The sequence below is a fragment of the Aquarana catesbeiana genome, linkage group LG07, assembly GCF_042186555.1.
Source record: "Aquarana catesbeiana isolate 2022-GZ linkage group LG07, ASM4218655v1, whole genome shotgun sequence".
NCBI classification, from domain to species: Eukaryota; Metazoa; Chordata; class Amphibia; order Anura; family Ranidae; genus Aquarana; species Aquarana catesbeiana.
Genome location: NC_133330.1, coordinates 256,591,807 through 256,663,895, shown reverse-complemented (window position 1 = coordinate 256,663,895; position 72,089 = coordinate 256,591,807). Strand labels below are relative to the sequence as shown.

At 42.7% G+C, this 72,089-nt stretch overlaps 1 protein-coding gene and 1 pseudogene across 1 annotated transcript; both read left to right on the top strand.

Moving 5' to 3' along the window:
- The first annotated feature begins 23,300 nt into the window (after positions 1 to 23,300).
- Positions 23,301 to 36,335, top strand: FASLG (Fas ligand). Its single transcript, XM_073593220.1, has 4 exons — positions 23,301 to 23,655; positions 26,941 to 26,989; positions 27,095 to 27,142; positions 32,929 to 36,335. Exons 1-4 carry the CDS (start codon positions 23,398 to 23,400, stop codon positions 33,324 to 33,326), a joined length of 753 nt encoding a protein of 250 aa, XP_073449321.1. The 5' UTR covers positions 23,301 to 23,397; the 3' UTR covers positions 33,327 to 36,335.
- Positions 36,336 to 45,324: 8,989 nt separating this feature from the next.
- Positions 45,325 to 45,781, top strand: LOC141102538 (small ribosomal subunit protein eS25 pseudogene; annotated as a pseudogene).
- Positions 45,782 to 72,089: the final 26,308 nt, after the last annotated feature.

Here is a 72,089-nt window from a genome sequence, read left to right as displayed (position 1 = left end):
ATAGAAGAGGGGGCTGGGACTTTAGTTTAATTGGCGGAGCCGCAGCACAGGGAACACTCCGCCAGAACTATATGATGATTTTCGGGCAGAGGAGGAGTAATGTTTGTGCTGCAGTTCCTGGGAATTACATGACCCGGCGGATTGCTGTAGAGGAGGAGGTCAGGACTCTAATTTATTTTTCTTAACCACTGCACAAGGAGCCTGCTGGTGCCTTGAATAGTGAAGAGAATTACAAGAGGTTAGGGCTTGAACCCAGGGGCTAAATAGTCCAGTTTCTTCCTCCTGGCCCCCCAGGTTTGCACAAGTATTTTTGTAATTGCTGCTTACAAGACTTTAGCAGTGCCCCCAGAAGTAAACATTATAGTCCTGTTCCTATCCCCAGTTCCCTGATGATTTGTAATAAAATACAGGAATGCCTGAACAGCCTTAGGGCTCATTTACACATGTGATGCCATCTGAAGAACAATCCACAGTCGGATCGCTCTTTAGAGGGCATTTGACAGGCAGTGAGGAGGTGTTATATTGCTTCCTCACCACCTGTTTAAATCCCTGTTCTCTGTTTAGACCACTGATATTTCATCAACATGGCTGTTAAACAAATTGTAAAACATGATTAAAAAATAAAATTGTAAAAAACAAACAATTGACACCAACCTCTGCTCTACTGACACCGTCCTTTGCTTTACTGACACCGTTCACTGCTTTACTGACACCGTCCTTTGCCCTATTGACACTGTCCACTGCCCTACAGTTATATAATGATAGATATATATATATATATATACACACACACACTTATACACACACATACACGTATATTATATACATGTGTATGCCCGCCCAAGCGCATTACTTTCTTTACTTCTCTGCTATGGGCTCTGGCCCCAGATATTTTGTAGACCTAGCAACGCCCCTGATGACAAGGCTCCAACCTGCAAAGTTGATCTGGCAACTGCAATCAGACCCCTTTCACACTGAGGCACTTTTGCGCTAAAAATAGCTCCTGAAAAGCGCTTCCCATTCATTTCAATGGATGCTTTCACACTAGGGCAGTGCGTTGGCGGGGCGGTAGTCCTGTAAGCAGTATCTTTGGAGCATGTTTGGAGCGCCTAAAAAAGCGCCTCAAGAATGCCCCTCTCCATTAAAATGAATGGTAAGCTTTTCAAAAGTGCCTGAAAAGCGCTGCAAAAGTGTTTGAAAAGCACCCCAAAATGGTTAATTTTTCTTTTTTTTTTTAAAAAAGCGCACCACTAGTGCCTCAAAAGCGCTTGAAAAGAGCCGCAAAAGCCCCCAACGTTTTTGCGGCAGTTTTTTTAAGCGCCTCAGTGTGAAAGGGGTCTAAGAGAAAGTTGGAGGCGGATTGATGAAGAAACTGTTTGTCGATAGTTAAATCCATGCCTCAGAAAATTCAAGAGCATAAAAGCCATAGGTGGTGCAACAAAGTACTAGTGGTGTACTGTAGTGTTTTTTTCATGATTCCATAATATTTTCCTCGGAATTTAGTGATTCCTAATTTTCTTCCTCTGCTTGATCTGGAAAAACAGTTGCAATTGACTACAGTTTTCTTTCTTTTTTATTTTTTGAAGTGTTTCTTAAAGCCAGAAGGCTTGTTAAATGAAAATAGTCTGTGGTTAGTTTTTTTTTCTACACAATTTAACAATTTAATGAACATTTTCCAAGAGTGGTGATTCCATACTTGTACAGTAGGAAGTTGTTGTTGGGGGATTACAGAAAAATATAATAAGATTGATTCAGTCGTGTGCCACTCTTTCTACCTGTTCCTTTGTTGCCTTTTGAGATCACTTGACTACTTTTTGTGGTTTCTGCTGTTCTTTTCAAAGCTATATCTTATGACCTGAGCTGGTGGTTTGCTTTCAGCCTAAGCCGTTTCCTGCCTTATGCTAAAATTACATCAGTTCCAGAAGCTAGACCTGCTTATGAATGATAGATTGTCCACCCTAAGGGCTCGTTCACACTGGATTGCAGTGCAAGAAACTCACATTCCGTGCACGTTTCCCACACCGTGTTCAAAACGCAATGGGTGTGTGATCTGCTGCAGGTGTCAATATAATCCTAACGACACCCCAAACGCAGATCGTAAATGCGGTGCATTTTTGAAAAACTACTTTTGGTGCGATATCAGCCCATTCAAATGAATGGGCTGAGAAGTGCACTGCAGGAATCGCACAGGTAAGTGGACAAAATTCATGTGCGATTCAGGTGTGAACTGGCCCCGGGGGAGTATTATGTAACAAGTAGGAAGATTTTAAGAAACAGGGTTTGAAATTTGTGGTCCTCAATAACTTTGCATTATTATTCACTTTCCCAATTTTGCCAAAAGTTCTTAAATCTTAATTTGATTGGATATATGTAGATGTACTCTGGGCAAAATATTCTAAAACAATGCCATGCTGCCATAACAATAATTAAAATAATGAACTCAAAATATATGCCCAACTTTCTGTGAAACAATGTGGTATTTACAACCAATAACCAAAATATTATTTGTATGTACTCTTCTGTGTCTTATATAAAAATTAAATAATTTTAAAAATTACACTTGTAACCCCCTCAGCTTTGGAAGGTTTTACCCCCTTCACGACCAGGGTATTTTTTGCTTTCAGCACTGTGCTACTTTAATTGGCAGTTATGCGGTCATGCAATACTGTATGCAAATTACCTTTATATCATTGTTTTCACTCAAATAGAGCTTTCTTTTGGTGGTATTTGATCACCACCACTGTGGGGGGGTTTGTGATATAAACAAAAAAATACAATATTTTCTACTTTGTCATAAAACATATACAATAAAATCAAATTTCTTCATACATTTAGGCCAAAATGTATTCTGCTACATGTCTTTGGTAAAAAAAAAAATCCCAGTAAGTGTATATTAATTGGTTTATGTGAAAGTTATAGCGTCAACAAAAACTCTGATGTGTGTGTGTGTGTGTATATATTTAAAAATGAATTTATTCATTCATAACAGCTTTGTTGTCATTGTTATAATTTGATCGCATAGCGATCACATGATCACCGGCCGCAGGTACTGGGATCCGCAATGCGATGTGTCCGGTGGCCACAGCGAACATGGGAGCTGCGCTCTGCGTGCCTCTAACCCGAAGCAGGCTGGATCACATACAAGTACGTGATCCAGCCTGCCTGTGCCACCCGCCCGCTGTAAAAGTACTGTGGGCGGTCAGCAAGTGGTTGAAATTCATGCATTTGTGTTGTATTTTGTGCCCACAAGTCCAGTGCTACAAATACGCTTCAAAATCAATAGAAAGTTCATGTACTGTACCCACAACTGTGCTACACATGTGCTTCAAGATTACTTTGTACACTTGTTTGTACATTTGTACACTTGTACTTGTATTCAATATTGCTCTCACCTTACAGATATGACCCAAATTCTTTAGGTCATAAGGTGCTTGCATACACACATGATAAATACTCCAGCAATCCATGTTATCTCTTCCCTCTTGGTTACCTTGAAATTACAATGTTGTGTGCCCCTTTAGAACGGGGTCCCACTGCTACCTATTCATATATTGTGCGTCTCTCACAATTGATAAAGAGAAAAGAGAGAGTTGTCATGGTTTAGTCCGCATAAACTCAATAGGTAACAATACCACTGGGCCACTCTGGAACACAGCTTGTAGTTTCTGCTCTTGACATCATCTTGCTCCGCCCCACGTGTTACAACTCTACCCACAAGGCTTCATCAGGGTATTTCTATTCTCTGTCTCTTTATGGAGTCAGCTACTTCCTATTCCTTTATCACCTGTAAAGCTTGGTCTATCCAGGTGTCAAAGTAATCTTCCCCTGAGGGTACAGGGGTATTTCTGGAGAGAAACCACAGCTTTTTGTATCTATAGTTGTCAGGTGTGGGCGCATTCTTTATGAAGAAACATGCAGAAATCCTTTTTTTCCACTGTAGTAGCAAATATGTGCAAGAGGTCAGTTGGTCTGTTTTCAAGTCCATTATGAACACTTTCTGCTAATGAACAAGTGCTAGCACTGCTTGACAGATCTGCTCTTCTGTCCAGGTGTACCCAGGGATATCATCCACCACACTTGACTCCCGGTGCTCATTTTGCTCCTCACACCAGTGGATTGCAGCAGGTACAGAATCGTATGGCAAAGGCATGGTCAGAAACAAAGCTGGGGTCAGGAACTGGCAACAAGGCAGAATCAGGATCCAAGTTCAGGTCAGAGGCAAGCCGGGTCAGCAACAAGGAAACAAGCAGAGTAGTAGCGGGACACAGGGGAATAGCTGAAAGACCAGTCGGCACTTAAACATGAGCAGAAGCATCCTTAAATAGCCCGTCTGGCACCAACATGCACTGAGTGTGTGCCGTGCGCATTCCTGTGTTTGCGGCTGTTCAATATTCTGCTAAGAATTCTGTGAGCATGTGTATTTCTGTGAGTCAAACATCTGCTAGGCATTCTCTGACACACTTATAAGAACATGAATATACATACCTTTAACTTGGCTGTGAGTTAGTACAAGGAAGTAGACACAAGGCTTTGAAGTGGTAAATAAACTCAATGTATTGGTGTGAGTTAGAATAAATTGTGGTTCTGTACCACTAGACTGGAATTAACTCAAGAATCAGCAAAGTTAGCAATACACAGTACACACAAGCTTTAACTGCATAAGCAATAGATAAAGGTTTCTGTGCAGCAGATGCAAAAGGGCAGTCTTTAGTTCTAATGCCTAGTTGTACCATTGGTGCACATGATTACAGTTCCAGTCACACGTGCAGGCAGTAAATAAGGCTATTATATGGCTGGGCTGTAGGGTCAATTCCTAAAGAGCTCAGTTTCTTTCTCTAGCAGCAGATAATAAATCCCCACAGCAGCAGCTCACCAGTCCCACTGATATTGCAGCTCACCATTTGGTCACACACAGTGAGTAATTCACTTTCTGCTCTGCAACCAGGTGACTCTGGCTGTTGGCACACCTGAACTAAGCACTCTGGAGTGATGGTGCATCTTGGACGGCGATATGCACTCTCTGGTCTCCCTCATAGCTAGAGGAAGCTGTGACCTGTACAAGGTACATAATATATCCTCGGCACTTAAAGTCACAATACACTAACTCTAAAAAATAATCTCCATGTCAATAAAAATCCATTTTCAAATTATCTTCTGTGCAGTGCTAAAAATAAGCTTTATTAAAGGCTCACCAGAAAGTTAGACCCATATAAACCAATGGGTCATATAAGGCATGTGCAATAATAAAATGGCCACCAGGTGTTCAGCACCAACACATCGAAGGCCCTTCCCTTCTCAATTCCTCTGATAAGTGTATAGAAGACTAAAGGGACAATCAAAGTGCAGTATTGCATTAATAAATCAATCACACCACTATTAATTGTGTTCACTAATCCTGTGCAAGTGCAAACTTGAAATTACCAGTGTGCTGCCCAGTCTTCCTTTCCACCACCATGTTCCACTCACATGAAATGGAGTCTCACCAGATAAAATGACCTAATCAGGTCATATACAGCATGCCGGGAGATCTTCCTCAGTTTTCAGGAATCCTTTCTTTTAGGCCACCCATGTACCTCCTGTGAGAAAGTAAGTCTCTCTTAGCAGAATGTCTGTGGCCTCTGTCACTGGAGGACACAATCTGTTCTCTTTATAAAGACAGGTTCTGTTTCTGCTGGGAAGTAAAGGCTGTAAGCTCCACCAAGTCTTTGTGAAACCTTTTTTTGGAGGAAAATGGTTATTCCAGCTGCTGGAGTGGGTTTGATTTTTGGGGGAATATCCTAAGTGATTGTCTCTATCTATCTATCTATCTATCTATCTATCTATCTATCTATCTATCTATCTATCTATCTATCTATCTATCTATCTATCTATCTCTATATCTATCTCCAGTGGCGTCGCTAGGGGGTGGCTTTTGGGGCTATAGCCCCGAATCTGGGGCCCATAGCCCCGAGTCTCTGCAGAGGTCCCCAAGGGGAGGGGAGGCTCTCTGGGGACCCTGATGTAAGTTGGGGGCTCTCTGGGGACCCTGATTTAAAGGGGAGGCTCTCTGGGGACCCTGATGTAAGGGGGGCTCTCTGGGGATATATACACACACACATATATTATATACATGGGTATGCCCGCCCAAGCGTATGACTTTCTTTACTACGCTGCTATGGGCTCTAGCCCCAGATCTTTTGTAGACCTGGCAACGCCCCTGTCTATCTCTATATCTATATCCTGTAAAGCATCTGTAGGAACATGCAGCTCTTTACCCTTCTTCCTTTTCAGGGTCTGCTGGGGCTGTAGTTCAATCCCCAATACTTAGCAGTGCTCCCAAAGGGACTACATGTCCCATGATCCTCCTCCAGCCTTTCCCAATTGGTCCCTCTGCTGCTTGCCAGGAAGGAGGCGGAGTGAGCAGGGGATCACACACGCAACTGCTCTGAATCCGCACAGTAGGGAATCCCAGGGCAAAAGGCGACTGCTACACACACTGCCTGCTGTTTACACAGTGTCCAGCGGGGGGGGGGGGGGGTCAGAGTGGGCACAGCTTACAAGGCTCCCGGCTACAATAGGAAACTAGTATCTTATATTTGTGCGAAATGAGATAATAACAGAATTCTAATAGAATTGTCTCTAGCTTTTCTACCTGAAACACGTACCGGACTGTATGGGTATTTTAAAGGGTGCTCTTATACACTGCTCAAAAAATTAAAAGAAACCCTTTTTAATCAGAGTATAGCATCAAGTCAATTAAATGCCTGGGATATTGATCTGGTCAGTTAAGTGGCAGAAGGGGTTGTTAATTAGTTTCAGCTGCTTTGGTGTGAATGAAATTAACAACAGGTGCACTAGTTTTGCATTTTGCTAGGGTCAGTGTCACTACTGGTAGCATGAGGCGATACCTGGACCCTATAGAGGTGCACAGGCAGTCCAACTCCTCCAGGATGGTACATCAATTCAATGCCATTGCCAGAAGGTTTGCTGTGTCTCCCAGCACAGTCTTCAGAGTATGGAGGAGATTCCAGGAGACAGGCAATTACTCTAGGAGAGCTGGACAGGGCTGTAGAAGTCCCTTAACCCATCAGTAGGACTGCTTCTTTGTGCAAGGAGGAACAGCAGGAGCACTGCCAGAGCCCTACAGAATGACCTTCAGCAGGCCACTGGTGTGAATATCTCTGACCAAACAATTAGAAACAGACTTCATGAGAGTAGCCTGAGGGCCCAATGTCCTCTAGTGAGCCCTGTACTCACTGCCCGGCACTGTGGAGCTCGATAGCCATTTGCCATTAAACACCAGAACTGACGTGAAAGGGTTTGGAGAAGCCGTAACATCGTTCAGCATGACCGGTTTGGTGGTGGGTCAGTGATTTAGGGATGCATATCCATGAAGAGATGAAGAGACCTCTACAGGCTAGTCAATGGCACCCTGACTGCCATTAGGTATCGGGATGAAATCCTAGGACCCATTGGGTTCCTCCTGGTGCACAACAATGCCTGGCCTCATGTAGCGAGAAGAAAGTCAGATGCGGGTGTGGCGCTATTCTGGTATCAGGCAAGGTACCATACCTCTATGCTTATCACCTGCTAATAGACCAATGTGAGGTTTTTGGGATGACTTGAATTCCCAAAACACTTTATCCCGAAAAAACAAAACCATAAATAATATTAATAAAAAATATATGAAAATAGTGCGTGAATGATTTCCTTCAGATAGTGGCTGACTAATCCTGCTCACCATCTACCAAGTGGTACTACTTAGCAAAGTGTACAATTGTTACATACATTCATCAAAATGTCCATGAGGGAGGGGGGAAGGGGAGGCGGGGTAGGAGAGCGGGGGGGGGGGGGGTGGAGGAAAAATGGAGGGGAAGGGAGGAAGGGAGAAGAAGGAATATGAGATATGAGGTCCAGGCAGTGATAAAGTGACTTGTGCTCAGAAACAGGTGGTGATCCAAAAAACAAAAAAAAACAAATATTGTTTTAAATAGTCCAAATTCGAAAGGCCCAGGTTATGCTGTGCCTGCAAACTTTTCCTCTTGGTAAAACAATATTGTGAAAAACAATCTTCTTATTCCAGTGTGCTTTCGTGACTGTACCTTTAAAACGTGCTCCTACTGTGCAAACAGTCACCGGATACTGTCACCCCTGCAGGGGTATTGCGCGGTCACAGTTTGTGCCACTGTGCAGCAGTCTCTGGCTTGCCGGATCGTGTTTATGTTAACATAAAAAAGAAGGGGTGCCCATAGCGTAAAAACGTTTAAAACTTTTATTCAAAGATAAATAGAATGGTACTCACATAAAAATGTCAATATAGCATGAAAGATCTGAATTTGAACCGTCAAATTTTGTTATTTTTTTAGATGTTTTCTGACTCTACATGGTAAACACTTCCCACACTTAGCCGCTGTTAAATTGAATGAGCATGTGCAGCATGAACACCGCACACTATATAAGGGTAGGAGATGTAGCAAGCGGCACGCTCCCGTAGATGTCCAACGACGAAACGCGTAGGGCGTGGCCTGACCAACGTCTTGCGTCATCTCCTAAACAGATCGTACCTAGGATTTTTGACGGTTCAAATTCAGATCTTTCATGCTATATTGACATTTTCAATGTCAAGATTGTTTTTCACAATATTGTTTTACCAAGAGGAAAAAGTTTGCAGGCACAGCATAACCTGGGCCTTTCGAATTTGGACTATTTAAAACAATATTTGTTTTTTTTGTTTTTTGGATCACCACCTGTTTCTGAGCACAAGTCACTTTATCACTGCCTGGACCGCATATTCCTTCTTCTCCCTTCTCCTCCATTTTTCCTCCACACCCCCTCCCCCCCCCCCTCTCCCCCCCCCTCCCCCCCCCCCCCCCCCTCCTTCTCCCCCTCCCCCTCCCTCATGGATATTTTGATGAATGTATGTAACAATTGTACACTTTGTACAATTTTACACATTGTACTACATTTTCATGTATTTTATTAATATTATTTATGGTTTTGTTTTTTCGGGATAAAGTGTTTTGGGAATTCAAGTCATCCCAAAAACCTCACACTGGTCTATTAGCAGGTGATAAGCACAGAGGTATAGTACCTTGCCTGATACCAGAATACACTTTGCTAGTAGTACCACTTGGTAGATGGTGAGCAGGATTAGTCAGCCACTATCTGAAGGAAATCATTCACGCAATATTTTCATATATTTTTTATTAATATTATTTATGTTTTTTTTTTTTCGGGATAAAGTGTTTCGGGAATTCAAGTCATCCCAAAAACCTCACATTGGTCTATTAGCAGGTGATAAGCATAGAGGTATGGTACCTTGCCTGACACCAGAATAGCGCCACATCCACATCTGACTTTCTTCCAGCACAGCTTTTTCCACCTAATTGGCAATTGCATCTGTGGACGCAGCAATTCTGAGCTATAGTTGCATTTATCTTCACTGCGCGGATTCACCATTACTCTTCTATCTCATGTGGCGAGAGTATGCAGCCAGTTCCTGGAGGATGAAGGAATTGATATTCTTGAATGGCCCCCATGCTCGCCTGAACTAAATCCAATAGAACACCGCTGGGACATTAGGTTTCAGTCCATCCGATGCTGCCAGGTTGCACCTCAGTCTGTTCTGGAGCTCAGTGATGCCCTGGTCCAGGTTTGGGAGGAAATACTCCGGGACACCATCCGTCGTCTTATTAGGAGCATGCTCTGACGTTGTTCGACATGCATACAAGCACTTGGGGGCCATACAAACTACTGACTACCATTTTGAGGTGCTGCAATTAAATTTCCGCAAAATGGACTAGCCTTTTGCATAATTTTTTCACTTTGATTTTCGGGGTGTCTTTGAATTCAGCTCTCTGTAGGTTGATAATTTTCATTGCAAATGTAGCACTGGAGGGGGGGGAGGACTACAACGAGCGGAATTTCCACTTTTGGGTGGAACTCTGCTTTTAAATAAATATAAATATTCTAATAACCATGAATGTCAGAAAGATATATTTGCATATATTGGCTATGAAATGCATTTGTGTTTACGTATACAGCAAAAAAGGAATGTAATATTGGGTAAATGACAAACAAGGGTCTGAAAAAGCATTTCATTGTTTCTTGAAAAAAAGCCCATGTGTTTCTATTATCTAACTAGGTCAAGCAAAATGAGAGAGGAAAAAAAAACTTCACACTAGATTACTGGCAACCGTGAGAAACTGTAGCAGAAAACCCACCAATGCTCTTCCCAATATGTGTCATGACAGGGAAATATAGTAGATATACAGTATCTCACAAAAGTGAGTACACCCCTCACATTTTTGTAAATATTTTATTCTATCTTTTCATGTGACAACACTGAAGAAATGACACTTTGCTACAATGTAACGTAGTGAGTGTACAGCTTGTATAACAGTGTCAATTTGCTGTCCCTTCAAAATAACTCAACACACAGCTATTAATGTCTAAACCGCTAGCAACAAAAGTGAGTACACCCCTAAGTGAAAATGTCCAAATTAGGCCCAATTAGCCATTTTCCCTCCCAGGTGTCATGTGACTCGTTAGTGTTACAACGTCTCAGGTGTGGGGAGCAGGTGTGTTAAATTTGGTGTTATCGCTCTCACTCCTTCATACTGGTCACTGGAAGTTCAGCATGGCATCTCATGGAAAAGAACTCTCTGAGGATCTGAAAAAAAGAATTATTGCTCTACATAAAGATGGCCTAGGCTATAAGAAGATTACCAAGACCCTGAAACTGAGCTGCAGCACGGTCTTCAAGACCATACAACGGTTTAACAGGACAGGTTCCACGCAGAACAGGCCTCACCATGGTCGACCAAATGAGTTGAATGCATGTGCTCAGCGTCATATCCAGAGGTTGTCTTTGGGAAATAGAGGTATGAGTGCCACCAGCATTGCTGCAGAGATTAAAGGGGTGGGCGTCAGCCTGTCAGTGCTCAGACCATACGCTGCACACTGCATCAAATTGGTCTGCATGGCTGTCATCCCAGAAGGAAGCCTCTTCTAAAGATGATGAACAAGAAAGCCCGCAAACAGTTTTCTGAAGACAGTAGACTAAGGACATGGATTACTGGAACCATGTGCTGTGGTCTGATGAGACCAAGATAAACATACATTTTTTTTTTTATTATTTTTTATTGTTTTAGAAAAACACTTACAATATACAACAAACAGTAAAGACCTCTCACCACAATACAGTGAGCCGTCCTAAAAATAAAGAATGAAAAGTAAACAAGGTGCATTACATTAAGTCGCCAATATTAACATTGCCCGTGAAGCTTGTCAACTCAACCTACACCACCTCTCAACCCTGCATTTACATACTTTAACCAAAATATAATGCTTCATGTGAAAACAAAAAAAAAAGCCCCTCCACCCGTTCCATCAAGAGGATACAAGATATTAAACCCACAATACTTTTAACACAGGAAAACCACATATGCCTTGCTGAAGAAGCCGAGGGTAAAGGTGATGGACTGGCCAAGCATGTCTCCAGACCTAAACCCTATTGAGCATCTGTGGGGCATCCTCAAACGGAAGGTGGAGGAGCACAAGGTCTCTAACATCCACCAATTCAGTGATGTTGTTATGAAGCAACCTGTGAAGCTCTGGTGAACGCCATGCCCAAAAAGGGTTAAGACAGTACTGGAAAATAATAGTGGCCACACAAAATATTGACACTTTAGGCCCAATTTGGACATTTCCATTTAGGGGTGTACTTACTTTTTTTGCCAGCAGTTTAGACATTAATGGCTGTGTGTTGAGTTATTTTGAGGGGACAGCAAATTTACACTGTTATACAAGCTGTGCACTCACTACATTGTAGCAAAGTGTCATTTCTTCTGTGTTGTCACATGAAAAGATATAACAAAATATTTCCAAAAATGTGAGGGGTGTACTAACTTTGTGAGATACTGTGTGTGTATATATATATATATATATATATATATATATATATATACACAGTTGTACTGAAAGGTTTACATACCCTGGCATAATTTATGATTCCTTGGCCATTTTTCAGAGAATATTCATTCATTCATTCATATTCTCCGAAAAATGGCCAAGAAATCTTAAATTCTGCCAGGGTATGTAATCTTATGAGCACAACTGTATGTAGGCTTCTGGATGAGATTTTCTCCTTGGAACTTAAACAGAAACGGCTGCTCTTTCCAATTGTTGAAACAGAAGTTCAAGGATCTTCATTGCCTTCTTGAACAGGCATATCTCCTTCACAAAGCCTGTCCTAGACGCAATATGTTTGAATTTGTGGCCAGTAGACCTCTAGCCAGGTCAACTCATGTCAACATCCCCAAGTTGCACTGCCCCACTCGGGGTCTTTTACACTCCTCTGAAGCATTTGCATCTGCTTTTCATTCCTGTTATTCAGGTCTGTACAACACACCAATACTGAAGCTTCTAATACAAGAGGCCTTACCTACCAGTGCTCAGTCTTTGGTTGACAGTCTTGCGGACTGGTAAGAGCCCTGGCCCCGATGGTTTTTCCAATGCCTTCTATATAGCCTTTTATAGGCAGTTTAGAGACACCTTGGCCCCTATTTTGAAAACTACTTTTAATTCTATTTCTGACATGTGCCCTTTTTCTTGCCAGTCTCAAGAGGCCCATATCGCCTCAATCCCCAAGGATAAAAAAGACCACACGCAATGTTCCAGCTCCTGATCAATGTTGATTTGAAAATGTATGTAAAATTGTTAGTTAATCGGTTACTACCTTTTATTCCTTCCGTCATAAGTCTGGATCAGGTGGGTTATGTGCCCACACGGGAGGCACGGGGCAACACAAAACTATTAATTTAATCTCTCACACCCAAAAGCAGGGAATTCCTTTTTGTCTACTCTCTTTGGACACTGAGAAGGCGTTTGATTGCACTGACCGTGCGCCTAATATTCAAATTGGTTTACCGCCGGTGTTTGTGCATAAAATAATGGCATTGTATTTGCATTCCATTGCTAGGGTAAGGGTTAACGGTCCTCTTGCTGCCCCTGTTCAAATATTCAATGGGACGCATCAGGGATGCCCGCTTTCCCCGCTGCTATACATAATTGCAATGGAACAGCTAACAAATGCCCTGAGGGCTAACAATTCCATGCGAGGCATTGACATTAAAGGCAACCAATACAAACTGAGTCTGCTCGAAGACAATCTGTTATTATATGTATCCAATCCTCAGACTGCATTACCTTCCATTCTTAAAGGATAAGTTCACCTTTGGGAACATGTTACATGTTCCACCCGTTTTTAGGGCAAAATGCCTTGTTGATGTCAGAGGTCAGAGGAGAATGAGCAGACTGGTTTGAGAACACCTTGTTCAATCTATGCCATGAAGAATTAAGGCAGTTCTGAAGGCAAAAGGGGGTCCAACCCGGTACTAGCATGGTATATCTAATAAAGTAGCTGGTGAGTGTATAAATAAATAGCTAGGCTCTCTCACATCTAAAGAAGCATCAGGGATGTGCTGCTCCTAGACTATGTCACACCTAAAGGAGCCCTGGGGGTGTGCTGCTTCTAGGCTCTGACACATCTATAGGAGCCCCGGGGATGTGGCTAGGCTCTGTCTATAGTTAGGAGTCAGTTGAACTTTGCATTAGACCAGAGAAGAGGAAGGGGAAGGAATCTGAGCACCAAGCCTGGTGGAATTTCCTGTCCTGCAATAGTCACCACTACCTCAAAGAGAGGACGAAAGCTATCTTTAACAGTCAGAAACATCTCAGAGAATTTATCAGTTTTCAGTTGCATTAACCATTACCTCAGGGGGAGGACGGCAGCCTTCTTTAACAGACAACAAAGCTGCCAGATTTACTTCTGGCCACCTTTACCTCAGAAAGAGGATGGTAGCCATCTTGAAAAGTCAGCAACAATCCAAGAGTAAGTTGTCAGCTTCACCAGTGGCTACCTTTACAACAAGGTGTGGTTGGTGATCATTTTTTGAAGGGAGTTTAAATTTATATTTCTGTATATGCCCCTCAGTAATTTAGGATGAGGACTCAAGCCAATTATGGTGACCAGCGAATTATTTTGCCAGTCATCACTTATAGTCAATAAACCTCATTACGGACCTGGTTGTCCCTCATCATATCTCATACATCAAGTCAGTCTATTTGGAGTTTGAGCTATTAAGCTGAAGGGGGACCCTCCAATATTAAGACCAGTGAACAAGGATTGGTGAGAGAAGGTTGTCAAATCCATTTTACACAAATTACAGAAAAAACAGATATTGCTATATCAAATGTCCTAGGACATTAAAAAAAAAAAAAAATTCTTCCTGCTCTCTCCTCCCGTTGGAGCTTGTTTTAAACTATCTACACCTATCAGTGTCTCAGTTTCTTTTGTAAAGTATCATCTTACAAACACCTCTAGAAGGATTGGCAGGTCTAACCAAGATTCACCACACCATCAAAGAAGAACCCCAATTAAGATAGCAAAAAAAGAAAAGAAAAATTACAGTTTGGGAACAATCTCCTCTTGTCTTTATTATTATCACTTGTCTCGCTGTTTATTGTATTAAAGATAATTTTTTTAATTTATCAAAACCCTGCAAGCAACTTGGATTTAGCAGGGCCATCCCTGAGTCTCAGAGGTAGCTTACCCTAAAGTTTTCATTTTCTTGTAGCTACTCTATTCGGACTCTGGTGGTCCTTGCAAGTCAAGTGATAAATGTGGTGGAATCTGGGCCCAGTCACCTTTAGTGAAAAATCTCCATATTTAAGTCTATTTTATGACTGCATTAAATAGTAGTAAATTATTATAAGGTTGTCATTATGGTTGTATACAGTAACCTTGTCCTTGTTGACTCAATTAACTTTAATACGCTCAGGGCCATTTTAAACTGGTGTGGTTTATTTGTGTAAAGGGTATGTCAGAGTGGTTGAGGTATTACACCACTCAATTCAGAGAAAGAAGCCGTGGGGGTGCTCTAAATACGTTTCTAAATGCAGAGGACCTATAGAATAAAAAAATGGCAGTCCCAGTGTTTTAATGGGGTACAATATTTGTGCAAATGTTAATAAAATCTATCTTTTCAGTAAAAAATATATTTTTTTAGTACAAAAAAACAGTCCCAAAATTTCCATTATATATAAAAGATTGTGTTAAGGTATTAAAGATGGAAAGATGTGTTTTAGCACATCAGTATGTCCTATGGCCAAGTTACAGTTGGCTTTCTTCTCACTGGTAATAACTCAGCAGTGAAAGGATTGGTAGACAAAGGCAAAGAACTACTCTTTTCCATGGCGTTTCTCCCACCCAAATGGAAACACTTTAGAATCTGAGCCAATGAGAAGCAACACTGTGAAATAGATATTTCTTTTACCCCTGTAGTAATCCTGTCACTGGTGAGTTGTCACCAGCAACAGCATTGAGAATGTGACATGGGCCTTACTGTTATGTGCATTAGTATGTGGAAGTTGGGGACTTTATATAATTTTTTTATTCCTGATATTTGTATTTTTTAAATTTTTTTTATTTCATTTTTGTCACAAGGAAGCTGAAATACCCGTATGTGACAATATAAAAATAAGTGCTGTTTATGAAGATCCTGATGCCTCATCTGCCTATATTGGATGCAGATAAGAAAAAAAAAACAAGCTGCATGTTCCCCACTTGCCATGCTGGGATTTTGACAGCTTTGACCCAAAAGTGTTTACAGCTGAGCACTTCCGGGTTCATTGTGTACACAAGAGATTGTAACAGCAGGTCCCCAACCTCCTCTTGGCTCCCATACTTGAAACCTGGAGTTTGCTGGCAGGGGCAACACTTAGGAGTCATAGAGAAGGGCTGGGAGCATGCAGGTGACAGAATGCAGGCAGAAGTGATCCACTCAAATAACTTTTGGTAAACATAAAAATGTCAGCTGATAACACAGCATAAGCCAACATTTCTACAGTATGTGTATGGGCCCCCAGGCACCTGAATAGGTCACCTGCGAGTAATCCGGCTTTGCCTGACAAAATTCTCTTTAGAGTGGTTCCAAAGCCTAACTGTTTTTTGCCCCAAAGCATTCCCTGCATTAAGATATAAAACACCCCACAAACTGTTCCCCCCTTCATCCTTAAACACACACCTGACTCCTCTCACGATTCAGCACTGTCCTGGCTGCAGCATCACTCTTCTCTCTTCCTAGTGTCACAGGATACACTGAGAGCAGCAGTTGCCAGAGGCTCCTGCTACTGTCAATCAAACTCCTGTGAGGAGAGGACAGGGGAGTGGCTTACCCGGTGCTGTGTGTGTGTCTATGGATGCATACAGCCAGGATCAGGAGTGCACCTGCATGAGAGCCCCCATAGCACACCACATGCAAAGGGGGCACCCGGAGGAAAAGGAGTGGGGGAGGGGGACTGTCAATCAGGAGGTAATGAACTGCTCTAATATAAAGAATTACCTTTATTATCACTTTAAGGTGGCATACGTGTTTGTTTTTCAGTTTTGACATGTTGCACAATTTTTGCAGCACATGATTGATCTTCACTGAAATTCAACCTTATTCACAAAGTGTCCACAAATGTAGCATCCACCCAGTGGCCAATCTAGAAGAGAATGCATCTTACTGAGACACTGTTACTTAGGCTGGATTCACACACGTGCAGTGCGAATTCCAGCTCCATTTTTCTGTGAAGAGAAAAAGCAGCTGTTCAGCGATTCCGCTCCATTCTATCTGTGGATCAACTGAGAAGGGAGAGAGGGGAGGTGTATTGAGGGGGGGGGGGGAATTCTTGTTCACAACGGAACATATCTGCAAATCATATGCGTTCCCATAGAAGATTATGTGCCTGCAATTTCGCACCGCAATTCCCAGAAAACGTACATGTTTTTTGGGCAAGGCGGAGTGCGAATGCAACGCACATATGTGAACCAGCCTCATTCAAATGAACAGATTTTAAAATGTCCTGCGAATTGGATTCAGTGTAAGCCGCATCCAATTGTCATAGGTGTGTCCAAATGTCTACCAGATCACATAATTTGAGCTTTTATGATGCCTTTTTGTACAACTTCTATTGTTGTGTTGTGTGACTGTTGCAGCAAAAACAACTGTTAGATTGAGTTGGAGAAATCATAAGGAAAAAGTGATCATAATTTGTAAAATGTGAGGATTGGTGCTGTCCATTACTCTACTACCCATTGCATTGTCCTACAAATACCTTTTGGTAAATACAGCCTTACATTTAGCAGTCTCAAAACTTTTGTGGACTCTGGACACACACACACACCTCTGGCACCCTAACACCTTTAAATTTCTGCTGAAGAGAAGAAGCATGATTATTCAACCTCACTGCCCCTCCTCTTCACACCCCAGAACCAGTATGTGGCGACCTCTTCCTGAAATTGACCACATTCTATGCTAAGGATAAAATGTTTAAACTTTCCTTCAAAGCAAAGGAAATAGGGTCAAACACAAAACAAAACTGAATGCAATAGGTTCTCTCTATTACTTGTGCTAGGTACTAGGTAAAAAAATAACAGCCATTATTTAATTTCCTGACAGACTCCATGGCAGCCTACGTGTGGGTTAACACCGCCTCCTCTCCAATGCTATAGGACCCCATTCCCATAAGTTTGAGCTCACAGCCAGAGACTGCGTTCTTTTTTTGTCCTCCTCATCAGACCTACAGCGTATGCAGGCCCGGATTTACTCCCTTTGCCGCCCCAAGGCCGGGTCCTTCAATGCCGCCCCCCCCCCCACACACACACACACACATACATACACACACCACGTCCTTTATCGATGACTTCTACAATAGATCAATTAAAAACATATCTCCATACACGAAAACACTGAAAATAACTGGCTTTAATTGTACAGACTAAAAATACTTCAGGGTAAGCGCGCGAGGGGTAAGGATTTTTCGCAGGCAATTTTTCAAGGCAATGGCTGGTGTTAGTGCTTCAATCATCCCTGGCACCATGGTTGTTATGGTGTCAGGATGATTGAAACACATTACTTCTATCATTACATTGTAATATAAACTGAAATAGTTCAACTCACCAGAATGCAGAATCATTGGGAGCCCTGAGCGTGTCACTTGCCGCCATCTCTTGTCACTTGCCACTATGCCTGCCACCAGATGGGGATGTCACTTGTCACGCTGCCTGCCACCAGATGGGGATGTCACTTGCCACCATGCCTGCCACCAGATGGGGATGTCACTTGCCACCATGCCTGCCACCAGATGGAGCTGTCACTTGCCACACTGCCTGCCACCAGATGGGGATGTCACTTGCCACGCTGCCTGCCACCAGATGGGGGATGTCACTTGCCACGCTGCCTGTCACCAGATGGGGATGTCACTTGCCACCATGCCTGCCACCAGATGGGGATGTCACTTGCCACGCTGCCTGCCACCAGATGGAGATGTCACTTGCTACACTGCCTGCCACCAGATGGGGATGTCACTTGCCACACTGCCTGCCACCAGATGGGGATGTCACTTGCCACACTGCCTGCCACCAGATGGGGATGTCACTTGCCACGCTGCCTGCCACCAGATGGGGGATGTCACTTGCCACGCTGCCTGCCACCAGATGGGGATGTCACTTGCCACCATGCCTGCCACCAGATGGGGATGTCACTTGCCACGCTGCCTGCCACCAGATGGGGATGTCACTTGCTACACTGCCTGCCACCAGATGGGGATGTCACTTGCTACACTGCCTGCCACCAGATGGGGATGTCACTTGCCACCATGCCTGCCACCAGATGGGGATGTCACTTGCCACGCTGCCTGCCACCAGATGGGGATGTCACTTGCCACCATGCCTGCCACCAGATAGGGATGTCACTTGCCACGCTGCCTGCCACCAGATGGGGATGTCACTTGCCACACTGCCTGCCACCAGATGGAGATGTCACTTGCCACACTGCCTGCCACCAGATGGAGATGTCACTTGCCACGCTGCCTGCCACCAGATGGGGATGTCACTTGCCACACTGCCTGCCACCAGATGGAGCTGTCACTTGCCACACTGCCTGCCACCAGATGGGGATGTCACTTGCCACGCTGCCTGCCACCAGATGGGGGATGTCACTTGCCACGCTGCCTGTCACCAGATGGGGATGTCACTTGCCACCATGCCTGCCACCAGATGGGGATGTCACTTGCCACGCTGCCTGCCACCAGATGGAGATGTCACTTGCTACACTGCCTGCCACCAGATGGGGATGTCACTTGCCACACTGCCTGCCACCAGATGGGGATGTCACTTGCCACACTGCCTGCCACCAGATGGGGATGTCACTTGCCACGCTGCCTGCCACCAGATGGGGGATGTCACTTGCCACGCTGCCTGCCACCAGATGGGGATGTCACTTGCCACCATGCCTGCCACCAGATGGGGATGTCACTTGCCACGCTGCCTGCCACCAGATGGGGATGTCACTTGCTACACTGCCTGCCACCAGATGGGGATGTCACTTGCTACACTGCCTGCCACCAGATGGGGATGTCACTTGCTACACTGCCTGCCACCAGATGGGGATGTCACTTGCTACACTGCCTGCCACCAGATGGGGATGTCACTTGCCACACTGCCTGCCACCAGATGGAGATGCCACTTGCCATGCTGCCTGCCACCAGATGGGGATGTCACTTGCCACACTGCCTGCCACCAGATGGGGATGTCACTTGCCACCAGATGGGGATGTCACTTGCCACCATGCCTGCCACCACATGGGGATGTCACTTGCCACCAGATGGGGATGTCCCTTGCCACCAGATGGGGATGTCCCTTGCCAATGTTGCCATGCTGCCTGCCATCAGGAGGAGGGCGGAACAGCGGTGCGGGTAATAGGAGATGTCTCTTTTCTCCCCTATGCCGCCGCACCGCTGACACTACTAGCTAATCTCAATTTTTTTAAAAATGGCGCCGAGCGGCGCAATCACGCTACTGCGCTTACGAGCTTTCCCGAGCCCGGCCGGCTTCAGGACGGCGCATGCGCAGTTGCGTGGTCGGCTCGCGGCCATTTTTTCTATGGGCACTGGTGCCCATAATAGACTTTAATGGGCAGCACGAAAGGGGGGGCGGCCGCAAAGTCGCCTCAGGAGCGGCGCCGCCCCTACACCACTGCCGCCCCGAGGCCTGGCCTCGGTGGCCTTGTGGCTAATCCGGCCCTGAGCGTATGCACTTATGTTTTCACATGACGCCCAAATCCAGATGGATAAGCCCTGAGTGGGGCATACTAATCAAGCGGTGTGGAAAGCCCAGGGTCCAGCCATGGAGTGGGGGCGTTACTTTAGGCATGTATGTCCCAGTGGTGGGGGGCAGCCTGCGTATGCCCAGGAGGAGACGTCCAGTGTGGTGCAATCAGCTGGCAAGGTCTGGAGCCCTCAGCAAAAAACGCTCCATGGCAGTGGTTTGTGTTTTTTTGTATGTTGTGGTGTCCACCTTCTCCCTCGTTTTTTCTCTCTGGCTCTAGTTCGCCCTGTTATGTCTCTCTTCTGGGTCGCGGCGAGCTTCTGTGCATGCGCAAAACCATGGGTGAACTTGAGGCTTGGTGCAGCTCGGCGAAGGACCCGGTGGGCGCGCAGGTGCTTGATGACCGATCCCTATGGTGCAGGCGCGAGCAGGGCGTGGCGGTGACGTCACCAGGGCGGGGATTTTAAAAAGGCTGTCAGCCTAGCTCTGTGGGATTACCTGCGGGCAGTGTGTGGCAGTTCCCCAAGCCCTGGACGTCTGCCACCTGTTAAGCACCAGCCCAGGACCATGGTTCATGGGGAGTGCCTGCTCTTAAAGTGGAAGTACCAATCCTTATTTTCTTTTCTTGGTTACCAGGTACCTTCTGCCCCTTATCCTAGAACTGTTTTGTCCCCTGCGGACTGTGGGATCTTTTGCCTGCTCATCCTATAGGGTGTCATGGACAGGTCACCGCCTCCTTGCGGCCAGCCCTCATGCACAAGGTAAGTGGAGGTGAGGGGGGGCAGGAAACGTTTGCGAATGGACATGTGTCCTTTTCTTTCATTCAGCCCTTCCAGGTCAAATCGCCAGTTTGTGGCACGGGACGACAGACACCTTGCAAGGCCGCAACGTCAGCATTCTTCATCCAGGACCAGACGTGACTCCCCGTCTAGAACCCATCAACAGAGGAGATGTTCCCATTCCTCCTCCAGACACCGCACCCACCGCCATGACAGCCGCTCTAACCACAGAGCCTGCTGAGGATGTTGGACACGGGTCCCGGAGGGCAAATCTTTATGTGAACCATGCTTTGCCCGGGCGTCTGGGAAAAAGAGACTGAAAACCAACAAATGGAGTCTCTAGTGAAGCGTGTGGTGCAGCAGTCCCTGAAGCAGTGGGGTACAACCCGCACGCAGAGCCAGTCCACCACTATATCGGGCTCTTTGGCTGATGAGACCCAGCTATGGGCAGCCTGGTGCGCCCTTCAGGCCTTTAGTCATCTCCTGACTTCCTATCTCGCGTACAACTAGACAACAATTAATAGTCCCTTCACATGGAGACGTTCAGGTGGATTCTGTCCTTGGGAGTCGATCCCAAAGTGGACCTGTTCACATCCCCCTGCAATTTCAAGATCAAGAAGTATTACACCCAGGGCCGTTGCAGCCAGGCCTTTGGAGTGGGTGCCCTGACAGATCAGCGGAGCTTCTTCAGGGCATATGCCTTTCCCTCGTTCCCGGTAATCCTCAGATTTATGCAGAGACTCCGAGCAGTAGCCGGCAAGATGGTGGTAATAGCTCCTTACTGGCCGAACAGGCCATGGTTTCCCCTTCTGACCCAGCTCAGCTTTCGAGACTCGGTACCTTTTCTCCTCAGGCTGGACCTTCTATATCAGGGGGCAGTCCTGCACCCTTGCCCAGTGCTATTGAGACTGATGGTCTGGTTCTTGAGAGGGAGAGGCTGGAAACTCTTGGTTGTGCCTCAGCTGTAATTTCCACTCTCGTGAGTTCAAGAAGGACAAGCACGAATAAAGTCTACGGGCCAAGTTCGTGGAATTCTCATCCTCTGCAGGAAGATCATACAGAGATCCAGGAATACAAGGCATCCTGGAATTCTTACAATCGGTTCTAGATATGGCTCTGTCGGTCAGCTGCCTCAGGGTCCAAGTCTCAGCCCTGTCAGCCTTCCCCGGAGTGTCATGAGCCGTTCACCCTCTGGTCCGGCAGTTCTTTAGAGGGGCGGCAAGACTCAGGCCCCAGAGGAGGTCAAAGTTCCCCAAGTGGTATCGTCCCCTTGTTCTTGAGTCACTCTCAGGTCTCAGTGTCACGGAAACCAATCTGGCTCCTATTAAAGATCTCTCCGCAAAGGCCGCCTTCCTCATAGCCATCACGTCGGCCAGGAGGGTATCAGAGATCAGAGAACCGTTCTTTACTTTCTTTGCGGACAGGGTGGTACTCATACCCATGCTTGATTCAAATCCTAAAGTCATGTCTGTGTTCCATAAGGATCAAGAGATTGCCCATGTTCTGAGCTCCAGAGGCCACAGAGGCTCACCCACTGGATGTAGGGGAAACACTGAAGGAATACCTACAAGCTACTTCCTCCTTTAGATGCTCGGATCACCTGTTCAGCCTACAGTCTGGGAGTAACAAGGTGAAACGTGCTTTGACCAGAACGATTGCGGCATGGATCGCCCAAACCATCCAGCATGCTTATAAGCTAAGGACTTGGCACCTCCATGGTGACTTCCTGGGCGGTGGCTTGACACGTTACTCCAGATGTCATCTGCAAGGCGGCCTCATGGGCCTCCATTAATACTTTCATGTTGCATTATTGCATAGAACCTGCAACTTTACCTTCTGTAATCTTTGGTCTAAGAATCCTGTCGGTTGATAGCATAAATTAAAGTTGTTGTTTTTTTGATCTGCATACCTGCCCCTGTGGTTTGGCTAGTTATTTCCCACACTTAGGCTGCCAGGGAGTCTGTCAGGAACACGAAAGCTTTTCTATCAAATACTTAACATAATTTTCATGATGGACTCCATGGCAGACCGAGTTCCCAGCCATCGTTCAAGAGTTGGCTAGTTACGGAATGCAGTCTCTGGCTGTGAGCTCAAACTTTTTATTATATGATCAATTAAATAAGATAAAAAACAATCTGCATAAGTCAGTAAACCACAGCATTGTTTGGACTGTCAGTTTATTGTTGTGGACTGTTGTGGACTAACAAACTGGCTTATAAGACTTCTACAGCCTACATTAACAATTTGCGCAGTACAAATCAAAAGCATGTTGTATTTCTGTAGTCTTGTATATGAAAGGAAAGAACAGTGGTGACGAGTCGGTGGAACACAAATGAGCTGTGAGAAGGCGGGGAGAAACAATATTAATACTATATAGTTGCTGAAAGTGAGAAAGGGAACCACAGTTTCTTCTTCCTCTTGTGAAACATATAGTACATGCTTGCTTGAGTTACAGAGACTCATTTTACATCAGCAACAGAGAAGATGGAACATATGCAACAACCCATGGGCTATCCAGTCTTCTGGACAAACGAAGCTCAAAGGCCACCAGTTTTGACCCATGCATCTATGTACCCACCACCTCTACCACCTTTTCCAGACTTCAGGAAGAAGAGGCGCAAAGATGGAACTTGCGTGTATCTCTTCATCGTTTTTCTTCTGGTTCTCCTGGCATTGGTTGGAGTGGGTATAGGTACTTACAAAATAATGGAGCTGCAGAAGGAACTTGACCGAGTCAAAGAGGTACAAAATGTTGTGTGCATTTTATTTTATTTTTATTTGTTTGTGGGAAATATGGTATATGTGTTGGATGCCATTTTACTCAATGCATTTAAAATGCATATAACACAAGAATATTCATTTAACTTGCCCTGAATGTAGATCATTTAATGGGGAACTCCACCTAAGGTAGGCAAGTGTATTACTTTCCCCTAGTCTCCTAGTGCTGATATTATTAATGTAATAAACTGTGCAAATTTAAATTGAAAGCAAATTATTTTTAGGATCTGGTTTCCGTGGACTAATGAAATGTGCTTTATTTTCCACTGAATGTCATTCATTGTTATTGTGATTTTGTGCTCTTATGTTACAGGTTTGCATTAGATTTATCTTATGAAGCTTTAACACAAGGATAAGGAACTTTATTTTAACCATGTAATTATAATTTTTAAATCTTTGAAATAACCACGTTTTTTCTCTTTTTTTAAATAAAGACCCTTATCCGGTTGTGTTAGCTTTTCTGAATTGAGACTGTTGTCTGTTTAAATTGTAAATGTCTCTCTCCATTGAGATTTTTGCATGTTAATTTTCTAGTCCCACCTGTTGATTGTAGTCTTTTTCATGGCTTGTGAAGTCCTCTGCAGTGCCAACAGACTTGTCTGAAGTACCTATGAATTTACGAGGACTAGGGGTCTTAGGTGCTTCTAATGCCGCGTACACACGAGCGGACTTTATGGCAGACTTTGTCCTGCGGACTTTTCGACAGACTTTCCGAATGGACGGACTTGCCTACACACGATCAACCAAAGTCCGATGGATTTGTACATGATAACGTACGACCAGACTAAAACAAGGAAGTTCATAACCAGTAGCCAATAGCTGCCCTAGCGTCGGTTTTTGTCCGTCGGACTAGCATACAGACGAGCAGACTTTTCAACGGGACTCGAGTCTGTCGAAAAGATTTGAAACATGTTTCATTTCTAGGTCCGTCGAACTTTTGTGGAAAAAAAGTCAGCTGGAGCCCACACACGATCGAATTGTCCGACGGACTCCGGTGCGCCGAACCAAGTATGCCGTAAAGTCCGGTCAAGTGTACGTGGCATTACGGTAGCACTGCTGTTAAGTCTGTGTAGATGATATTGTCCTGCAGTCCTATAGTTATAGATATTTACAATTATCTCCATGGAGTTAGAGTTATGGTTAACAAATATCTTGAGGTTAGTGCTAAAGCCAACAATCCTTGAGTATATCATTGTTGCCAATGTACATGTGCATATGATACTGCAAGCTATTTTAACCATCGTATTACCTTAAATGCGATAATTGAATAATTACAGTGTATAGTTAAGATGTGGTGTACAACATGTCTGGATGGTGATACTTTAAGTGTTGCACATGTAGTTCACAGAAGATAGGATTTTTATAATAGATGTGCAAGAATTCAGCAAGGCTTATTATAGAAAAAGGGCAAGGAGCAAAATTCTAAGAGCAAGGTGATGTATATAATACAAATATGTTAATAAAGAAAGTGAATAAGTACAGATAACATTTCCCATGAGGGGTCATTTATTATTATTTTTAGCCATGTTCCTTTTATTTTAAGATCTCTCCAGCTCCTGTTGGAGAAAAATAACGTTTTTTTAGGACAAATAATGATCATTATTGGTTAGTGATTGAAGTCTATTATGGACCATGGTGCTTTTCCTACCATAACACAATGGGGTTGATTTACTAAACCTGGAGAGTGCCAAATCTGGTGCAGCTGTGCATGGTGTAGCCCCCCAGCTTCTGACTTCAGCTTGTTCAATTAAGCTTTCACAAAAAAACCCTGGAAGCTGATTGTTTTCTATGCCGAGCTTCACCAGATTTGGCATTCCCAGTTTAGGTAAATCAACCTCAATGAGACCCTACAACATGCTTACCTTCTTCAGCTTCTCCCAATCAACCCTTACAAAGAGTCTGCTTAAAGTATACCTGCTACGACTCGCCTTCTTCTGAAAATGCTAGAGGATTGGCTGTGTCTAACTTCAATAAGTCACAGAATGGCTCAGTTGTGAAAGTTCCTTTCTTTTTGGATTTGTTCTCAGTTTGTGTCTCTAATATGATGGAGAAATAAGTCAGCAATGGAAGCCTTCATATATTTGTAATGCAGCCATGTGTTAATTGTCAGATGATTTAAATTGCTTGATGAACTCTTGCAAACAGTTTAACTAGCTAGTAGTAGTCACTCGTTCTCTAGTGTTGAAGGTATTCTGGAGCATATCCAAGCTGCTTAATTAGTTATAACTGAATAAGCTGCTTTTATAAGCTGCAAAAAGTCTTCAGCATTAGGTCTCTTTCACATGGGCACCTCCGCCAAGCAAAATCCGCTTGCTTAGCAGGGGATCTCTCTGCTGATCCCTGCTGAGCAGGCGGATGACAGGTCCGTGTCTGTTCCGCTTTGCAGAGCGGACACAGACCTGTTCTACTCTACTCTATGGGGCAATCAGATGGAAATGAAACACCTGTCTGTTTCCATCCGATGCCATCTGATCCACCAGACAGATGCAGGATAGGACCACCATCTATCTGTTTATGGCGGTGGGTGCCAATGGACATGTGTCCGCTGATATCTGCTGCTCCATAGAAGAGACTGGAGGGTCCAATTAACTACTACTAGCTATACAATGACCTGAAAAAATGAGAGCGTTTATTTAACTATCATAATATTTAAATCATAAAGGTGAGGAGAAGCCCAGGAGTGAAATATCCTGCACCTTATGGAGTTTGTCATGTTGGAGGGCCAGTGTAGTATGGCATAAATAAAATTATGTAGATTTGGTTTCTTATCCATAACTGGGCTGCAATGAAACTAAAATACCTTGAAGTATAAAAAATCCACATTTATGAGTGTAAACAAATCTTTACTAAGTATAACTAAAGAGTACATTTTACATATTGGTCCTTTAGCCATTCCAGTAGAGCTCTGCAAGCCAAGTATAGAAAATAAATTCCCCTGAAATGCAATGCACCAGAAAATTCACCTTACAGGTGTGAACTGGTCCTGGGATTTCCCCTGTGTGGTCATGTCACAGAATCTGGTGCAGCTGTGCATAGTAACCAATCAGCTTCTAACTTCCGCTTGTTTGATTAAGCGTTGACAATGAAACCTAGAAGCTGATTGGGTAATATGCACAGCTCCACCAGATGCTGTGTGCACCAGTTTTAGTAAATCTCCCCCATTATGTAGAAGGCCTAACCTATTGATCTCATATACATTTAAAAGATATGTAACTAAATTAAACCTATTGTGCTTTCTTTTCTCCGTAGTCTGGTGATGCTGCCTCAATGTTAAGTCCTTCCAAAGAGAAGTTAATAGGTGAGATATTCCAGTGTATAAACTTTGAGCTTGTTCTGGTAATCTAATAAAAAACATCTTGTTCCTTTCAAGACTGAACATTCATTGCTGTTCCTCTTTCTGTAGGGGGAACCCCGGAGAAAAAATTAAGCAGACAAGCTGCCCATGTAACAGGTAAATTATGTTTTAAAAAAATATATAATTAAAGCATATCTAATAGTTTATATTGTTGTCTATGGGGTTGATTAACTAAAGGCAAATAGCCTGTTCACTTTTCAAAGGAAGTTGCACTTTGGAAGGGAAGTTTCCCCGGAGCCTAGTTAATGTGGTGAAGCTTTGCTGACTTCTATCATCCAATCATATGTAGGAAAAATGCTGTTTTTTTTTTCCTTTGATTGGGTACTCTTTGCAAAGTAAAACTTCACCACATTCACTAAGCTCTGGGCAAAATTTCCTTGCACAGTGCAATTTACCTTACAAAGTAAACAACCTGTATGCCTCCAGTAAATCAACCCCTATGTCTCTGCTGGGGAGATTCGCCCGTTTATGTGTCTTGACAGAGCAGAGCGTAATGGGAAATCTAACATTTTATAGCTGTCTAGCCGTTTACAGGGAGTGAGATACATTTTCTACTGAACACATCTGATGGTGCTCAGTGGTACTCATTGAATTTATTTTTCTTACACAACCAATCCACCCAAAGCTGATATTCAGATGTTTGGATTTTTGGTGAATGCTGTAAAATTGAATTAGCTAAGGGTGTCTTTTTAACTCCCATGGTCTCTGCAGTCAAATTTCCTATCCTAGTTTCAGGTATATGAAAGGTTCTACAGGAAGTATGCAATTTGCTCAATTCAGGTGCAGTAGATGAACAGGTTGGAACTCAAGTCCAGAGAACCTACCACTGGAGTCTCAGTCTTGAGTGTAATAACTCTTGTGTAAAATTTGGTGTTATACTTTAGCTAAAGCTGAACTCCTGGCTGATATAAATACACTAAATCAATGCAGATATATATTAATTCATAAATCATTAAAGTTATTTTTATATGTAACTGGTATAAGTACCTGAATTTGACTTGATATTAGCTCCTTACAGTCCTCTATATAACAGCATTTAGACTGGTTGAGGGAAGGGTGGTACTGGGAGCAGGACCGGGCTGATGGGTTGGCAGAAGAGATGCTTCAGCACAAGGAAGGTGTAAAAAGGGCAGCACCTGCAACCTATGCTGAAGTAGTTCACAGCTTACGAACGGGGAATGAGTCACTTAAGCCTTTTCTCCTTGGGTGTTAAAGGTCCTGGCACTGACTGGGAGCCAATCGAGTGTGCTGCATATAATTGTGATGACAAAGAACAGTCTGATAGGAGAGAGTAGAGTAACCAGAGAAATCACGACAGCAGTCATCTGCTGCTCCTTCACTGCCCAGTCAGCATTCAGGGGTGGGGAGATGATACCACTGTAATCCTTAAAGAGATAGTTCACCTTTACCACAAAACTGCCTATGCAGATAAGGGGCATCTGTAGATATAAACAAATTGTGCAGCTCTGACTAAAGTTGAATAAAGCCCTTGCTATAGGTGTAGGCCATTTACATACCTTATGAAGCCTAACTGGAATACTCCCAGGACGTAAGTGAGGCCTAGTCATCACTGCTTACCTCCACCATCATAAGAGTGAGTTCTCAAATGGTGAGCTTAGAGCCACCACATCAGGGGAGAGAAAGAATATGTGATGGGGTTTGAATCAGAGAAAGAGCTCACTCCTGCGATGGTGGAGGTGGGCAGTGATGAATAGGCCTCACTTAGCAACATCCTGGGTCTACTTAGCAATGTCCTGGGAGTATTCCAGTCAGGCTTCATAAGGTATTTAAATGGCCTACACCTATAGCAAGGGTATTATTTATCTTTAGTCAGAGCTGCACAGTTTGTTTTAATCTACAAACATCTCTTACCAGGCAGTTTTTTTTGTAAAGGTGAACTATCCTTTTAAAGTGTTACTAAGCCCACAACAGTAAAATCAGGCTGTATATGCAGTAAAGCATGCTTGTTATACTCACCTAAAGAATGAATCCTCTACATTGTGTAAAAAGACTGTTTGATCCTTTCTTCTCCTTTGACCCCCCCTTCTTCCTCTGTCCCTAATCCATCTCCTGATAGAACAGAGCCCTGGAGTCACTCTGCACATGCTCAGTTTGGTGTGTATTGCTAGAGAGATTTTTTTTGGGAGAGTGCATTTGATCACCACAGGGCCAATGAGCACTGTCCAGATAGAGGGTCGGGGTCCTGCAGCCTCATAGGACAGTGAAGGGAGAATGATAATTCCTCCTACAAGCTTTTTTTAAAAAGGCTAATTTTATTGTACAAAAGAAAAAAAGCAAGGAAAATAGAGCAAACAGCATGTAAATATCATTGTACGCAGTAAACAATATGTTCATTCACTATACATGACATAGCATAGTTATAATATTCATACATCATAAATTCCATCACATCGATAAAAATAAAAATGTCAAAACAATGATATACAGGAATACGTTTGGTCAAAGGGAAGTGAAAAAGAATCTACAGTAGATTCCCATCCCCGGCCATTAACTTAGGTAGCAGATGGTATTATGCGATCTGAACTCACCCGCAGGTCCCAGATTTTATGGAATTTATGCGGGCAGCTCCTGGCCTCATACATGTTAACTTGTATAGTGGAATTGCCTGATTAATGAGAGTAAGCCAGAAAGCTATGGTAGGGGAGGTCGGTGACATCCATTGCATAGTTATAGATTTTTTAGCATAGAACAGAGTTAACGTAGAAAAAGCTGCTTGTTTTTGGAAAGAGAATCATCATCAATATAGCCCAAGAGGCACCTTAAGGGGTTGTATACATTAGGTATTTGTGTGATAGAATTAATAAAAGCGGTGATCCCCAACCAGAACAATCTGACCGGTGGACACTCCCACATCATATGATAAAATGTGCCATCAATAGGAGAGCACTTGGGGCAAACAGCAGAGGGTAGTCTGTTCAAGCAGAAGAGCAGACACGGAGTATAATATGACCTATACAATAATTTAGTCTGTATAACTTTATCCCTAGAGGAAATAACTGTGGGGACCTGTAGAGGGAGAATTTCCTGACAGATTTCCTCTGTAAGTTCCGTTATATCAGAGTGCCATTTAAGCTCTGTGAGGCTAAGTCTATCAATTGTAGAGTGTAATAAGTGTAATAAGGACAAATAATATGTAGAGTGAGAGGGTTGAGTCAACAGATGTTCCAGGGGAGAGGGTTGCATAGAAATATTACTAGACGTAATTGTGCTGCTGCAGTATGTCATAGCTGGAGATAACTAAAAAATTCCTGCAGGCACGGGTTGTTCCGTAAAGGAGCATTAGGGGAGAACACAGTGGTTGTGCTTGATGGGAGCAGTTTTGAAAGTTTGAATATTCGCAAGGTCATAGGCAGAACATTCATACTATCCCTGCACCTCGTTGATTGATGATGAATTACATTTTGTAGTGATTCATAGGACGTAAGAATAGCAGCTTCCAGAGCTGTGGCTGCATTATTAACTTCAGGGTAGAACTACCAATGGGCATGGGCCAATTGGGAGGCAATATAATAGGTTTGGAGATTAGGGAGTGCAAGGCCTCCTTACAATACAGGTAATTGCAGCATATCTTTAGCAATCCGAAGCTCTTCCTCCCCAAATAAAGGAAGTAAGGATAGAATCAATCTCTTGGAATATGCGTTTAGGAATATATACCTGAGAATTACTCAGTATGTAGAGGAAACATGTCAGGAATATAATTTTAAATATATTTATCCTCCCTAGTAGGGTTAGGGGGAGCTTAGCCCATATTTTTAAGGTACTTTTAAGTTTTCTAATAAGAGGGTCTAAATTATTTTTAATATATAAGGAAATGGGCTGCTGAACTATAATACCCAGATAACGGAAACTCGTGACAATTTTTAAAGGGCATGAGGATGGTAAGGCAACCGATGCGGCCTGATCTAATAAAAACAGAAGGGATTTCTCACAATTTACTCTGAAGCCAGAATAGTGGCAAAAATCCTGAATAATACACAATAAAGTAGGAAGAGAAGATTGGGGATTGGCTAAATATATAAACATATTGTCCGCATAAATGGACACCAGCTCCTCCAGACCTCCAAGCACCAGACCATTAACGGAGGAACTAGAACGTAGCAACTCGCCCAATGGTTCTATCGCCAAAGCGAATAGCAGTGGCGATGGAGGGCATCCTTGTCTAGTACCCCTTGATATAGGAAAAGATCCAGAAATAGAGTAATCCACTCTCAGTCTAGCCCTAGGTTTGCTATATAATAATTGAATCCATCTAAGAAAGGTATCGCCAAAGCCAAATTTTGCCAGGACCTCCTGTAAGAACGGCCAAATCAAAAGCCAAATCAAAAGCCTTGTGCATATCTAGTGCCAAAACAGCCCTAGATCCAATGGTATCATGACTGGCCTGCATATTAGTAAAAAGTCTAATAAAAATTAAGTTGATGAAAGTAGCAGGGCCCAGAATAAAACCTGTTTGGTCCGAGCTAATAATGGTAGAGATGACTTCATTCAGTCTACGGGCAAGGACTTTACCCAAAATTTTGACATCTGAATTAATTAAAGAGATAGGACGATATGATTCACCCTAGAGATGGTCTTTATGGGGTTTCGGAATGAGCACAATCAATGCTTCCGACATAGAAGGTGGTAATTGCCCCTCCTCAAGAGCAAAGTTAAAGACTCAAAGTAAATTTGGAATCAGAATTTCTTTATAACACATATACCATTCTATAGGGACACTGTCCAAACCTGATGTTTTATTATGGGCAAAGGATTGTATAGCCTTTCCCATTTCATCAGGAGTCTGGGGAGCATCCAAGAGTAAAATCTGGCTTGTCTATAATCTAGGAAAATGAATATCAAATAGGTAATCATCCAATTCCACAATGGTATAATGGGCCCTAGTAGTATATAAAGTAGAATAAAATATAACAAAGGCTTCCACTCTGTCAGCAGTTTGTTCCACTATGACACCACTGGAGTCTTTAATTCTAGGAATAGTGCAGGGTTGGGAATCAGGTCTATAATGATATGCTAGGAGATGACTATTCTTATCGCCAAACTCGAAAATTCACTGATTATGGCATAATAGTTTTTTCTGAGTACGTTCCAAGAGTACTAAATCCAATGCTCTAACTTTGTGTTGCCAGGTAGCATAAGTATCTGTAGTAGGAGAGGCAGAATATTGAGTCTCAGCATCAGTAAGCTTCTGCTCTGCATCCACCAATTTAGACTGAGGCGCCTTACAGGCCTTCCCAATAGCCGATGCAAACATACCGCGCATGGTGGCCTTAAAGGCATCCCAGACCACCGGTATGTTGGCACTGCGTCTGTTAGTGGCTCAATAGGAGTTCATGTCAACAAGCCCTTGATCCATTACCGCTGAGTCAATTAACCATAGAGGACTCAGTCTCCAGACCCGATATGAACCAAATATCCCCAGGGCGAGATCAACCAATAAAGTAGAGTGCCTCCTACAAGCTTTAAACAGACACTGATAAAAGTGACAAGACTGCTCTAACTGCTGATGAGAAAAGGTATTTATCAGTTTGTTTACTAAAACTTTTGCATTTCCATTTTCTGTGTACTGTGGGAGACTAGATATAGTGAATGCAGGATCCTGGGTTTAGTAATACTTTAACTGCAAAAGAAAATGTGGTGCCATCCACCAGGCTGTGCCATTGTGATAAGGCTGTATAAATCTCAGGGCTCAGTGGTCAGAAATATAAATCTTTTGGCAGGTATAAAAAAAACCCTAATCTTCTTTGTTTAACTTTTTGGCTAGCGTTCTGCTTTAAAGGCTTTGGTTTAAGTCAGACTATAACTTATGATGTAAAGTAAAATAAATAGGTTATAATTTATTAACTATTTATTTTAAATTTCAGCAAAGAAGTGTTCGAATTTGCCTTTAGATTGGGAAGACAGTAAAGGACGTGCTTTTACTAATGGCATTCAGTACAAGAACAGAGGATTAGTGGTAAATGAAACTGGATTACACTTCTTATATTCTTCCATCTACTTTAGACATACAGAATGCCCTAAAGATACTTTGGAACTGACACATATTGTCTATAAAAAACCATCCCGATATCCAGGTGTGATGAAACTCATGGAAAGTACAGAACAGCTCATTTGCAAGTCGCATTACACTTGGTCAAGACACAGTTACCTTGGAGCAGTATTTAACCTCACTCGTGCTGATGTCTTGTATGTCAATGTTTCTGATGTCGAACTAATCAGTACTGATGAAGAAAAATCTTTTTTTGGCCTTTACAAACTATGAAGATCCATGAATTTCTATCTGGTCTTACAATTGACAACAGCTTTTGAAGGTAACATCCAGCTAACTCATTCCCTGTATAGGGGAAATTGTTTATATCTCTTTGTACTCGAGGTATGCAGTAGCATTTCTCAACCTGATTATCTTCCCTGTTGGCAGATGACTTACAAGATGTTTTTAGTTTCCATGTTTTAATGGAACAGAAGATCTCATTTTGTTGGAAAACAAATTCAACTTTTTGATCAACAGCACTTTACCTATCAAAAATGTAACTTTTTAATTTGACTACAAAAAATATCCAAGAAAACCAGGAAATAAGGAAAACAAACAGGACATCTATATGTTTGGCTCATGGACAGTTGATCTGAAATATACCTGTGTGATTATTACATAATTTGTATCTATTTTGAAAATTGCGCTCAATTATTGACTTTCATTATATATCTTCTCAAAATGCCAATATGGGTATGTAAAAGAAGACTTTAAACAAAGGAGTAATATATACTGTAGCTTGAAACACAAATCCAGAATGTGCTTAAGGCATACCTAAAGCCAAAAGCACAAATGCTTTTGGGTTTAGATAATATATTGCAGCTTACCAATCCTTAAATGTGGTGGCTGCATTTGTTCCCCCCCCCCCCATTTTTACCTGGTGATCCTGCCAGAAAGTATGTTATTTTTCAACTTTCTTTACCAGACCAAGCTGTCTAGCAAAAGTGGCAACTAGAAGGTTGAGACAACCCATTTAGCACTGAGAGGGGTGCTTACAATGGCCAACGTCTATGACCATACATTATACAATTTCCTTGTACAATGTTTCTTTCGATTTACCAAAACCGTATTATATGAGGCCAAACCTAAACACTTTCAATTTGTATGCAGTCCGGCAGGCCCTTGTACTACATAGTTGAAGATAAAGCTAAAGGAAATTGAACAAGACAATTGTATAATGTATGGCCAGCATTAGATAATCCTTTATGGAAAAAAAATGTTTTGTAACTGCTTAAAAGTGCTAGCTGGAGTTAAGCTCTAATTTTTTAGTCACTTATTTATCCAGACAATGCTCCTGTCCAAAGTCGTCTCCATTGTTCCTCCATAGATAGAGGAGCCACCTCACGAGAGGAGGTGTGTTACTGGCCAAATCTTCTGTTAAATAAAAAAGAACAAAAAGCCTAAAATAACTACAGCATCCACCACATCTAAGGATTAGTAGGCTGCAAAATATTAAATGTTTTGTTTTTCGGTTTAGATACAGTGTAAAGAAAATCTATGAGTTAGAACAGTGGTCTCCAAACTGTGGCTCGGGGGCTGGATGTGGTCCTTTGTGTGCTTTTATCCAGCCCTTAAGGCACTATTCCATCCACTGACACCAACAATTGGGCACGTGTCCTCCTATTGACACTAACAGTTGGGCATATGTTCTCCCACTGACACCAATGAAGGGGCACAATTCCTCCTAATGACACCAATGATGGGGCACTATTTCTACCAATGACACCAACGATGAGGCATTGTTTACTCCCACTAACACCAGGACATTTTCTACTCCCACTAGCCTCAGTCTGACCCCCACAGATTCTGAAGGACAGTACACTGTCCCTTTGTTTAGAAAGTTTGGAGACCCCTGAGTTAGAACAATGGGAGCTATCAATGCTGATTTACTTTTGCAGGTACAAGTTCCAGGGCTGGAACAAGCATGTTTACATGCCCTGATACCTACAATGCATGTGCCTGTTTAAGGTTAGTGGCTCACCAAATTATAAATCAAGGATCATGACAACTTCAAAAGCAAGTCACCAGTGGCTGTTCCCAAATATCTCTGCTGGATTGGCAGGGAGTCATTTGCCCCCTGGATAAACTGTAATAACATTTGTTGGGCTGCTGGCCCCTTACTGGAGATACTTCACCATTAGGACATTGATTCGAGTGGGACCTGCAGTTAGCTGCTATTGCTCTAGAGCTATCTCTTCCCTGTTCAGATTGGCAATCAAAGCGCCTGGTCTTCCACCACTGACTTCCTTTATGGTTCTGGAACAGCGTGTGATTAAGTGCTGAGAGCTGCAAGGGAAGCTAATATTGAGACACACATTGGTCCCTAGCATTAAATGACCTCTTTGTTGTCTTTCTCATCCAGGTCAAAAGTTTAAAGTTCTATCTGTCTGATCCCCATTAAAGCCACAATGTATTCTGTAGTTATAGAGCTTTATTGAAAAATAGGAAGCAAATAATTCTTTAAAATATATCATAACCTAAGAAAAAATCAGTAGCACAACAAAGACATCTTCATTGTATTACCCTTGCAAATGCAAGGTTCAGGCTACTTTATTGTGTACCATGCATGGTACCCAGGCTAAAGAAAAGAAATGTATGTCAACATAGACCCAAGTAACCCATCTTTGGTCAAAATCAAAATTGTATAGCCAATTAGGTCAAAAAAATATATTGTTATCTGAAAGCAGGTATTACAGGAAAAGCAAAATGCCATTTTAGCCTGAAGAATGATAAAATACATTGGTTCATGTAGTAAGGTCTTCACATAGAGTGAATGTGTTGCAAATAACCAGCGAAATCTACCATATTATATATACTTAGTCCTCAACAACTTCACTACTGGACAACCTTCCTGTTGGGGGTGAAGTAAATCTCCAAAGTAGGCCGGAATACATCTAAAATTATGGTGGGAAGATCTTGCAGCCCCCGTGTGAATATTTAAAGAAGCCACACTCCATATGTAATGGAAATATTATTTTTGAGGGAGCCAAACCTTTTATTGTATGTTACATAAATTGGTATAAGTAAAAAATGGTAGATCTTTCTTATAACTCTTCCCAATTTATGAGAATTGGAAATATAGCAAATTAAAAACAGAAAAAGAACAAGATGATGAATGTCTGATGTGTTTATAATCATAATTCATAATCTATGAATGTTATATATACTGAGTGTTTGTTTAGCAGTAGAATATATAATTTTGTATATATTTTGTAAAATAAACTATTTATTTTAGAATCACTTTGAATAGTTATTTTATAATTATTAGCTGATTGTGCTCATGGGTAACCAGCAAACTGAAAAGGCATTTACACAGTTAATATAACCATGGCCAGACCACTGGCGTGACTGCACTACCTAACTATGGTCTATTAGGTTACTGGTTGAAATGAGTCATCAAGTATGCTTGTGCCTTTTCTACAGCAGGTAATCAGAATGTCATCTCTTGCTGGTGACACTTATTCATATAATGTGGTTCACACCTTGATAAATGGAAACATTTATCTGCGTTAAAGCTGAACTCCAGGCAGACCGCTCCGCACACATACATTTACAAGTCCCGGTGTGTACAAACACTTACATACTTTCCCTGTTTACTGCCACTGGCTCCAGGTTGCTGAACACATTGCTACTTCCCTGAACTTCAGGATACTTCACATGCACAGTTCACTACCGACAGTGCAAAGACAGAGAGGAGGAGAGAAGGGGGAGCAGAGGAGTGGTTTGCCCTGCAAACCCTCCTACATGCCTGTTAGGAGCGTGCTTGCAATGGTTACTCCATGGGACCCTCCAAGGGGACTGAGCCACCTGAAAAAAATCAAGCAACAAACAGAGCATTTTCAAAAAATTCAAGCAAATCAATCACAAAATTATAAAGAGTAACACACACCAAACACCGTGGGTGCTGAGGTTTTCATCATTATCTGATATTTTGCATTAGAGAACTTAATAGAACTTTAAACAGAACCTTGAATGTCCACACAACTGGATTGATGTGATTGTTCTATATAGTTATATGTCTATTTTTCTCATTTCAAAGTCATTTTTATTAAACAAATTGTATATAATTCTATTGTATAATACCTTTTATTCATTTATTTTTTGTGACTTTCCTAAATGGCAATACCATCATAGACACAGTATTAGGAACTCAACATTTCTTTTCATTTTACCACCCAAGCTTATCTGTGGGTTATTGCCAAATTTTGCCAAATTATGCCAAGTAAAATAGTCCCCTTTTAATGATATCTCGTCCTTGGCAGACACTGGTGGGTGTTACACTTCAATATTTGATTTGGGGTACAAACCCCTTTGGAGAACAATGTTTTATCAACTCATCATGGATGAAACATGGCTTTAATGCCAGGGTATCTTGGTTGATTGCAGTGCTGCTGCTTGATGTTCCAAAGTAATAAGCCAAAAGGGACTCAAGCAGAGGGTGTGCAGGCAAACTGGTTTTCCCCCCTCTTACATCCAGAGGGTTACAGTACAAACCATTCTCTACAAATTTCACTCATTCTTTTCCCTAAGGAACAAATAGTGGGGTCAAACATCTGATAGTGCAATCCAAAAAGATACATAAGGTTGTGCCCATCATATCTGTGCAGGTTTATAGCTGCGCAAGATGGCAGTAGATAAAAGGTTAGACCTTTCAAAAATTAAACTGTAACCATCCTACCAATTTTTTTTGGATTGACAAGAGAAGGGCAGGGTTTGCAGTGGAATATGTGTGGAAAAACTAAAGCACAGAAGCAAGCACTTAAAATAATTTAGTGATATACTCCTACATATTTTATATCTTAATGGTTTCACACATATGCCCACAGTGTTTCCTAACCTACCACTCGTATAACTATGATATATTTAGAAATTAATAATATCAGAAGTCAAGTTTAATACTTTTTTTTGCTTAGCTGACATCTTGTCTTTCATAGACTCTTAGTATGCAAGTTTTAGATCTTTTATCTTTTATCTGAAAGAGTGGTCAAACAAAAAATAGTAATGGCATTATCTATTTTGACCCATATAAGCTTTTCCTGTGATGGTAGGGCTGGTATTAGTTTGTGTATGGGTTACCAAAAAAAAAAAAAAAAAGCACAGAAGTGCTAATTACCAGACTCATGGATTTACTAGCACACTGTAAAATCTATTTGTACCAGGGCTCCATTCACACCAGTGTGTTTTTTCATGCTTTTTGCAGAAATGCAGGACATGTTTTTAAACATGGGTTTCTATGGAACACATTCACATTATTGCATTTTTCTGCCTTTGCATTTTTGGAAAGGGTCAGGGACTTTTTAAAGCACAAAATGCTGCTTTTATTTGCTTTTTGGTTCAATAGACTTTAATGTAGATGCTGCCGAAAAGCATGTAGTGTGTTTTGCATTATTTCATCTGCCCAACAACAAATTGGCCAAATAAAAAGAAACAAAAGCATTAAAAACACATCATAAAAAACATGTGTCTGAAAACACGGAAAACACAGCAAAAAGCACTGCAGAAATGCTCAAAAGCAACAGGCATAGGTGTGAATAGAGCTGGAGATACCTTGCGCCAGATCAATGCTAGTGTTGGTTTTATACACATGTAATTATTGTGTTGCCTTTTTGAGACAATCTTGCAACAAAATGTGTCTTTAAATACCTCTGAAACTGATATTTGATACATTATGATTACTTTCCAGACTTCACTTCACTACTTGTGAAGTGAATCTTGTTTAATTTGTTCATAAACGACCTGGAGGATGGGTTAAACAGTTCAATCTCTGCATTTGCGGACGATACTAAGCTAAGCAGGGCAATAACTTCTCCGCAGGATGTGGAAACCTTGCAAAAAGATCTGAACAAATTAATGAGGTGGTCAACTACATGGCAGATGAGGTTCAATGTAGAAAAATGTAAAATAATGCATTTGGGTGGCAAAAATATGCAATCTATACACTGGGGGAGAACCTCTGGGGGAATCTAGGATGGAAAAGGACCTGGGGGTCCTAGTAGATGATAGGCTCAGCAATGGCATGCAATGCCAAGCTGCTCCTAACAAAGCAAACAGAATATTGGCATGCATTAAAAAGGTGATTAATTCCAGAGATAAAGCGATAATTCTCCTGCTCTACAAGACTCTGGTCCGGCCGCACCTAGAGTATACTGTCCAGTTCTGGGCACCAGTCCTCAGGAAGGATGTACTGGAAATGGAGAGAGTACAAAGAAGGGCAACAAAGCTAATAAAGGGTCTGGAGGATATTAGTTATGAGGAAAGGTTGCGAGAACTGAACTTATTCTCTCTGGAGAAGAGACGCTTGAGAGGGGATATGATTTCAATACAAATACCGGACTGGTGACCCCACAATAGGGATAAAACTTTTTCGCAGAAGGGAGTTTAACAAGACTAGTGGCCACTCATTAAAAATGAGAAGAAAAGAGGTTTAACCTTAAACTACGTAGAGGGTTTTTTACTGTAATGCCCCGTACACACGGTCGGATTTTCCGACGGAAAATGTGTGCTAGGACCTTGTTGTCGGAAATTCCGACCGTGTGTAGGCTCCATCACACATTTTCCATCGGATTTTCCGACACACAAAGTTTGAGAGCAGGATATAAAATTTTCCGACAACAAAATCCGTTGTCGGAAATTCCGATCGTGTGTACACAAATCCGACGGACAAAGTTCCACGCATGCTCAGAATAAATAAAGAGATGAAAGCTATTGGCCACTGCCCCCTTTATAGTCCCGACGTACGTGTTTTACGTCACCGCGTTTAGAACGATCGGATTTTCTGACAACTTTGTGTGACCGTGTGTATGCAAGACAAGTTTGAGCCAACATCCGTCAGAAAAAATCCTAGGATTTTATTGTTGGAATGTCGGAACAAAGTCCGACCGTGTGTACGGGGCATATGTGCGGCAAGGATGTGGAATTCCCTTCCACAGGCGGTGGTCTCAGCGGGGGGCATCAGTAGTTTCAAGAAACTATTAGATAAGCACCTGAACGACCACAACGTACAGGGATATACAATGTAATACTGACATATAACCACACACATGAGTTGGACTTGATGGACTTGTGCCTTTTTTCAACCTCACCTACTATGTAACTATGTAACTATGTAACTTGTAATACTCCACCAATTTGCAGGAGTACTGCAATTCTGTTAGTGAGTTGTGATAGATCTATATATACACCTTAACACATCATGTTGCAGTGACATACAGAGCCATGCATTGCGCTTTGTAAAAGTGTAGATCGAAAGCATTTTTATGCAGTGCACCACAATGCACCTCAATGCAGCGTTATAGTGTGAACAGGGCACATATTAAACAATAATTTTTTATATACCCTAGAGCTGAGCCTGCATTGACCTATGCAGAACTTCACCCTCCCAAATGATTTTTTCCAGCACCACTTACATTTGGCACTCGTTTTCTACTGTAATCACAAATTTACAAGCCCATCATATCCAGAACTGTCCTTCTCTGTCACCTTGCTCTCATTACAGAGGTCCTGTCCCATGCCAAAATCATCTTTTTTTATGTCATGGGAAGCTGGCTATCTCTTGCTGCTTTTCAGCTGGTTTACTGATGATGGTGTAACAGATCTCATGCATGCACAGAGAGAGAGATATGGTGTCTTGACTGCTTACATACTGTTCTGTGAATGGAGGATATTAATACCTTCTGGGATACCAATGTCACCTATCTCAGGAGGTATTACTTTTCCTCCATTAATAGAGTAAATTATAAACAGTCACAGTTCCAGGTCTTTTTCTGCGCATGTGCCAGATCTGCACAAGGTCTGCTTACTCGAATGAGAAGGATTTTCCTCCCGCAACCTCCTGGGATATGTAATGATTTTAAATCTTAAACTCTCAGAAAAACAAATCCTTATACATTTCATGTGTTTTTTCAGCTGCTAAAGTGAACTGAGGCAAAGCTAGAGAATTGTTAACATTTTGTCATACGTTGAAGAGGGAGTTGTACATTGATTTAGACGGAGATCACATCCACCAGTCAGATGGGCTGCAATCACTGTCCTATAGACAATCCACAAAAAAAGGCGATTGGGTGATTTATTATTGGATTATATATATATATGTATATGTATATGTGTAGCGCTGGTAAATCTAGTGGGTCACTTATTATAGGAAGTTATATTTGCCTCTGTTCCAGCTTGGCTGACGTTGCGTGTAGTTCCACACTGTGCCGATGGGTGTCGTTGTCACCATGGGCCAGTGTTGGAAAAGCAACGTGTTGAAGCGTATGAGTGCTCCTCTTTCCCGGAGATAACGGAGATGGTCCTCCGAGTTGCATTCTGGGAGAGGGTATTTATGGGACAGACGCCATGTTCTGGGGTTCATTTTCCAGCCACCTGCTAGCCCTCCTGGCGGACAGGTATGCGTTAAGAGTACCACCTCGTGGTCCTCCGGTTCGGAGGCCCACGTCACTGCGGCGTGTGGGTGGGCCCAGGAGCCTGTCTAGGGGCCTACCACAGCAGCAGAGGAACGGTCCTGAGTTGTCTATCCTGAGTGAAGAAGCTGGACAACCGAGGAGATCCCAGGGGAGGACCCGTCATGGAAGGATCATGCAGAGTGCTGGTCTGGAGAGGGGCCTCGTGACTCGGTTGGAGGACGTATCCTAAAGTAGTTTTACCGCATAGTACTGCCGGGTTGGCCCAAAGGTTCAAGTACTGTGTCTGATATTCATCGCAAACCAATACATCCTGTGGCAGAGGATCGTATGGGTTTTATACCAAACAAGTCTGTGGCAGAGACTTTTGTTCGTGCTACGTACTGGCTGCTAGACAAGTGAGAGAGGTCTATCCAGGCAGGCAAAGATTGAATCCCACAAGGGGAGTGCATTCAACTACAAGTGTTCAATTACTAAGAATGTTCTGGAGAATACTAAGGAAAGGTATTTGAGCTTCCCTGCAGCTTTCCTTCTGCCTCTTTCCTGCTACTTCCTTCATTTGTTCATTAAAGCATTGGAAAACCTACTCAAGTGTTTGGTGCTTATATCGTAAACTTATAGGTAAACTCAACGGAACCCTAGACCCGGTGCCGGTGAAACAGAGGTATCGAGAGTGAAGGTAACAAGCCTGCTTTAAACCAGCAGCTCCACAGAGAGTTAGTGCTATATATATATATATATATATATATATATATATATATAGTATCTCACAAAAGTGAGTACACCCCTCACACTTTTTTAAATATTTTATTATATCGTTTCATGTGACAACACTGAAGAAATTACACTTTGCTGCAATGTAGATTAGTGAGTGTAAAGCTTGTATAACAGTGTAAATTTGCTGTCCCCCCAAAATAAATCAACACACAGCCATTAATGTCTAAACCGCTGACAACAAAAGTGAGTACACCCCTAGGTGTAAATGTCCAAAATTGGGCCCAAAGTGTCAATATTTTGTATGGCCACCATTATTTTCCAGCACTGCCTTAACCCTCTTGGGCATGGAGTTCACCAGAGCTTCACAGGTTGCCACTGGAGTCCTCTTCCACTCCTCCATGACGACATCACAGAGCTAGTGGATGTTAGAGACCTTGCGTTCCTCCACCTCCCATTTGGGGATGCCCCACAGATGCTCAATAGGGTTTAGGTCTGGAGACATGCTTGGCCAGTCCATCACCTTTCCCCTTTAGCTTCTTTAGCAAACCAGTGATCATCTTGGAGGTGTGTTTGGGGTCGTTATCATGTTGGAATACTGCTCTATGTCCCAGTCTCTGAAGGGAGGGGATCATGCTCTGCTTCAGTATAGTTTAGGAAAGAAGGAAAAATGGGATTTTAAATGAGGCCCGCCATAACAATTTTAATAGAAATGGGTACACGCATGTATGTACAATAAATAGGTTTATTGAACATACACGTCACCACGTTTAGAATGATCGGATTTTCCGACAACTTTGTGTGACAGTGTGTATGCAAGACAAGTTTGAGCCAACATCCGTCAGAACAAAGTCCGACCGTGTGTACGGGGCATTAGACTTTTTGCTTCCCTTTACAAGGCACCATTACTAATATTCAATATTTTTTACAGTACATCACTATATCACACTCCTGATGAGTGGCTGAAACACCATGAAACGCGTAGAGTGCTATTGATACCAAAAATGTTATTTTACTTCATTGTGTGTAAATACATGTATTTCTAGTGCATCTCATTTTTGTTCATGTCTATTATGTCATTTTATCAACTGTATATGCTATGAGCAAGATAATTCTAGTGTAAGTCATGTGACTACCAATTATTTGTTTTAATGTATTTTCAGCAGTTATAAATGAATTTCTAGACTGTGTTCAATAAACCTATTCATTGTACATACATGCGTGTACCCATTTCTATTAAAATTGTTATGGCGGGCTTCATTTAAAGTCCCATTTTTCCTTCTTTCCTAAACTAACCATAGTAGGGATGGAGGCCTGCCATTTGGCTGTACCAGGTCACACCCTCATTTTTTGCTCTGCTTCAATATGTCACAGTACATGTTGGCATTCATGGTTCCCTCAATGACCTGTAGCTCCCCAGTGCCAGCAGCACCCATGCAGCCCCAGACCATGACACTCCCACCACCATGGTCGACTGTAAGCAAGATACACTTGTCTTTGTACTCCTCATCTAGTTGCCGCCACACACGCTTGACACCATCTGAACCAGATACATTTATCTTGGTCTCATCAGACCAGTAATCCATGTCCTTAGTCTACTTGTCTTCAGAAAACTGTTTGCAGGCTTTCTTGTCACCATATTTAGAAGAGGCTTCCTTCTGGGATTACAGCCATGCAGACCAATTTGATGCAGCGTGCAGTGTATGGTCTGAGCACTAACAGGTTGACCCCCACCCCTTCAACCTCTGCAGCAATGCTGGTAGAACTCACTATTTCCCAAAGACAACCTCTGGATGTGACACTGACCATGTGCACTCAACTGCTTTGGTCGACCATGGCGAGGCCTGTTCTGAGTGGAACCTGTCCTGTTAAACCGCTGTATGGTCTTGGCCACTGTGCTGCAGCCCAGTTTCAGCATTTTGGCAATCTTCTTTTAGCCTAGGCCATCTTTATGTAGCGCAACAATTGTTTTTTTCAGATCCTCAGAGAGTTCTTTCCCATGAGGTGCCATGTTGAACTTCCAGTGACCAGTATGAGAGCAATAACACCAAATTTACCACACCTGCTCCCCATTCAGACCTGAGACCTTGTGACACTAATGAGTTACATGACACCGGGGAGGGAAAATGGCTGATTGGGCCCAATTTGGACATTTTCATTTAGGGGTGTACTCACTTTTGTTGCCAGTGGTTTAGACATTAATGGCTGTGTGTTGAGTTATTTTAAAAGGACAGCAAATTTACACTGTTATACAAGCTGTACACTCACTACTTTACATTGTAGCAAAGTGTCATTTCTTCAATGTTGTCACATGAAAAGATAGAATAAAATATTTACAAAAGTGTGAGGGGTGTTGTACTCACTTTTGTGAGATACTGTGTATATATATATATATATATATATATATATATATATATATATATATACACACACAAGGTGTGTCTAAGAAGTTTGGTGAATGGTATTAGAAAACAAACAAAACGGGATACAAACAAATTACTTTTATTGGCTTTTAAAATAGTCACCATCCTTCACAACACACTTTTGGCAACGTTCAAAAAGCTTCTGGAAACTGTCAGCAAAAGCCTCTTTAGGAATCGATCCCAGACCGTCGTCACACATTCTTGGACTGCTGCCACTTCCGCAAAATGTGCACCTTTCATGGCGCTCTTGAGGCAGGGAAACAGAACTCTTTTTGGGTCACAGGGAAGATGGTTTACGCCATTCCATCAATTTGCCGCTTGGATTCCAGAGCAAACTGGTAGCACCAGGTCTCATCCCCTGTAACGATGGTTCGCAGTAAGGATGGATCCTGGTCACACATAGTAATGAAATCTCCAGAGGTTTCTATCCGTTTTCCTTTCTGTTTGTCTGTCAACTCGTGTAGCACAAACCGGGAATAGGTCTTCAGCTTATTCCAATCTTTGCAGACGATGGTGTCCTTGCTAATGTCCAATTCCTCTGCCATCAATCATAGAGCCAGTCACCGATCTCGTTCCAGCATTTGCTCGATCATGTCTGGGGTTCTACTTGTCGAAAGCATTTGAACCAGCCGTAATCACATTTTCTGCCCATGGCTTCAGCCCCGTACACTTGCACCAATATTTCATGTGGTTCCGCTTTCTGTCCGACATCTTTGAGACAGCAGCAGCATGCCACCTAAAGACGACAAGAAAAAGAAGGATGCTGGCAAGTCTGCCAAGAAAGATAAGGACCCAGTCAATAAGTCTGGAGGCAAGGCCAAAAAGAAGAAGTGGTCAAAAGGAAAAGTGAGGGACAAGTTGAACAATCTTGTGCTCTTTGACAAAGCCACTTATGACAAGCTGTGTAAAGAAGTTCCCAACTACAAACTCATTACTCCAGCTGTGGTGTCTGAGAGGCTGAAGATTAGAGGCTCACTGGCCAGGGCTGCCCTCCAGGAGCTGCTCAACAAAGGTCTGATTAAGTTGGTGTCCAAGCACAGAGCCCAAGTCATCTATACCAGAAACACAAAGGGTGGAGATGCACCTGCTGGAACTGAGGAAACGGCCTAATGGAAGGATCCAACTTTTCTATGTACATTAACAGAAATAAATCCGTATAAAAAAAAAAAAAAAAAAAAAAAAAATTTCATGTGGTTCCATTTCTATTTTCCCCAATTTGTAGCAGAACTTAATGTTCACTTATTGCTACCTCTCACACTCACAATGAATACTTTTGCCTGTCCGCAGCGGGTTTACCCTGACGGTCACATGCACTCCACACTATTGTTGGAGGACTAGTTCAGGCCAAGCAAAAGTTCAGCCCTAACATTGCCTGTTCGGCGAACACCCGATTTTGCTGGGCGCTCGGCGGGATGTTTGCCCGCCAAGCACCCCACAATGCACTGCACTCTGCACTGTGCATTCTAGGGCCCTAATTGGATGAAGCCTTGCAATGCTTTGCCAATTAGAGCACAGAGCATTGTCAGAGCCCTGATTGGACAAAGTGATGATGACTTTGTCCAATCACGGCTTACTACTCATAGTCCCACCCCACACTATAAAAGGTTAGGAAGCTAACAGGAAGCTTTTGCCATGTATTGTTGGAGTGGAGATAGATTGAGCAGGGCTCAGTTTACTACTAGCGAGTTAGTGTGTTCACTTATTGTGACTCTGAGTGTGGAGTGTTAGTGTAGTGGTAGTATAGTGTGAGTATAGTGTGATAGTGTAGTGTGAGCATAGTGTGTCAGTATAGTGTACTGTGAGTATAGTGTGTCAGTGTAGTGTGAGTAGAGTGTAGTATCAGTGTAGTGTGTTAGTGTAGTGCAGTGTTTAACTTATTGCAGATACAGTGCTGTATACCCTTTTTTTGTGGTTGCTGCGTGTATTTTTTTTTGTCTTTTTTTTGTCCACTGCCTGCGCTCTTTTTTTTTTTTTTATTGTCAACCACAGTTTTTCTGACTGTGACGCTGGTGTCTGTCAGCGTCAGTCCTCAATTTAAAGTGCACCAAACACCACTTTTCATTCAATAAAGTGCATTCAACCACACATTTTCTATTAAATTTGGGTAATAACCCCCCGAATCACGTCTGGGAGGCCAACAAGGAGAGGCAGGCATTCCCATGCAACTGTGAGGGGGCCATCGGTGTCTGTGTCCACAGGCAAAGGTGGAAGTGGTCTGTCCTCAGGCCAGTGGTGTAGCGTGGGGGGTGCAGGGGGTGCCGTGGCCCTGGGCGCGAGATTTAGGAGGGCGCCAGTATGTGTCACTGGCTGCCTCCTCCTAATTTCTAATTCTGTGTCCCCGTGCTCCAGCCGCCATGTTAAGTGTCCGGCGCCCTGTGATTGGGTGTATGGGGGTCATGTGAGGCGTAGGGCTGGCCTGTCCTCGATCGCTCCTGAAGTCCCGCCTCCGCACATGACCCCCCATACGCCAAATCACAGGGCGCTGGACACTGAACATGGCAGCAAGCAGAGCGCAGGGGAGAGAAGAATGTGAGCCGCCACTGTGTTCTCCTCCTCCGGATCGATGCAGCCAGGAGAAGAAGGTGAGTGAGAGTCTTGTTACTGGCGGGGGGGGGGGGAGGGGGGGCGAGAGAGACTGTAGGCAGGATAGTGTAGTGTAGTATAGTATGGAGGTCAGTGTAGTGGTCACTATGGGGGGCAGTGTAGTGGACAGTATAGTGTAGTATAGTGGTCAGTATAGTGGTTAGTGTAGTATAGTATAGTGGTTAGTATAGTGGTCAGTATAGTGTAGTTTAGTATGGAGGTCAGTGTAGTGTAGTATAGTGGTTAGTGTAGTGGACAGTATAGTGGTCAGTATAGTGTAGTGGACAGTGTAGTATAGTGGTCAGTGTAGTATGGTGGTCAGTATAGTGGTTAGTGTAGTATAGTATACTGGTTAGTATAGTGGTCAGTATAGTGTAGTTTAGTATGGAGGTTAGTGTAGTGTAGTGGACAGTGTAGTATGGTGGTCAGTATAGTGTAGTATAGTGGACAGTGTAGTGTAGTGTAGTGGTTAGTGTAGTGGACAGTATAGTATAGTGGTCAGTGTAGTATAGTGGACAGTGTAGTGTAGTGGACAGTATAGTATAGTGGACAGTATAGTATAGTGGACAGTGTAGTATGGTGGTCAGTGTAGTATAGTGGACAGTGTAGTATAGTGGACAGTGTAGTATGGTGGTCAGTATAGTGGACAGTGTAGTATGGTGGTCAGTATAGTGTAGTATAGTGGACAGTGTAGTATGGTGGTCAGTGTAGTGTAGTATAGTGGACAGTGTAGTATAGTGGACAGTGTAGTATGGTGGTCAGTGTAGTATGGTGGTCAGTGTAGTTTAGTATAGTGGACAGTGTAGTATGGTGGTCAGTGTAGTATGGTGGTCAGTATAGTGTAGTATAGTGGTCAGTGTAGTATGGTGGTCAGTATAGTGTAGTATAGTGGACAATGTAGTATAGTGGACAGTGTAATGGTTAGTGTAGTGGATAGTATAGTGGACAGTATAGTGTAGTATAGTGGACAGTGTAGTATAGTGGTCAGTGTAGTGTAGTATAGTGGATAGTGTAGTATGGTGGTCAGTATAATGTAGTATAGTGGTCAGTGTAGTATGGTGGTCACTGTAGTATGGTGGTCAGTATAGTGTAGTATAGTGGACAGTGTAGTATAGTGGACAGTGTAGTGGTTAGTGTAGTGGATAGTATAGTGAACAGTGTAGTATATTGGACAGTATAGTGTAGTATAGTGGACAATGTAGTATGGTGATCAGTGTAGTGTAGTATAGTGGATAGTGTAGTATGGTGGTCAGTATAGTGTAGTATAGTGAACAGTGTAGTGTAGTATAGTGGACAGTGTAGTATGGTGGTCAGTATAGTGTAGTGGTCAGTATAGTGTAGTATAGTGGACAGTGTAGTGTAGTATGGTGGACAGTGTAGTATAGTGGTCAGTGTAGTATGGTGGTCAGTATAGTGTAGTATAGTGGTCAGTGTAGTATAGTGGATAGTTTAGTATGGTGGTCAGTGTAGTATGGTGGTCAGTATAGTGTAGTATAGTGGACAGTGTAGTGTAGTATAGTGGACAGTGTAGTATGGTGGACAGTGTAGTGTAGTATAGTGGTCAGTGTAGTGTAGTATGGTGGTCAGTATAGTGTAGTATAGTGGACAGTGTAGTGTAGTATAGTGGACAGTGTAGTATGGTGGTCAGTGTAGTGTAGTATGGTGGTCAGTGTAGTGTAGTATAGTGGACAGTGTAGTGTAGTATAGTGGACAGTGTAGTGTAGTATAGTGGACAGTGTAGTATAGTGGACAGTATAGTGTAGTATAGTGGTCAGTGTAATGTAGTATAGTGGTCAGTATAGTGTAGTATAGTGGTCAGTGTAATGTAGTATAGTGGACAGTGTAGTATAGTGGTCAGTATAGTGTAGTATAGTGGTCAGTGTAGTATAGTGGACAGTGTAGTATAGTGGACAGTGTAGTGTAGTATAGTGGTCAGTGTAGTGTAGTATAGTGGTCAGTGTAGTGTAGTATAGTGGTCAGTGTGGACAGCTTGTTAGAAGTGGAAAGACCTTCCTCTTCTAACAAGCTGACAACGGAGAATGTATCTTAGCGCCTTGAGGCGATTCAGTTCGCATTTGCTGCGCTTTACAAATCATTCATTCATTCAGTGTAGTATAGTGGTCAGTGTAGTGTAGTATGGTGGACAGTGTAGTATAGTGGACAGTGTAGTGTAGTATAGTGGTTAGTATAGTGGTCAGTATAGTGGACAGTGTAGTATGGTGGTCAGTATAGTGGACAGTGTAGTATGGTGGTCAGTATAGTGGTCAGTGTAATATAGTGGAGAGTATAGTATAGTGGTCAGTATAGTGGTCAGTGTAGTGGACAATGTAGTGTAGTGGTCAGTATAGGAATCAGTTAGGTCAGTACTATTGTATTTGAAGGGACTCAGGGATAGCTAAAAGTCTGCAGGTTGGGGGGGGGGCGCAAATTACTTGCCTTGCCCCGGGTGCTGACAACCCACGCTACGCCACTGCCTCAGGCAGGGCACATTTGTATCTGTTTAGTAATTTTGCCCATGCTATCCAGCCGCAACCTGCAGAGGAGGTGGTGGACTGACTTTCTAAACCATCCTCATCCTCCTCATCTTCTATGACTCAAGCTGACACTAGTGCGTAGTCCACCGCAGCTGCCAGAGCGGCTTATTCTGCCTCTAGAAGGTTACGGAATGAAGGCACCACCAACACCCAAAGACCAACTTTTCCACAACTGTTTGACAGGGGCATCAAATTTCAATTTTTTACAGCTAGGCCAATTCTTGCTTTCATCAATGTAAATACCTCTATAGGGTTACACTGTGAAAGCAAGGTCCATAAAGACATAAATTAGAGCGGAGACTGCGAGCCAGGCCTACTAGTCCAACATCAGTGCCTGACTTCACAAATGCACTTCTGGAAGAATAGTCAAACATTCCCATAGACACACTCCTAAACCTTGTGGACAGCCTTCCCAGAAGTGTTGAAGCTGTTATAGCTGCAAAGCGTGGGCCAACTCAATGTTGAACCCTACAGAGATCATGCGTGTGTAAAGGCAGGCGTCCCAATACTTTTGGTAATATAGTGTGTGTGTGTATATATATATATATATATATATATATATATATATATATATATATATATATATATATATATATATATTGTTACAGTGCTGTGCCCTGCCATGGTGTTTTGGGTCGCCCAGAATTTTTTTTTCAGGCAGGTTGAGGAGGTTGAGGAGCTTCAGGGTGTTTGTTTCATTCAGAGGTAACTGTTTTTTGAGTTTCCTCAGTGGTTGGTAAAATACAGTTTGGGACCTTGATTTGGGACAGAGGAAATCTCCAACCCCAGAACCAGGTTTTGCAGACAACCAGCACACTGATGGTGCAGGTGTTCACACCTGTTATATTCTAAGATCTGACAGTAGATCAGGGCTTGAGCTAAACATCCCCCAAACATCACAATATCTATACTCCCACTATACACCCACACACCCATATTTTCTCATATATAGTAGAATATAGCAAATATATTCTACTATGACATTTTGGCCTACTCTACCTACTCATTCTGTGTGGGCTAATTGACAATATGCTGTTAATGCAGAATCCTAAGTGTTTTTAAAGTGCAACTTGATACATTATGTTAAAATGCATAGTGACAGAGTAAGCACAGGCTAATTGGCAATGGAGTTGAGTGGTTTTTGGCCAATCAAAGAATTAGCTGTTTAGAAACTTTATAAAACTGCACATGCATTTTTTTAAATGACATTCAGCTTTCAGATATTGTATTTACACTATAACTATTTGAAAATGCTGAGCCATAGCTAACCTCAAATTAATTTTGCAATATTTTGCTTCATTGTGCTTAAAGCCCAACCTAAATGACTCCCTTGCAATGGGGCTTTGCCTGCAGTTCAAGCGTTAACTGCCCTTTTAGGGTAGAGGAAAGTAAAAGTATTTTAACTTATGAGATCTATAACTCCCCTGGCAATTGGTGCTCCCCCATACTCCAACAATGGCATCATCATGTCCAGTGCAAGGGATATGGGCTCTGCATTGGTCTGATAATGTCAGGACCTTAGACTGTCAACATATGGAGAAGAAGATGCTGGGACTGGTCTAGTGGCATGGAGGAATGGAGGATCGGGTAAGTATGTTGGCGGGGCCAGTTAGGCCCCTTTCACATGGGCTGTCTGATCAGGTCAGGTTTTTCAGGCGGATCTGATTGGACCACCCATTCACCCCTATGGAGTGGCGGATGTCAGCGGATACATGTCCACTGACATCGCTGCTATCCGATCCAATCCTTTCTACCAAACCCAGACAGCTGGGGGTCCTATTTTCCATCCATCTAGCGGATTGGATAGAATGAAAACAGACAGGCGGTCCATTTTCATCCGATCTTCCTAGAGAAGAGACCGGGACTCTGTCCGTCCCACCTGTCATCCGACTGCTCAGCATATTTATTAAATACGAGTCTCTCCTATAGATTACAGAAGGCATAGGGACTATATTACATTTAGGACGTATTTTTACCGCCCACATTGTTCCATATATATATAAATTTTGAATCTATAAATATATCTATCTAGTTAGGATCGACCAAGTCATACGGTCATTACTGAGGTCATACGGAACAGATAACCAATGGTTGTCTTTGCTCTGTATGAACCATATACCGTTGAGTGATTTGGTCTTTTTTTTTCTCATTCTATACTCCTCCTTTTTCCATCTTTATACCTTGATAGCTTCCCCATGTTTGTGATCAATGTTTTTATTGTGGGGTTAGCTATAATAATACATATGTATTTTCATATATATTTACACAGGTCTAATGGAGTAGAGGAAACATACATGTATCTTTAACCATTGGGATATAAATAGGTTATAATGTTTTTAAAGTTGGTATGCTTCCTCTTTTCTATACACACATTTCTATATACACTTTTGTATACATATTCCATATGTACACACTGTTTCCTGTTTTCTCATAGCACATGAATGTGCTATATTGATATATCTTCATTACTATTATTCATTTTATTTTTAAATAGATATCCAAATATGTACAAGCTTATATGTCTATGTCTTTCTCTTTCTTATTAATGTTTATGTGAATCACATGTGGCTACAAAGAAGTCTGCAATTTAATGATCTGTATCACCTGTTGCTATATTAGATAGGTGTATATAAGGAAAACAATGCTGGCTTATCTTTGTAATGAAGAAGCACACCTGTTAGTGTGTGAAACGCGTCTACCATTTGAACTGTTTGTAACACTTGGGATGTTCGTTTATTAAATAAGAATTTTGATGGATCTTGGAGTGCAGCCTATTCTTCAGTGTTGATCGTATGTGGAAGCGATCCGAGGCGGGCACCCGTGATATCATTAGGCTTCCTGTCTGGAGCAGCGAGTTCTTTTGTTTGGTGGCAGCTAGCAGTGCCAGAGAATGGGACACTGGACACTGAATATTCCCCCGACTGGGGCTAGAGAGTTCTACACCAAGAAGACAGGGGACCTCACCCTGGGGAAAACACAGCATAAGAGGAGAGCAGGAGGGGGAGGGGCTTAAGGCTGCTTAGAAGGCCACCTTAGGGCGTGAGGGGGCTAAAATGCACCTTCGCCTAAGTAGACAAAAATCCTTGCACTGGCCCTGACTATAGTGTAGTGTCAGTGTCACAGTAACACAGGGGCAGAGGTTTTCAGCAATGTTAGTGGCAGATTGGAGTAGTTCCTGCACTCGGTTTTTTCACTGAAATATGGCTTACGTTTACCAGTGTAATGAAGGAAAGGAAACACAATGCTAAATTGCAATAATGTATAGAAAGATGTTATAAAAAGAAGATTAAATATGAATGTAAATATGAAAACAGATTTGTTATTATGTATGGTATCAATACCACATTAAAAACTTTACCTCTCAAAAATGTAACCCTATTCAGCCATTACTGACAATCATTCAACACTAGAAAGAGACACTTTGCACTTGGTTAGCTTTTAGTACAGCTTGTTAGAAACTCCCTGATTGACCAAATAATTTAGCTTAAACCACATGCTCATCAATTTATATTTCACATATACGGAGAAAGGAAATCTATCATCACCTAAGATCATCTACATTATAAATTTTCAGATATGTGACTAGTGCAGAGCATAAGGTCCCTGCTCGCTGTGCACCAAGGATGTGGTCATTGGGGCCGTCACACACTTAAAAAGCAAACTGAGAACACATTAAGCATTTCCTTCCTTAGAACAAACAAAGTTTCCATTTCTTTATTCTGAAACTGACATAACTAAAATGTAGCATCTATTTATCTATCTGGAATAACTAAAATGTAGCGCCTAATTATCTATCTCTCTATCTTTCTATCTCTCTATCTCTCTATCTCTCCTATGTCTCTATCTGTCTATCTGTCCTATGTCTCTATCTGTCTATCTGTCCTATGTCTCTATCTGTCTATCTGTCCTATGTCTCTATCTGTCCTATGCCTCTATCTGTCTATCTGTCCTATGTCTCTATCTGTCTATCTGTCTATCTGTCCTATGTCTCTATCTGTCTATCTGTCTCTGTGGTGGAATATCAGGTCCCAGGGAAAGTCCCTTATGCGAGAGATATTTGCACGTGGCCATCACCCTCAGCTGGGTCACCCCCTAAATATTCAGGTTGCAGGGTGTCACATGTTGCTCAGCCCCAAACCCCTTACAGTAGTGTGCACAGATGGCGGCTTTAGGCCTTCTCCTACCATCCTCCTGGTCACGATACAGTTAACTCTTTGCTGCCAGGAGTAGTCACATACATGGGCCCATGCCTGACACATGGTTCAGACATAAGCTCCAGAAATCCAGCCAACCACCCTGGGCCCATGAGACATGGGGGCTAGGGGCAGTTGATGTATGCCACATGAGGGAGTTCTCACTCACTGTTAGACGGGGGATCTTTTTTCTCCATCACAACCAAATCTAGCGTTGACCAGGCTTGTACTAGTGAAACACAAAACTCACTCCATTACCTAGGTATTGGCTGTATAGGCACTTTACTCATTAGATATTAATACAAAGGCTAGTAGTTGCACTAAAGCCTCTTTCCTTGCATAGGTTAGCAAATAGAACAGAACAGTGCAAATAGTGGCAATATCACTCTCACTCTCACTTGGCTTGAAATCGTTAGATATTGGCATTAGGTAGCTTGTGGCTTTCAGCTAGAAAGGGTGTCTTCTCCTCGTGATTCTTTGTTGTAACTCCTCACTTAAGTGGGCCAGGAAAGAGCAAGGGGACACACAAACTTCTCCCTTTCTTGCAGATTACTGTTGCAGCCTCTCTGCCTTTATATACTTTCTCCTCATTCGTCCTTTGTGAGCTCCTTGAGACCTTCCCTAGCTCTGGTACGACAACACAATTACATTATAATAAAAAAATAATAATATAAACTCCATGCAGGGGGCATCCGTAGCTTATTTAAATACCTGCCTCCCTAGCACCATATATTCACCTTTCCTTATTTCTTCTGCCACTCTATTCCCCATCTAAATATGGAGGGGTATGTGGCTGACTCCATGTGATAGCTCTGCCGACACCTGCCATGTCCTTAACAGCCAGTTACATAACCCAGTCCCATTAATTTACTGGCTGGGAATCCCCTGCCAAGTAAACAAAAAGACAGTGATAGTACTGACATCACTGACCAAATATGGCCACATGGTATCACCAGGGAAGCCCTGACCATTTGTTTACATTTAGTGGTACTGAACGCCATGAAGGACAATAGATTTACATAGTGCGACTTTTTTTTAAAAATAAAGAACTTGTCAAAACCTGTGTGTCTTTATTGACCTTTTTCACTTTTATTTTGTATGAATGAGTCCACAATTATGTAGGGCAAGCCAGTATCTGGGAGCTCATTTTTAGAGAATCTTCCAGATTCTGTTAAGCTCCCCACCCACAGGAAGCTCCTCATGGCAAGGTACTAGGCTTGTAGCCCAGCATGGTTCAGGAGGGGGACCTTATGCTCACTCCTCCCTTTCCTGGCCTGCTAGGCTTGGATAAAGTTCTAGTATGGATTATGGGGGATATATATTCCCCCTAGAATTCATATTAGACCCGAACAGTCTGGTAGGAATTTAGGCATGACCCCATGTGGACCCCCTTGACATCCATGCTAGATCTTCATCAAGGGTATGGGTGTGGTATGTATTTTTAGAAGATTGAAGACAGATTAAACCTTATCTGCCATATAGCTGCTTACCCCTCTATTTTACTTGCTACTACAACAAGTTGCCTAACAAATGGCCATTACATGTTTTAAACATTTGGCTCCCATTGACCCATTGACTTCAACAGGGTTCGGAATTCGTCACCAAAAATTCAGTAAAGTTTAATGAACAAACCCCAAACCTACCTGTAGCATGTGCATGTAGCAAGTTCTTACAGCAGACCAGTCTCTGCATTCTACAGATAAACATAAGTCAATTATTAAGTTCATTTGAAAGAGGCCTTAGCCACCTCAGTACCAGCATGTTAAACTCCCTTTCTTCCTAGGCAATTTTTCAGGTTTAGATGATATTTTACCTAACAAGTAAAATAAGTTTAAATACATTTTATATTATTTATTAAACATCTATTTCTATTACTTGTATTTAATAACCACTTTTCATAAAATCTTTATTACATAAAGGAAATAAGACCAAACAATTTGTAAAAAAAAGCGTTTTCCTTATTTTCTGTTTTAAAACATATCAAATAAATAATCTTTCTTCATAAATTTAGACCAAACGGTGTTCTGCTACATTTTTTTGTTAAAAAAAAAACTAAAAACAAAATAAAGGTATATTATTTAGTCTGTGTCTACAAACTATGATATATAGCAGGGGTAGGCAACCTCTGCCTTCCAGCTGTTTTGAAACTACAAGTCCCACGAGACATTGCAAGACCCTGAAAATCACAGGCACTCCTAGAGGCAGAGGCATGATGGGATTTGTAGTTTCACCACAGCTGGAGTGCCGAGGTTGCCTATCCCTGATATATAGAATACATATTTAAAATGTATGAAACCTGATGTTCTGACTTCCTATTGCAATTCCTGAGGCCTTAAAATGCCAAGATAGTACAAACACCTACAAATGTATCCCTTTTTGGAAAGTAGATACTCTGAGGTATTTGGTAAGTGGTGAGTCTTTTAAAGATATAATTTTACCACATTTTTTTCAGAAAATGAAGGCAGTAAATAATTTTTTATTTTTTTTTCACAAAGATGTAATTTTAATGATTGTTCTTATGCACAACATGGACATATATATAAGTACACTCCAAAACACATTCTGCTACTCCTCTTGCCTATAGGGATGTCGCATGTGTAAGACTCCGCCTAGCTGCATAGAGGGGTCCAAAATCCAGAGAGCATCTCTAGACTTTCAAGAGGCTTAAATGACGCATTTCATTTCTTGACTGCCTATTACATATTCTTAAATTTTTTTACAGATATTTTTATTGGTACATATTTGTAGTAAGGTAAACAATTCACAATAAGCATTCCTCTCCTGATATCATTCTTCAGATTACGTAAAAAAAGAGGTATCATAAAGCCACAGGGATAAGAAGAGTACAGGCTGTCCCCGGGTTGCAAGCAAGATAGGTTCTGTAGGTGTGTTCTTAAGTTGAATTTGTATGTAAGTTGGAACAGGTATATTTATTAAGCGTAACTCCAGCTCAAAACTATTTTTAAGTTTTGGATAGCACAGGGAAGGGTTAACACCCTTGCATGGTTTTTTTTTGCTGTCTGTGCCCCTTTTCACAAGATTTGACCTCGCATTATGTCCCTGTGACAATTGGATTTTAAAAATTTTGGGTTGTTGTGGAAACCAAGATTGGTGATAAAGTTTCAGTGGAGACATCTTTTTCCCATAATAACTCTTACAGGAGTGAATTTCCCTTCCTAGCTGTAGATTTCCTCTCACTTCCTGTTGTCTCAGGGACAGGAAGTGAGATTACATTTTTCTAATGAGGATATAGACAGCAGTAAAAACCTCACAATGGCTCTAGCCCCACACATTATACTAGCCAAAACTAAATAATAAAATTTGAATGGGGTTCTACTTTAAATGCAACTTGGACAGATGTTTGTCTTAACATATTATTTATTTTCACCTATGCATGTAAATGTTTAAACATTTTCAAATACTGTTGAAAATTTCAAAGATTTCAACATTTCAAAGATTATACTTTTTACATTCAACCCATGGATGCCACATACGAGTAAAGCGTTCCACTCTGAGTGGAAAGATGTGATTAGTTTGTGTGAATAATGTAGTTGGGTTAGGTCTATCACTTCCCAAAGAGTGGGAGGGTCAGGGTCATTCCCTCTTCTGGCGATGCTAAGTTTAGCTGCTAAAAGAATATGAGTGATGATAAATTTTGATACTCGTGGGAGTGTTTCTATTTCTAGTGACAGGAGTGCTAGGCTGGGAGATAGTGGGATAATTTCTTGAGCTACATTGGTTACCAGCCTGAAGGTAGATAGATGTCCAGAATGCTATCAGTTTAGGGCAACTCCAAAGGGTGTGGAGAAGGTCGCCTTTTTGGCCACAATATCTCCAACAAAAGTAATTTGTAGACTGACCAAATTTAGAAACTCTGTCTGGAGTCAAGTACCACCTGAGTGTCAGTTTAATGGTGAGTTCCCAAAGAGTGGAGCACCTGGTAACTTTGTAGATGGAATTTCAGGCTGTGGTCCATCTGAATAATGGGGCTGATTTAGTGAAGGTGAATTTTTGCTGGAGTATGGTATAGAATAGTGAAATTCCCTTGCACTGAGGTGTTATGGTGGTGAAAAATACCCAAGCTGGAGAGGGTATCCTACACGGCCATGAGGAGATTGCTGAGATGCAGTGTTTCGTACGGATATAATTGTATAGGTCTGAGTTGGGGAGGAGGAAATCTTTTTGAAGGGTTGAAAAGGGTTTGAGGGTGTCATTCTCAAATAGGCCATTGATATATCTTATGCCTTTCAATTGCCAGGGTATGTAGGATATTGAATCCATAATGTATTGTAAGGCTGGAATGGGGATTTTAAGGCTGATGGAGTGGGGGTAGGAGTGAGCTAGGTGGGTTAAGGACTTCCAGGCTTTGCTCAAAGCTTTCATAGTAGGGGGTATGTGCGTGGGAGATTTTTTAACAGTTTTTTGACATGTTGGAATTATTAGAGTGATAAGGATGTTAAGCTGGGTTCACACTATAGAGGACAGCTGCCGGAGCACTTTTACCGCTCTGGCAGCCATCCATTCCCAGCTGCGATAAGGGGCAGTATGGTGCACGATTCAGCACATCAGATGGTTCCCCCATTTTTTTTGTACAAACTTTAATTGAAGTATACAAAATGTACAATTCATCTATGGCAATGTAAAGCAAAGCAATGTGCTCCACTGCCTTACAGTGCCATGAGCTTCTGTATGGTGCGATGCGATAAAATACAGCATGTTTGCATTTTATTGCAGAACCCTACAGACCAGCTCTGGGCTGCATATCAGTGAAAATTGTTTTCTGTGTGTTCATGCATTTACCTGTGTTTTAACAGTGCACTAAAATACAAGTCAAAGCAATAGTGTGAATTGGCCCTTAGTTTTTCACTGGTAACACACAATAAGGAGGCATACATAGTTTTTCACATTTTTATTTTCAGTTTTATTTTATTTTAATTTAGTTTATTCCACTGCTTAGGAAACACTATGTATAAAAGAAAGCATGCATAATATATTATCTACTTTTTTCAGTTAAGGCATCCTTTAACCTACCTGGCGGTATGATTCTTTCTGATTTTAGGTGCTGAAAGCGGTACAATTATTTTGGCTGGAAATTTGGCGTTTTATATTGTAGGCCTGTAATTCTTAACAATAACACACTTAAATCTGTCCAAACAAGAGTCTAGTAGATATCCCGGGTATGATAAAGTTTGAAACACAAAAACATAAATTATAATATAATAAAAAAAAAATAATAATTAAAAAAAATAAAAATAAATAGTAATAAAATAAATTTCCACACGATTCACTATCGCTCAATTCTGCAAGTGTTCTAATTTACTATCGCTGTTTTCTAGCTGGTCTAAAGCCATTTTTGACGTAAAGGGACACTTTTTGGTTGCTATGGACAATCTCCAGTTTCCAGGCAGAAAGAACAGTATATGCAATATAAAACTGCATGCAGGGCATGGGCCAGAGCACTGGGGACAAATGGGATGTGAAATGATTTAATACAGTACTGTAATCTGTAAGATTACAGTACTGTATGTGTTATGCTTTTTACATTTTTTTTAATTTGCCGCCAGGCTCCGCCCCCGTGCGTCGCGACGCTCGCAGGGAACGGAGCCTGGCACAGAGAGGCTTCGGAACAGGACACAGCCCGCGGACATTGCGGGGGACATCGCAGGATCCCGGGGACAAGGTAAGTAAGGAGGCACCAGGATCCTGCAATGCAATCCCGAGTGTGGCTCGGGGTTACCACTAATGGTCCTGAATTTTAACCCCGAGCCACACTCGGGAATACCACCAGGGAGGCTACAATGATGCCCAAACTTGAGGCATCCCATTCTGAAATGTAAAAAACTAAACTAATAGTTTTACATAATGCAGCAGCATCCACACACTTAGGAGACCCAACATTAGAGGTTATTTATTCTTCCGAAGCAAATACACATTTCCACACCAGTACTCACTAGTATTCCAATGTTTCTCTTCTCCCTCTGTTTCTCTCTCTCACTCAGCTAATGTGACCCCACTGCTGACAGAGCAGGGCAGTGGGAGGGGCAAATGAGGATGCTGTGCAGACATGTCCTACCTATCACTTGATTATATCATTGGTTGTTAGCATGCCAGTGGCTAGAAAGTTGTAATGGTGCATAATGACATCCCGTGGCTTTATGTAACTAAAAGGCAGGCTTGATGCACCTGCTGACTTATATATAATATTTGGGACAATTTTATGCATTTTGCCAAGGCACCTCTGAAAAAAATCTGAAGACACTCCAGCCTGGGCACCCTGGTTTAAAAAGGCTGATCTAGACAGATAAAAGAACACAGCTACTATAAAATTTTTACAAAATTGTGTGACGTGTGGAGTTAATTGTTGACAATATGTCTTAATGTGAACATTGTGTAAGAGTTGCTAGCTGGAATTATGAGCTGCAAGGGGCACTGTCAGACTTTTAAAGGGGTTTCCACTTTCAGAGAAAAAAAGAATAGTAAATATTGGCAAGCATCCTTCCTTTTAAACCTATCCTTTGTAAAGCTGAAATAATAGTGTTCTATACTTTAAACTTGTGTCAAGATATTTGTGTCCTATACTTTACCTATACTGTAACTGAAACGCCTTTTTAATATTCAGTATTAGATTTATTTTTTATTTTTTTGGAAAATTACTTTTATTAGTATTAGATTTGTAAAGAGATTATTTTAGCATATGTGAGGCTCATCTTTAAAGTATTTTATGAGAAGAAAATATTCAAACAAATAAAAGCTTCTCTATTGCTAAGCAATCCTTTATGGATGCCATATTGGGGGGTGTCATAATGTACAGGTATTGGTATACCAGTTTTTATTTCAACCCAGTGTTTGAATTAATTAAAGCTGGCCACACACATTACAATCTGATTGCAGTGTGAAGTAAAGGCCTAAACAATCCATATAGTTTATTTCTAATTAGTTGGCCCTAACAATATATTATTGTTCGTAAACCTAAAATCAGATTTGGTGACTCTTTATTCATTTTGTACACCTATGGACACCTGACCATGTATGATCATGTCCCCTGAAAATGCTTTCCTCGAGATTTTGGAGTGTGTTTATGGGAATTTGTGCCCATTCAGCCAAAAGGGCATTTCTGAGGTCAGGTACTGATATTAGACAAGAAGACTTGGTTCACAATCAGACTTTCCAATTATTCCAAAGGTGTTCAGAAGGGCTGTGGCAAGGACTCTGTGCTGGTCACTCAAGTTCTTTCACATTAAATTCATGAATTTGTGCCTTTATGGATCTATATTTTTGCACAGGGGCAAAATTATGCTGGAAAATGTCAGACAGAAAATGTCCTTCTCCAAACTGCTGTCACAAGGTTGGAAGCTTACAGTTGTCTAAAATGTAGCATCTTCCCCATGTAACAGTGTAACCCCTGTTTACTCATTCACAAAAGACATCAAATAGTAAATAAACACACTGACACCATGGCAAAATCCTTTACCAAACAAAAAAAAGACTAAAAAGTCACATGATATAAATACATCATCAATCATATCATCCAGTGATGTTGATCCATGTCAACCTTGATCAACACCCACTGACGACCAGCTATAAGCTTTTGATGACTGCTGTGAATGCTGCAGGCCCATGTCTGAATGTAGACAAAGGGGGAGGAAGTACCCTGGATGATGTCTTTAATCAAATAGGGATATGACCATGTCAAAATCAGTGACAGGCCAAAATATGAAAGGCATTCAAAAAGTTGGTGGAAATGTATTTTATTAATAAATAACTAAGCAAACATTTTAATATCTGTTTATAGTGGAGTAAACTTGGACATATGTGTTGTAACATGTATGAACAAGTAATATTTAATGGTGTTAGGTTGAAACTTATGCCAGGGTGAAGTCAACCCTCTGTGTGTCAACATGAATTCTGTCAAAATAGAAGCAATAACTAACATCAAATTTATGGTGACACTTGGTTGGAAGAATGAAGGCATCATTACCGCTTTAATAAAAGTTTATGGAGATGATTCACCAAAAAAAAATGCAATTTACAAATAATTATCCAATTTTAAAGAAGGGCAAAACAGAGTGGAAGGTGATGAATGAACGGGCAGACCATCAACATCAGTTTGCGAGAAAAAAATGTATGCTGTTAGAGAATATAATTGAGGGTGACAGCCTAGACATCTCAGTAGGTTCTTTTTACACAATTTTATCTGAGAAATTAAAGCTAATCAAAGTATCTGCATGATGGGTACCAAAACTGTGCCCAGACCAGCAACAGACAAGAGCAGAGCTTTCATTGGAGATTTTGAACAAATGGGATCAAAATCAAAAGTATTTTCTGAAGCCAACTGTAATTGGAGATGAAACTTGGCTTTATCAGTATGATCCTGAAAACAAATCTCAATCAAAGCAATGGCAATGGAGTAAAGTAAAAGCAAGCTGGTCGGGGGAAAGATTATGCTGACTATTGTCTGGGATGCTGAGGGAATTTTTATTAGTTAACTTTTCGGAAGGGAAAAAGACAGTAACGTCAGCTTATTATGCAAATGTTTTCAGAAAATGAGCTAAACAGCTAGTCTAAAAACACAGTGGAAAGCTAAATTGGACAGTCATCTTAAAAAAACAATGCCCGCCCCATTCCTTTCAATCAAGGGCAACATTGTGGAAATTTTTGTTGGGAAATCATTAGACATCCATCTTACAGTCCTGAGTTAGCACCTTCTGACTTCTTCTTATTTCCTAACTTAAATTCTTTTTTGAAAGGTACCCATTTTTAAACCATCAATGATGCAGCTGCTTTGACATGATTAAATTCTCAGGACCCTCAGTTCTTTCAGGATGGTATAAATGCTGGTATCATTACTTGCAGGAGTGTCCTGAAGAGAATGGAGCTTATGAAAAATAAAGGTTATTCCTAAAATTGTGTGATTTTGAGTCAGTTTTTTAATGAACTTTTTGAACACCCCTCGTTCACTGGATGCTGTTTTCAGCGGTACTGTCTAAATCAATAACAGGTTGAAACATGCCACAGCTGGACACTGTTCAGAGTAGTACTTACACTTGCAGGTATGAATGCAGGAATTCCATATTGAGGGCATGTATCACTGAACACATATTTTCCTAAACACAAGTACTGCTCGCAACAGCCTCTAGCCGTTGCATGTTTAAGCCTGTTATTGTTTTGGGCAGGCAGCTGGCAGCGGCCGGTAAGCTACACCTTTGCACAAAAATGCTGTAGGTGTCAAACCATAATTTGCAAATGTCCCACAAATAGAAACCAGGCATGTTCAGAACATCCCTAGTGTCCACATACTTTTGGACATACAGTGTAAATTAGAATGTTCTGCTATTCATACTGTGGCTCAAGCTTAGGGATGAGCCGAACACCCCCCGGTTCGGTTCGCACCAGAACCCGCGAACGGACCGAAAGTTCGCACGAACGTTAGAACCCCATTGACGTCTATGGGACTCGAACGTTCGAAATCAAAAGTGCTCATTTTAAAGGCTAATTTGCATGGTATTGTCCTAAAAAGGGTTTGGGGACCCGGGTCCTACCCCAGGGGACATGTATCAATGCAAAAAAAACTTTTAAAAACGGCCGTTTTTTCGGGAGCAGTGATTTTAATGATGCTTAAAGTAAAAAAAAAAAAGTGAAATATTCCTTTAAATATCGTACCTGGGGGGTGTCTATAGTATGCCTGTAAAGTGACGCGTGTTTCCCATGTTTAGAACAGTCCCTGCACCAAATGTCATTTTTAAAGGAAAAAATCTCATTTAAAACTGCTTGCGGGTTTAATGTCATGTCGGGTCATGGCAATATGGATGAAAATCAGTGAGACAAACGGCATGGGTACCCCCCAGTCCATTACCAGTCCCTTTGGGTCTTGTATGGATATTAAGGGGAACCCCGCACCCAAATTAAAATAAGGAAAGGTGTGGGGCCACCAGGCCCTATATACTCTGAACAGCAGTATACAGGCGGTGCAAACAAGACAGGGACTGTAGGTTTGTTGTTAAGTAGAATCTGTTTGTAATTTTGAACATTTTTAACGTGTTTAGCTCCAGCCAAAAAATCTTTTCTAAGCTTTTTGGAAAACATAGGGAAGGGTTATCACCCCTGTGACATTTGTTTTGCTGTCTTTCCTCCTCTTCAGAAGATTTCACCTCACTTTTTTGTCCCAATGAAAAATGTTTTTTGAAAATTTGGGTTTTTTTGTGGAACAAGGATTGGAAAGCATCAGTGGAAAGGAGAACTTGTTTTCCCATATTAACTCTTACAGGAGAGAATTTCCCTTCCTAGGGGTAGATTTCATCTCACTTCCTGTTGTCTCCTTCCGTTTGCAAGTAGGAGTCGTTTGTAAGTTAGATGTTTGAAAGTAGGGTCCTGCCCTATATACTCAGCAGAAATTTGGGCCTTAGGTGTTGCTGTGGCCACAACACTGTAAGCCCTCACAGGGCCCTGCTGTGAAATATTAGATCAAGAATTGTAATTACATGCCCCTGTTGAACAGGAGCTGAAAAATTAGGCCTTAGGCACTGGTGCTGGTGCCACAACACTGCAACCCCTCACAGACACTCTAGTTGGAACGCAGGAACGAGCCCTGCTGCAAATTATTGCTTCAAAAATTGTAATTACACGCCCCTGTTAGACAGGGGCAGAAAAATTGGGCCTTAGGCACTGGTGCTGGTGCCACAACACTGCAACCCCTCACAGACACTCTAGTTGGAACGCAGGAACGAGCCCTGCTGCAAATTATTGCTTCAAAAATTGTAATTACACGCCCCTGTTAGACAGGGGCAGAAAAATTGGGCCTTAGGCACTGGTGCTGGTGCCACAACACTGCAACCCCTCACAGACACTCTAGTTGGAACGCAGGAACGAGCCCTGCTGCAAAGTATTGCATCAAAAATTGTAATTACACGCCCCTGTTAGACAGGGGCAGAAAAATTGGGCCTTAGGCACTGGTGCTGGTGCCACAACACTGCAACAAGCTATCAGCGTGATGATTGAGGAGGAAGAGGATAATTACTCAGGGATAGTCACTCAGCATCAGCATAGGCAGTCTTTGAAGGGATCTGAGATTTCAAAAAAAATTATTCGGTTACATCAGCATCAGGTGCTTGGTAGCTGGTGGTGATCCAAGACTCATTCATTTTTATGAAGGTCAGCCGATCGACCGAGTCGGTGGACAGACGCACCCTGTGATCGGTTACCACGCCTCCAGCAGCACTGAATGTGCGTTCCGAAAGAACGCTGGATGCAGGACAGGCCAGTAGCTCAATTGCATACTGTGCAAGCTCTGGCCAGTGATCCATCCTCAAGACCCAGTAACCCAGAGGATTTTCGGTGGGAAAGGTGTCCAAGTCTGATCTTGCCCCTAGGTATTCCTGCACCATGTAAAACAGACGCTGGCGATGGTTGCTGGAACCGATCATACCTTGGGGCTGCGGACCAAAAAATTGTCTGAACGCATCGGTCAGACGGCCACCTTCTCCACCGCTCCTTCTTTGACTGACCGAAGCCTCAGCAACACGTTGTCCAGAAACAGGAGTTTGTAACCTCCCAGTCTCTGGGAACGCGTTGCACAGACCTTTCTGCAAGGCCTCCCGAAGATGTTTCATCCTCTGCTCCCTCTGCGATGGCAAGATAAGGTCCGCAACCTTACCCTTGTAACGTGGATCAAGGAGGGTTGCCAGCCAGTATTGGTCCTTCTCCTTGATACCACGAATACGAGGATCCTTACGCAGGCTTTGCAGGATCAGGGAGGCCATGCAGCGTAGGTTTGCTGAGGCATTCGGTCCGGAGTCCTCTGGGTCACTAAGAACGACATGGTCCGCAGCCACCTCCTCCCAGCCACGTACAAGTCCATGTGTTTCTTGGGACTGATCCCTTAAAGACTGCTGCTGATGCTGAGTGCCAGGCTCCACCTCCATACTGACACAATCTTCCTCCTCCTCCTCTTCCTCCTCGTCCTCTTCCTGTGTGATCGGCGGGCACGCAGGAACACTGTCTGGATAAAGGGGGCCTTGAGAGCTAAGGAAGTCCTCCTCTTCCTGCCTCTGTTCTGCCTCAAGTGCCCTGTCCATTATTCCACGCAGCGTGTGCTCCAACAGGTGGACAAGGGGGACAGTGTCACTGATGCATGCACTGTCACTGCTCACCATCCTCGTGGCCTCCTCGAATGGTGACAGGACAGTGCATGCATCCCTGATCATGGCCCACTGGCGTGGGGAAAAAAAACCAAGCTCCCCTGACCCTGTCCTGGTGCCATAGTCGCACAGGTACTCATTTATGGCCCTCTGCTGCGTGTGCAGCCGCTGCAGCATGGCCAACGTTGAGTTCCACCTGGTGGGCATGTCACAGATTAGGCGGTTCTTGGGCAGGTTAAACTCCTTTTGGAGGTCCGTCAGCCGAGCACTGGCATTATATGACCGGCGGAAATGCACACAGACTTTCCTGGCCTGCCTCAGGACATCCTGTAAGCCCGGGTACCTGCCCAAGAACCGCTGCACCACCAAGTTAAGGACGTGAGCCAAACAGGGCACATGGGTCATTTGTCCCTGTCGGAGGGCAGAGAGGAGGTTGGTGCCATTGTCGCAAACCACCATTCCTGCCTTAAGTTGGCGTGGCATCAACCACCTCTGAACCTGCCCCTGCAGAGCTGACAGAACCTCTGCCCCAGTGTGGCTCCTGTCCCCCAAGCACACCAGCTCAAGCACCGCATGGCATCTTTTGGCCTGCGTACTTGCGTAGCCCCTTGAACGCCTACGGAGCACCGCTGGTTCCGAGGAAGAGGCCATGGAGGAAGAAGAAGAGGAGGGGGTGGAGGAGAGAGGTGTGTCACAATCAGCATTTTGGAGGCGTGGTGGCGGAACAACCTCCAACACTACTGCACCTTGTCCTGCATCCTTCCCAGCTGCCAGCAGAGTCACCCAATGCGCCGTGAAACTTAGGTAACGTCCCTGTCCATGCCTGCTGGACCATGAGTCAGCGGTAATATGCACCTTACCGCTGACCGCCCTGTCCAGCGAGGCATGGACATTGCCTTCCACATGCCGGTAGAGAGCCGGAATCGCCTTCCGTGAGAAAAAGTGGCGTTTGGGTACCTGCCACTGAGGAACCGCACATTCCACAAACTCACGGAAGGGGGCAGAGTCTACCAACTGAAAAGGCAGCAGTTGAAGTGCTAGCAATTTTGCCAAGCTAGCATTCAACCGCTGGGCATGTGGATGGCTGGGAGCAAACTTCTTTCGGCGGTGCAGCAGCTGGGGCAGGGAAATTTGCCTGGTACAATCTGACGTCGGTGTACCAAAAGCAGATTGCCCACAAGTACTTGGCTGTGACACACCTAATTCTACACCTTCATTCCTCTCACTGCAGGTCTCAGAGAGGACTGAAGGTCTAGTGGGGTTGGAAATCTCAGCTGATGAGGAGCAAGGAGAGATCCTCTTTGTTCTTTGGTGTGGGTCTTTTAGATACGCTTGCCAACGAACTGCATGGCAGGTCAACATATGTCTGGTCAAGCATGTGGTACCCAAGCGGGAGATATTTTGGCCACGCGAGATACTTTTGAGACATATGTTGCAAATAGCAGCGGTGCGATCTGATGCACTCGTCTCAAAAAAGGCCCACACCAAAGAACTTTTTGAATAACGCGCAGAGACTGCAGCGCCCTGCACATGTGGAGCTTTGGGGTGTGATGCAGTCAATGTGCTGCCCTTAGGCTGGCCCCTGGAGGGCATCCTGCCTCGTTGGTGATGTGCTGCCGCCTCCTCCTCCTCCTCCTCCTCCTCCTCCTCCTCCTCCTCCTCCTCCTCCTCTCTCCTATCAGGCACCCACGTTGAGTCAGTGACCTCATCATCCCCTCCCTCCTCATCACTGGAGCAAACCTGGCAGTATGCTGCAGCAGGGGGAGCATGACTGCCAGATTGCTGTCCTTCTTGGGCACCCCCTCTGTCCGCGCTCATGTTACTGCCTTCATCGAGCTCAGTATCGTCATCAGAGCCTTCCAAACGCTGGGCATCCTCCTGGAGCATGTACCCAACACTGTGGTCAAACAGTTCGAGGGAATCCTCATGAGGACATGGTGGAGCTAGGGAAGGAGTCACTGATGACATTGAGCTGAGGGAAGAGGCCGCTGCTTTGCCAGACAAAGCACCCTGGGCATGGGTGAGAGAGGATGAGGAGGATGAGGACGGCTTGGTCATCCACTCGACCAAGTCTTCCGCATGTTGCGGCTCAACATGGCCAGCTGCCGAAAAAAAGGCCAAGCGTGTCCCATGGCCACGTGCTGATGAGGATGCACCGTCTCCACGACCAGCACTAGACACAGAGCCTGCTTGCCCTCTCTTATTGGCTTGTGACTGTCTGCCTCTCCTTCTTGGCCTTCCAGACATACTAATGGCCTGTAGCTGCACTAAGCTGGGATAGAACACCTGTAATTTTCTTCAAGTAGCTTTATATACTGTAACCAGACAAGCCTGCCTGTCAGTAGGAAGATAAGAGGAACGGATCTAGCTGAACACTGTGAGCAGGACGCACTGTACTAAATGTAAATAGTCTAGCTGCCTGACCGTGGTACTAATAGGATCAAATAGAACACCTGTAATTTTCTTCAGGTAGCTTTATATACTGTAACCAGACAAGCCTGCCTGTCATTAGGAAGATAACAGGAACGGATCTAGCTGTACACTGTGAGCAGGACGCACTGTACTAAATGTAAATAGTCTAGCTGCCTGACCGTGGTACTAATAGGATCAAATAGAACACCTGTAATTTTCTTCAGGTAGCTTTATATACTGTAACCAGACAAGCCTGCCTGTCAGTAGGAAGATAACAGGAACGGATCTAGCTGTACACTGTGAGCAGGACGCACTGTACTAAATGTAAATAGTCTAGCTGCCTGACCGTGGTACTAATAGGATCAAATAGAACACCTGTAATTTTCTTCAGGTAGCTTTATATACTGTAACCAGACAAGCCTGCCTGTCAGTAGGAAGATAACAGGAACGGATCTAGCTGTACACTGTGAGCAGGACGCACTGTACTAAATGTAAATAGTCTAGCTGCCTGACCGTGGTACTAATAGGATCAAATAGAACACCTGTAATTTTCTTCAGGTAGCTTTATATACTGTAACCAGACAAGCCTGCCTGTCAGTAGGAAGATAACAGGAACGGATCTAGCTGAACACTGTGAGCAGGACGCACTGTACTAAATGTAAATAGTCTAGCTGCCTGACCGTGGTACTAATAGGATCAAATAGAACACCTGTAATTTTCTTCAGGTAGCTTTATATACTGTAACCAGACAAGCCTGCCGGTCAGTAGGAATTTAACAGGAACGGATCTAGCTGAACACTGTGAGCAGGACGCACTGCATTAAATGTAAATAGTCTAGATAGAAGATAACAGGAACAGATCTAGCTAAACTGAATACAGTGTATATATATATATGCAACACCTGGGATGCATATATATACACAATACACTGTAAGTGCAGCTAACTGACTGACTGTTCTGCCTAATCTATCTAACTCAAATCAAATGACACTGTCTCTCTCTCTCTCTATCTCTCAGCACACCGGAACACACACTACACAGGGCCGCCGTGCAGGCGGCCTTATATAGTGTGGGGTGTGTACTAAATCCCCTGAGCCATAATTGGCCAAAGCCACCCTGGCTTTGGCCAATTACAGCTCTCTCTACTGACAGCGCTGTGATTGGCCAAGCATGCGGGTCATAGTGCATGCTTGGCCAATCATCAGCCAGCAATGCACTGCGATGCCGCAGTGAATTATGGGCCGTGACGCGCCACACGAATTTAGCGCGAACGGCCCATAACGTTCGCAATTCGGCGAACGATCGAACAGCCGATGTTCGAGTCGAACATGGGTTCGACTCGAACACGAAGCTCATCCCTACTCAAGCTAGTACACATTGTTTGTGTCAACTGCATTACTTATTGACAAATGTTGTGACCAAGTTGTGAAGCATTATTACATTTGCCACACTGTATGTGCTCTTTAGTTTACTGAGATACTGATAAACATGCATCTGCACTTTTGGTTTTAACTGACAGGGTGACTTTATCTGACAGTACAAAGAGTATGTGAAGGTTCACCCGTCAACTCAGTGAGGAACCATAAATTCTATACTTTCACCACTATGTCCATCTTTAGGTAAACTCACTAAATTAGGCATTTCCTTTTTTTAATGAGGCAACCATGAATGAAAAGAGGACTAACAATGCACGTGGCTCTGTGTGAGTAAGATAATCCTGAAAGAAAGGAAAGCTAACTTTTCCAGGAACTCTGCATGAACAAGCATCTATTTTGGTTTGCTTTTCCAAAGTATGTTCCTTTGCTGCTAATTTTTATAACAGTTTTCAGTTCCTTTCTATGTCTTAGTTTGTTTCCTCTTCCTACTGCACTCTTTTTATAAACTATTCACCATGAGGTTGAAATATGTTCAATAAGAAATATGGAAATAAGAACATTAAGTGAAAGTAACCAACAGCATAATATTTTTCTAGCCACTATGTCTCTCCACTGTGGCTGAAATGGGAAAATGGTTGTAACAAGAAAAGCTATAGCCTCACTGACCTCTCATATCCTTATTTTAGTGAGGAGGGAACTTCATAGTCACCCCACAGCTAACTTTACAAGCTGCTAGGGTAATGGATTGGCTTTTTCACAAGTAATTGCATAGGAATTGGGATGAGGAGCATTTAAGGCACTGGGACAAACCCCTTTAGGTCACGTTTCCCCAAAGAAAAAACAGCGGCCTGCATTACCAGCTGTTCTGTGACTGTGTAGGAAGGAAGCATGGATGACAGGCCTCTTCAACCATGAAGGCTGGATCAGCATGTCACCTTTAGCAGCAAGGATGGGAAGTGTTATCATAAAGGGGGATTTTAATTATCTAGACATAGACTGGGCATAGGGAACCATGCATTCGTCTAAGGCTTGCCAGTTCCTAAATGTCTTGCAGGACAATTTCATGGTTCAAATGGTAGACGTACCAACTAGAAATAAAGCGTTATTGGATCTACTGATTACCAACAATACAGACCTGATCACGGATGTGGAAATACGGGGCAATTTAGGAAACAGCGATCACAGGTCAATTGGCTTCAGTATAAATCACACAAATAGAAAACATAAGGGGAATACAAAGACACTGAATTTCAAAAGAGCCAACTTCCCTAAACTACGAACCTTGCTAGAAGGCATGAATTGGGATAAAATCTTAGGAACAAAGAACACGGAGGAGAGATGGGTTTGCTTTAAGAGCATATAAAATAAGGGCATTAGCCAATGCATCCCATTGGGTAACAAATTTAAAAGAGCGAACAAAAGTCCTGGATGGCTTAACTCTAATGTAAAAATGCATATAAAAGCAAAGGAGAAGGCCTTCAAAAAATACAAGGTTGGGGGATCATCATCAGCATTCAGACTTTATAAAAAATGCAACAAGAAATGTAAGGGTGCAATTATGGCGGCTAAGATAGAACACAAAAGACACATAGCAGAGGAGAGCAAAAAAAATCCCAAGAAATTCTTTAAGTATGTAAACAGTAAAAAAGGGAGGACAGACCATATTGGCCCCATAAAGAATGAGGAAGGACATCTGGTTACAAAGGATGGGGAGATGGCAAAGGTATTGAATTTATTCTTCTCCTGTCAGGAAGGGCACGCCAGCAATCAAGATGGCGACCATAGATTTCCCCCTGTTCTGCATATCCCACTGAGAAGAGCTGCGCGGGCACGTTTGCACGCACCTGTGCACACACGCGCACCTATGTACACGCGCACACGCTTGCGCACTAGTGCCGCACGAAATACCAATTGGCGCGCACAGGCACACGTCCAGTGACGTTTGTGGCGCTAACAGACTATTTAAACTACCTTACTTCCTTGGATCGGTGCTGTCTGGTCTACAGCATTACCTGTGATCCCTGATTGTCATTTGCCTGTATCTGCTCCAGTTGACACTACCCGGCTTGCTCCTGACTATCCCTGTTTATCTGCCTGCATCTGACCTCGGCCTGTTTTGACTACTTTCCTGCCTGTCCCTTCTGCTACCTCGCTCCCAGCCTGTTGCCAAACCTGACTGTACCTGAGACCACTTTGCTGCCTGCTCCATCTGCTACCTTGCTG

Coding starts and splice junctions, on each gene's coding strand:
- FASLG (XM_073593220.1), top strand. CDS start 23,398: ATGGAACATATGCAACAACCCATGGGCTATCCAGTCTTCTGGACAAAC. Junction 26,990..27,094: donor TTCCAAAGAGAAGTTAATAG/GTGAGATATTCC, acceptor CTCTTTCTGTAG/GGGGAACCCCGGAGAAAAAA. Junction 27,143..32,928: donor ACAAGCTGCCCATGTAACAG/GTAAATTATGTT, acceptor TTTAAATTTCAG/CAAAGAAGTGTTCGAATTTG.